Source organism: Barbatula barbatula (genome assembly GCF_947034865.1).
Source record: "Barbatula barbatula genome assembly, chromosome: 5".
NCBI classification, from domain to species: Eukaryota; Metazoa; Chordata; class Actinopteri; order Cypriniformes; family Nemacheilidae; genus Barbatula; species Barbatula barbatula.
This window is the reverse complement of record NC_136769.1, coordinates 19,839,235-19,902,983: the sequence shown is the minus strand read 5'-3', so window position 1 is coordinate 19,902,983 and position 63,749 is coordinate 19,839,235. Positions and strand designations below refer to the sequence as shown.

Below are 63,749 nucleotides of genomic sequence, written 5' to 3'. Positions count from 1 at the left end.
TGTGGGGTTTGCTGTCATTACAGAGGTGACAGCGAGTCTTTGTCAGTTGACAGCTTATTTTCAGTATGTTAATGTTTACATGACGTTGTCATAAACTGAAAACAACTGATTTTGGGAAAACAAACACAGACATATAGCTGATTTAAAAAAAATTATATTCCTCAGCATTTGCCTCAACACTTCATAAAAAACAAATCAATCGTTATGTCTTTTATTTTGAAATTCAGTGGCAATTCAACTTCCTGGTGTAGTTTTTTACAGTTCCCGTTTCCCTGCCCTAATTGTTTTTACCGCTGTCTTGTTATTTCTGGTTATTTGTCTATTGAAATGCGAGGCTACATCTGAAATCACCTACTTTCATTCTATATAGTCATGTATGTAATATATGAAAAATCTCTTTGAGGTATTTTATTTCAACACTAAACTAATGTTTCTTTGAAATCTCAGTTACAGGTGAATTAAGAATCTGTATTCTATATTCTATACTAAATAGTAATTGTTTATTGTTTTTATTAATTCAATTTTAAGATGCCACATTTTATGTGTTATGAAGAACATTTCATCCTTAAAGGTTGACTTTAGCAAGCATTATAATAACCATAACATCATGGACATAAAAATGTTAAACATCTAAGAACTTTTTTTTTTCTAATGGCCACTTTGCGTGGCAGTGGTTAATTTCCTAAGCTTCTTGGCTATATATTTTGTGTGAGAGGACAGATGATTGATCGCATAAGTGACATCTTTGCGTGCTCCCTTGACCAAGTCAGACTCAAGAGATGGAAGAAAAACAGCAAGAAATGTGTGAACGTGTTTAGGTTGGCATGCACATCAGTCATCTCATCAGTCAGAATGAGGCCACGGCACGCACTGCTAAACTCTACCAATTGTATTGTATTGTATTTTTTACGTTTACCGGTGTCTTTGTAAATTTCAAAGTTGGCATGGACTACTGCAGTACCCGATTTGGAAAAATCTGAGCTCTTCCACACAAGTTGCCGAGTTGGAAGTCTGTCTTTTAAGGGGCATTCGATTAAACTCGTCCAGATGGGAAGTTGGACATTTTCACTTGACAAGTTCAATGGAACACAGCACAGCAGCACCTGCAACTTTCACTACGTTTCCCAGAATTCACTGCATTAATAAATGACCATCTTTGAATCAAAACATGCTATGGCTCTAATCCAGTGCCTGCGACATAAAATTGCAGAAAATATGTCACCAGAAAACATCAGTTCTTGTTCTTGACAGCTGAAAGAGGGTGGTGGAGCAAGTAAAAACAGACTTTTACTTGTATGTAAAATCGGTTTTAAAACCTATTCCTAGTGATGCATTTTGTGTGCTGACTCTTGGCCTGAATTGACCTTCCAGATCGGCGCTGGTCCTGTCACATAATTATTCATGAGGGTGCGTGGCCTTTACCTATGAGAAAACAATCTCATAATTACTCATGACAAGTGTGACCTTTCCCTAAGACAAGCCCTTCAAACAATTTCAAACCATGCTAAAACATTGTAATCATACATTTTCATTTGGATGATGTTTCATCATATCTTCACCCAAAATGCTGTCAGAATGACAGGCTTTAAATCAATATGAAACAAGTTTGTGTGCTACACAACCTTCCCTGCTTTGCCAACCTGATGCGCAAGGGAGCTTATGGATCGATGGACTGATACACAAATGCCAACTATACTGTATGTTTGTGAAAAGCACACCCTGATTTCATCCTCATTGGGTGATTACTGAGCAAAGGTCTTACCTAGTGAAACAATAAGGGCTGTTTTCTTAATATGTATTTTTAAGCAATCTTGTGTCCTTGTGTTCTTACTCTGCATCACCTGCGTGTCGGGTTCCAATAAGAGAACACATGGAATGCATGTTCTTGATGGATGTATCTTGCGTGTACCAATCACGTCTGAAGTCCCAGAAGTCATCACGGCGCATCCATCTGAGCACGTTCTCACATTTACATTTACATTTAGTCATTTAGCAGACGCTTTTATCCAAATCGACTTACAGATGAGGAAACATTGGAAGCAATTATAACAACATAGGCTACAAAATACATAAGTGCATCAAAACTAGTCCATTAAAGCCTAGCACAGTATACAAAGCTAAGAATAGTGAGGTTATTATTTTATTTTATTTTTTTAATAAGAGGAGGAAAGAAAAGGAAAAAGAATTAGGTTAAATCAACCAGGGACATGTTGACGGAAGAGATGTGTTTTCAGGCGTTTTTTAAAGATGGCAACCGAGTCTGCTGATCTTGTAGCAGCAGGTAGATCATTCCACCAATGTGGAACAGATCCAGAGAAGGTCTGAATCAGCGAGTGGAGATACGATGGTGCAGACCCGGTGGTGGTCTTGTAGGCCAGGAGCATAGCTTTGAACTTTATGCGGGCGGCAACAGTGTAACCTGATGAAGAGCGGAGTTACATTCGCTCTCTTCGGTTCATTGAAGACCATTCTTGCCGCCGCATTCTGGATCATCTGGAGAGGTTTGACTTTGCAAGCAGGAAGTCCAGCCAGAAGCGAATTGCAATAATCCAGTTTGGACAAGACAAGAGCCTGAACTAGGACTTGCGTAGCGTGCTCTGATAGGAAAGGTCTAATTTTCCTAATGTTGTAGAGGATAAATCTACAGGACTGGGTGGTGCTGGCAACATGACTTGTGAGGTTAATCATCGATTACCACCCCCAGGTTTCTGGCTGTGCTGGACGGTGTAATAGCTGATGAGCCTAGTTGAATGGCAAGGTTGTGGTGAATCTTTGGGTTGGCTGGGATCACAAGCAGTTCCGTTTTTGAAGAGTAGCGGTCCAAGCACTGATCTTCCAAGGTCGCCTCACAAGACGGTCTCCACAAGAACACAAGTCCGTTCTTGCGTTCTTGGAAATGAGAAACGGACAAGTTCTCTTCAGTTGGGAGAGGAAGTGAGGATGTAACGGAAAGGAGACATATCTGTTTAGATATCACCATTTTTACCTCTTGGATGCAAAAAAAATTAAAATTCAGTTTAGACATGGTCTTATCATTAAACTGATTAAATGGTTATCTAAAAAATTATTCAGATGGGAATGTAACAATCCATTGATTCATTTTTTAATAGCAAAATTATTGTTATTGTAAAAATGCATCTATCCAGTTGTCTTGTTGTTTATATTGGTTTTCCTGGATGTTTTTTCAGGATTTTAAATTATATGACCTTTTTGCTGTCCAAAATCTGCAAAGGAAAATATGTCAAAAATAAAGTTGGGCCTTTCAGGCTTTCACACTCATCTATAGTGCTCTATAAGCCATCAGAGAAACTTCACAACCACAGCACTCTCTAACATCATATCTAATATTTTTCCACATAAACAAATTATTGCTTTTCAATTTTGGATAATGGATAAATTATGAGAAAATGCTGTATAATTAAAACACATTAACACAAAAAAATATTTAATAGCTGTCATGCTTCTGATTAACTTACATTTACTCATTATTACCTTAATAGCATCAAAATGTTTTAAAGAACAAAGTTCGCAAAGAAAATGCAAAAAATGCAAATGTGAGATTAATTAACCAATTCCATTAAGATTGAAAATAGCTGTTTTGATGAAAAAAGCACAGAATTTAAATAAATAAAAATATGTTATAGAAATATTGATAGGACTATTGGCTCACAAGATTGGGGTTGGACACCATACTGATGGAGAATGTTTGGAGTTTTAGCTTTGTCTTAAGTATTAGTTCACTCGTAAAAGAAGATAAAGATTGTCATATTGGTTTCTATCGGATGATAGACAAGGATGTTGTGTATGAACCCAACCTACTTAAAGGCTAAAACTAATCATATTATTGTTTGTTTTTGATGTAATGTGTATACACGATTTAAGTAAAAAAATGCTGTATTTCCACATACCGTGCACGTTTGTATGTACGTATGTACGGGGCAAAGAGTACATACTCTTTGCCCCGCTTCTTTCAAACACACACATTTTTTACAAAGCTCATCGCTCTGAAAAGCGAGGTGTGCTATGATTAGCCAGTTAACCAGTGGGTAATGATTGGTGGAATACTGCTAGCGTGTGACGGAAACGTAACTCCTCTTACCATATTTGGAACATCAGGCTCCAAAGCAATTGTACTGACAGGTACGTCCACCTTACTTGCGTTTACATTTGGGCGGTCTTAGTCAAATCATACCACAAGCTGATGTAGATTTGTGGGGGTGTGGTTACACGAGGCGTTTCAGGCAGGTCTGGGTGAGCATTTGCTTTTAGACTTAATGCATCTTTTGTTCCGATACTTTCATTTGTGCAATTTTACGTGTCTAATACATGCATGGGCAACTTATAACACACCAATGTCACAGAAAAACAAGCTTTTGCGCCATATGACCCCTTTAAAGCTAAATTTGACCTATTGACTCTAAATCCGTGTTTGTATGGGGGCTTGACTTTGTTTGTGTATGTGCATATTTATATCGAGTTTATTTTTTTGACGGGTCTATGATGAAAAAGGCGAATAAGATGGAGTCACAGAGTGTGAACATTAGACCTTTCCCTCAGGCTCAGCGCCTGAGCCCTCAACTCACTCGAAACTCTTGTTTCATTACCCCCTCACAAAGACAACGCTGTCAGACTCAAATTCTCATTTGAGATGTTACGAGCGCTCAGCGTGCACAATAAAGAATTCAGCGCTGTCCAGCTGTTCAGATATACGCTCCCTGCTCAGAGATGTAGCTGTCACTCACAGTTAAATTCATTAACATAAACAACACAGACAGATCTCACAACTGAAGTCTTAGGTAGGCAGATCTGTGATGATATTTCTGACAGTGGTTCTCAACTGGTGGCTTGAAAAATGTCTGTCTTAGGTCACAGACTGCAGAGAAACGCTGCTTCTGATTAAATAAACAGGCATAGATTAGCTAAATAAATAGCTTAGTTAGTAGAGAAAATACTTTGTTTGTTGTTCACGTTGGAAGCTGGCACAGGAATTGAAGTGTGTTGGTTCAAATAAATCGATATCTGATTAAAGGATCTGGATCTCATAAGTACAAATTGTACCAAAATATTCCTAGCTTTTCTCGTTCCTTTAATCTCTGTTTTTATAATACTTCTTTAATTTAGAGAAATCTAAATTCAATTAAGGTATTTAATAGCATTAAGATGTCAACCATGACCCTTACACATCCACAACGTCTTGTACAGAATGGTAATATTGTGGTGTACAGAAGCTTTATGTTTTTAGGTCCAAATTGCTTTAAAATCAGTCCAGGCATTAACTTTTTGATACTGGACACAACCATGAGCTTCTGGCGTCAACGTTCTTAAAGTGATAGTTCACCCAAAACATTAACTCAATGATACCTAAAATGAAAACATTTTTAAATATATTTTTTTATCTTCAGATGATAATAAAGTAAGAAAGAGATGATTCTCAAAAGAACCTTTGACTGAATGGTTCTTTGTGGAACCAAATGTGACCCTGGACAACATAATCAGTCTTATGGGTCAATTTTTCAAAACGGGTTGTTAGGATTTGACAATAAATGGCGGAGATTCAACCGTTTAAATCTCTGGAATCTGAGAGTGCAAAAAAATCGAAATATTGAGAAAATTGCCTTTGAAGTTGTTAATCAGAGCCACTGTGCATTATATTTTTAGGGTAGGAAATGTACAAAATATCTTCATGGAACATGACCTTTACTTAATATCCTAATGATATTTGGCATAAAAGAAAAATTATTAATTTTGCCCTATACAATTCATTTTTGGCATTTACCTAAAATGTCCTCGCGTTACATAAGACTGGTTTTGTGATCCAGGGTCACAAATATGGTTCTTCATTGTCATCACTGTGAAGAACCTTTGAAGCACCTTTATTTGTAAAAGTGTGCTGCACATAACGCAAAATGTCACTTTTGGGAATTTTGGCAACTGGAAATGTCCAAATACAACATTACTGTAAAAGTGTTACCATTTTTTATTAGAAAACAAAAAGATTGTTTTTGTAATTCTGCTGTTGATTTGTTTTGGTCATTACAATGAAAAAATGGCCTGCAGCATGTAGCTCAGAACGATGTAAACCAAAGACAATCTATTATAAAAGTCTAACCAAGGAGTAATGAATGAAACAAACATCAGATGGCTCAATCTCAGATTGTCACCCATCAGCGCCCCCTATCATTCTGTTTTTACACTCAGAGCCTGTCGTACGAGAAGCCATCCAGGGTCATTGAAAACTCTTTAGATGTTGTATTGCAAACACCACCAAGTAAAATTGTTGTGTAAGTCCACATGTAAGTTGTGTTTGACAGATGTTTCTGCTGTCTCTGATCATCCAGTGTGACAAGACGTCATAATACGGCAGTCACATTAACTGATTTGAATTGATTCGGTGGTCAAGCACATCGACAAGCAATTCAAAGAGATATGAGCATGCTGTGTGTCATGTTTTTAAAGATTATAAAGCAGTGCTGAGGTCACTACCGTTAAATAGAAAACTAAGCTTGGCGTACGTGACAAACAAGCAAGAGTGATAAGTGTGGCGGAAGTGATGGATTGCGTTTACACTGTTATATTTGTGTTATGACAGTTGTTGATATGGTGCGGAGTGTCTGAGAGAAGCCGTCGGAGGGCGGGATAGCCCTTGCACGTCCTCTCCACCCCGCGGGCTGTTACACGGAATACGGCAGGAAGGAAGCGCTTGAAGCACGAATGAATGCCTTGTAATTGTGCAAATCCGCTGTGGAATCATTTGTCATGCTTTTTGAATGTGAAGTGAGCAGACCATTGTGAGCCGCACACACGTATTTATTTCATTGCCCAGGTTATATACAGTGCATGTTATGTCATTTCCATATCATGTACAGAAATTTTAAATCTAAATTGTGGAACTACTCAACCATTGCTAAAGAACAGTTGGTTGATGCATGGAACAGTCATTCAGAATTTCTAAACAAATCCAAAATGGCTTCGGTGTAAATTGAATACCATTTAGATGTAAATAGCATTTTGTATCATGCTCTCATTTTCTGTTGTAGTCATGTGCATGTGCCGTTAACCCACCCTTAAAGACTTGATATACTTTAAGCCAATTTGGTTATCGTTCTTCCCAAGGAAAGAAAAAAAAACGTTAATAAAGATGTGCGATGATACACCCTTTTTGAACATTAAACACAGCTGGAGGCATGAAACGGAACAAGCGTATTCTTATCCAGGTGAAATGGCTTCTGAAGGAGAGAAAATGAAAGGCGGGACTTGATTTTCCACAAAATCGAAAACAGTTTGGATCATTGGACGATGGGCGTTGCTAACAAAATGGAGGTAATGCACTTCTAAAAAACACTACAATATTCCATAAAAAATATTAAACAATTTTGATTCATGCCATCTCTAAGTGTTGTTTAGTCTCTGCACGAAATAAATATACGAAAAGGTTATATTGTCAAAGTGGACAGAGCCTGAGAACACACCATCATTATGTAATGGCTATGGAGCAGTGGAACTTTATCGATTCCCTTTAGCTAGCCAAATTTGGCCAGATTTTGTTCAAAGTTACATCACATTAGGTTCGTTTCTTTCATTTAGTCTGTTATTATGTAGTTGAATTTGCTATTTCATGGCATGTTCTTGTGTTGCCGCTCATGGTCTTCTGTTATTGGTCGTTCATGCTTGGAACGTCCTTTACCAGCACATAGATCCAGGTAATTTAGTTTCCTTCCTCATATGCAATACACTTGTGACAATCATGCTTGTAAGAATGATCAATACTCAAATATGTCGTAATAAGGAAATCACAGTTGTTCTGCCAGAAAGACTAGACAAAATGACGATGCAATGACATATATTTAACAGCTAACCAGCTAATGAAAACAAAGGCATCAATATCTACAAGGCACATGTTGAGTAAGTACGGATCTTATATACTAGAAGTGGTAGATGGTGATAGGCTAGATCTATAGGTAATGAGTGACGTAGCATTAGAATCTTCTCGTTAGAGCGCCCGTCTCCCATTCGGACCGACGTTGGTTCGAAGCCCGCGGAGAGCGGGGTTAGTGGGACCGGCTACATTGGCAGAACTTGCACTAAAGCTTTCATTGACCACACACATCTAATATAAATTAAGTACGACGTTTTTGCCCAAAAGCCGTTATTAACAGTCTTTAATACCTGTGAACTCTGTTTGGAGAACCTGTCTTGTAACAGCAAAAGTTATCAAAACGTAATTCAGTCACTTTTGGATAAAAGTAATGTTGTGGAAGCTATTAACAACTTTTCACTGAATGACAAAGAAAGAGTGAAATGTCTAAACCTTTTTTTCACCTTCTGTTCTTCTGTTTCATTTATTTTTTTGGATTTGCACACAAAAAACAGTGAAGGCACTTGGACAACAATAACAAACATATTTGTATACAACTTTTTAAAATTTTATTTTTTCATAAAAATAAAATAAAGAAAGAAAAAAGGAAAAAAAGGGGGGAAACAAAAACAAATAGAGGGCTGGAGTTAAGCCAAGTTAGCCTGGAAAAATTGCATAAATGGTTGCCACTTATTGCAAAATTTGGCGAGATTACCTTTCTTAGAATATCTTATTTTTTCCAGTTTTAGAAAAGACATGGCATCAGTCATCCAGAGTGTATTGGACGGGGCATTTGTTGCTTTCCAATTAAGAAGGAGAAGGCGTCTCACTATCAAGGAAGTGAAGGCCAGGACCCAGGGCTGGACTGGGATAAAAAAAGGGCCCTGGCATTTTTGCTCAGACCGGCCCACCACAATCGGTCGGACACAACCAACCAGTACCCCATCCTTGCGGTCCCTGTAGATATGCATATCTACTTTTCCATTCCCCAAAACCCCTACAAAGCTGAGAACTAAGTGCCATGGACCAGTGTACTCACTCTCTCTTGACTGACTCCGTGGTGACCAAAGGTGGCAGTGGAGTAGGGCCTACACAAAGTGAGGGCAGAGAGAGAGAGAGAGAGCGAGAGAGAGAGAGAGAGAGAGAGAGAGAGAGAGAGAGAGAGAGAGAGAGAGAGAGAGAGAGAGAGAGACGAGAATGATAACTGAATGAGAAAAATGATCCCCATACAAGTATCTTTAATATATAACAATGTAGAGAGATGGTTGCACATATTTTATACTTACTTAGTGGAAATGGCTCCATGGTGAACATCATCTCTCTGAACATCAAAGACAACGAACTACAAACGTAAGGGCATCCTGAGATAGAGAGAGAGAGAGAGAGAGAGAGAGAGAGGGGAATAACGAGTCACATTTCAGTCTACAATATTATGAATATTTTTATAATAATATCAATAATCTCAACCCACCTTACAATAACTGCAGTTTCCTCAGTAGCTTGCTCTTCTCTGCAACTCTGTCAATTACAATGTGCTCCATGTTATAAAAGCTAGTTAACATTAGAATAATCAGCCGAAGTTGCAATTGAATAAGTTAACTCTGCTAACCTAGCTACAAAAACAATGCAAAATAGCTTATGCTGTGTTATTTGACTTAAGCTGACTGAGTGGCTAGTGCAGTAGGTTACAATCTGACAGACATTATAATAGCGACAGCGATTATGTTGTCTTACTATAATATTCATTAATTTAGGTAAATCGTCATCTTCGTAGTGGCCCAACCAGGCCCACACACTGTGATGTCACCGTCCGGAGCAGAAGGTGGCAGTAATGCACCAAAAAGCTGTTTACCGTAAAACACGAAGAAGTCACCGGCCGGTCCCTGTATGGTGGTGGCGTCACTTACTGGACCAGGATCGGTGATCCTTAGCTGTTGTGTTTCCGATATGAGCTTGTTCTTCAGAAATGTTTGGTAATATGTAACGTTAGCTTGTGTGGACGCTACCGCACTACTTGATCAACAAAAGAGCTTCGCTACGGAAAAGCTATTTGATTCAGAAAACAGCGACGTTACCACCATGCTACTGAAAAATGTAGTTAAGCTAGTAGCGTCACTGCTTGTAGCGATGCTACTGCCCAACACTGCTTACAGTTTCAAGTACACTCTCCTAATCACTCTGTCTCTCCTTGACTTCACTATCAGACACCTACTCCTCTGCCTGGGTGCCGCCATGGCTAGTCACCTCTCCTCCATGTGCTATGTTCACCTGTTTTTGCAAAATTTCGTCAGGTACTATAGGCTTGGAAACTGAAGCTACAGCACTTAACATGTCGGTTATTTTTGCACATGTTGAGGCATCAACCTCTAGAATTTGTATTTGTTTGGCCCGCAACTTCTCCGCACCCCCCTTGCCCTTGCGCTTTTGTTTCTCCATCCTAAGTCCACAGATTTCTGGCTCTGACCCACTGACTGCATTTGACACAGGAAACCGAGGGGGAGGGGTGGAGCCCTAACCATAAGAAATGATTGGGCCAGCCCAGTGTCAGTCTGGATAATGAACCAATGGGCCGCTGTCCCTGCTTTATGGGCTGGTCGTTGGCAAATAAAAAAAAATAATTTTATATTAACCGGCCCCCAAGTGCGTCGGCCCACCGGGCATTTGCCCGGTATGCCAGATTACCAGTCCAGCCCTGCCAGGACCTCTAACTGTGCTGATGAAAAACAGCGGTATTCTTGAGGAGTACCAAAAATGGCTACGTGCGGAGAAATATCTATGGTCTTGAGGAGCACTTTAGACATTGTGTCAAATAAGTTCGCCAGATATTTCCTAGGGTTGGGCAAAAGAAAAACATATGTGCAAGATTACAAGGCGAGCCAGAGCATCTGTCACAAACATCATATGTATTAGGGAAAATTTGTGATAGTCGGGTTTTGGAATAGTGACATCTGAACACTACCTTAAACTGTATTAGGTCAAGCGGGCACAGATTGAGGCTTTGTGAATACCGTTTAAAACAGAGTCCCACCAGTCATCATCAAAGGCCAAACCCAACTCTTTCTCCCAAGCCTCCTTTGTCCTAGTGATTAAATGATCATCATATGACTGGATAGTACCATAAACTTTTGAAATTAAAGATCTCTGTGTAAAATTCAACCGTAAAAGACTGTCCCATGTCTGCTCAGGAGGAATTTGTGGAAAATTAGGGAATAAAAGTTTTACACAGTTCCTAATTTGAAAATACCTAAAAAGATGGGAAGGTGGGAGGTCGAACTCGCTAGTTAGATCTGTGAAAGAACAAAAAAACCCGTCTTTATAAAAATCCTTAAAACATTTCAGACCCTTATCATGCCATAAAGTTAAAATGGAATCGTAAACGCGGGTTTGAACGCATGATTCCTTAACAGTGGACTTGATATGGTGGGAGTAAGAAATTTAAAATGCTTTCTAAATTGAAACCATATCTTTAATGTGGAAATGACCACTGGGTTGCTAGTAAAGCCAGTGGGGTTGACCGAAGAAACACCAGCCAGTATTGCCAGTAAAGAGGACGTGGGACATGATTGTATTTCCAACTGACACCAAGGTATGTTGATCAATTTCAGCCAAAATACAGTTCTAGCTATATTCGTAGCCCAATAATAAACTTTGAAATCTGGTAGAGAAAGGCCACTGTCATGAACTGTGGAGGGTGGACGTGGTGGAAGAACCCAAGCGCAGGCAGACACGGATGAAGGGGTTAACCGATATACTTTAATTATAAATAACAAGAACAAAAACAAACGCCCACGATGGGGGAAAACTCTAACTAGACAAAATACAAAAACAGAAAATAAATCCTTCCCACAAGGGGGGCAAAAATAAACAACCACGAATAAAAACAAGGAACTGGGAACCATACATACAGTACAAACAAGACCGGAGAACTTGGAAACATGGCAGGAAACAAGTACAACGAACGAGCACAAGACAATAGACATGAGGGCATCTTATAGGAAAACTAACAAAGGAGATAACAATGGGCAGGTGTGGGTACTGAAACACTCAGGGAAGGTTAATGAGACAGAAGGGCGGGAAACACTGACGAGACACGAGAAAGCACATGGCAAGTCAGAATCAAAACAAAGCCATGCCTTTCTCACACAAAACCTAAGGCTATGCCATGACTCCGCTGTAAGACCAAGAATAAACATGACATGATAGCGGAATCATGACAGGCCACCATCAAATTTGCAATTCTGAAGTACTTTTGGCCTAACTCTAGGTGTCTTACCATTCCACAGAAAATTAGATATAACTGAATCAAAGCATTTGAAAAATCCTTTAGATAAAAATATAGGTAGGCACTGGAACAGAAACAACAATTTTGGGAGGACATTCATTTTAACCACGTTAATTCTACCAATCAGGGAAAGGGGGAGGGAACCCCATCTTTGGAAATCAGCCTTAATTTTAGTTTATAGGGGAGAAAAGTTGACATCATAAAGAGTTTTGTAGGACCTGGCCACATGAACCCCCAGATACTTAAATCCCGAAGGACTCAGTTTGAAGGGAATCTCAGATTGAGAGAGTTGTTTTGCTAGGTCAATAACCGGGTAACATTCGCTCTTCGAGACATTGATCTTGTATCCCGAAAACGAACCGAATCTATGAAAAAAAGAAAGGATAACAGGACACGCCCCTGCAGGATTTGTGATATACAATAGCAGGTCATCAGCATATAAAGAAAGTTTGAATTCGACACAGGAACGCGTAATGCCGTTAAAAATGGGGAAAGACCTAAAATAAATGGACAGAGGTTCTATTGCGAGAGCAAAGGGGAGGGGAGACAGGGGACAACCTTGTCTACAGCCACGGTTTAAGGTAAAATAACTAGATTGAACATTATTAGTTGTGATACTGATGCAAGGCGATGTATAGAGAAGGTGTATCCATGATATAAAAACAATACCGAAACCAAATTTTGTCAAAACTGCAAACAAGTAATACCATTCAACTCTGTCGAACGCCTTCGCTGCGTCAACAGAGATTACAACTTCTGGAGTGGCCGAGAAGAACGCTAATAGAAGCCTGTCTCAAAGTGAAAGGAAGAGAGCCATTTGACAGGGACTCTACATAAACAGCATGTAATAACGGGATGAGTTGGTTATGGAATGCTTTGAAAAATTCAACCGGGAACCCGTCTGGCCCAGGTGCCTTATTATTTTGCATATTTTGTAGAGCCAATGTAAGTTCTTGCGTAGTCAGTGGAGAGTCCAACTGATTAATTGCATCTGTGCTCATATCCGGGAAATCTAGGTCTTGCAGAAATGCATCCATATCAGTCAAGTCCGATAGAAGTTCAGAACTATACAAAGATTTATAAAAGGATGAAAATACTGAATTTATATGGTCAGGTTCTTCCGCCAACATCCCGGACTCATCTCTATCACAGGGTATTAAACGCAAGGCTGCTTGTCGAAGCAAACGGTGAGCTAGCAATCTTCCAGATTTGTCTCCATATTCATAATATTTGGCCCGAGAATATTGGAGTAACCGCTCTGCTTCATTAGTTGTGATCAGGTCTAATTCTGTTTTTAATACCACACGCGGCCTTAATAAATCAGGAGACGTGGATGTGGCAAGTCGTTGATTAACATATTCCAGATCATCTGATAATTTTTGAATGGTTGACGTTCTTAATTTCTTCAAATGAGCAGACTATGAAATAATCTAACCCCTTAAGTAGGCCTTTAAAGATTCCCACAGGAGAGTCTTAGAAATGGGTTCCGATTCAGACTGGTTGAGAGATATAAAATACTCAATTGTACTTATGATAAATTTATGAAATTTGTCATCAGACAAAAGAGATATATTAAATCTCCAGTGAGTGGGGTAACGAGATTCGGATGAGAACTGAATGTCCAAGGTTAAAGGCGAATGGTCTGAAATAATAATTGGATGATAACAAGTATCTGTCACCTTGGGCATCAGTCTGGCATCAATAAAAAAATAGTCGATACGGGAAAATGTCTGGTGTACGTGTGAATAAAAGGAGTATTGTCTGCCCACCTTCTGTTCTTAATATCACTCCTCGCCCTTGCAGTCCTCCTCAGAATCCACACTTTGGTCAGGCACCGAAATGGCGTCCAACCCCCTACATCTCTTAATTTGGCAACAAGTGTATTTGTATGTAAGGTGTATGTAAGGTGTTAACAGATCATATTTATCATAGGTAAAACCAAAATCCATGATGGGGGAACAAACACGATAACAGAAGACTTTCCGAAAGGCAAACAAAAACTTCTCACTGGGGGGCTGTGGTCAGTAGGGCGGGACGAGAGCCGTGAGGGAACGGTCGAAGTCGGTGTCACTTGTGTGTGCACCAGACTCACAACTCTCATGGAGGAGCTACCGGAGCATAAAAGGAAGAGCGACAGGAGGGTATGATGAGAGAGGACCAGGCCTGGAGTTTAAGTTGTGTTTTATTATGTTTTTATGGCCAGCAGTCGACCGTGAGGGCCGAGTCAGGGCCGAGGCAGGGACTAGGCCAAAATTAACTAGATAGGGACTGAACATGAACATGGTACGACAAAACGAACCGACAAAGGACAAAGAGAAACTGGGGCTACAAATAGGGAACACTAACGAGGGAAGTTAACAAGGGGCAAGTGAGTGGAATGCAATACTAACTGGAAGATTACACGGGCGAGGTGAGGAAAATGAAACACTAATGTGAACAATGACGGGGTAACAATGGGCGGGGTCAAAGCAAGAGACAAGAAGACACGTGGGGCAATGTCAAAACAAACAGCCACGTGTCTCCACACAAGAAATATAATACACACACACAAGACGTGGCACTGTCATGATCGTGCCAACAAAACTAGGAAAATCTGGACAAGATGGGCGGGATCATGACAGTTCCTTTTATTCAGTAAGCTCCTCAGCAGGACCAATCACAGACTCGAGCTCTTTAACAGAGTGCACACCCATCTGGAACACAAGACAAATCTACAAACAGAAATAGAGAGATCATATGCACACTAGGATGAAGAATATTCACATATCTCAAAGACTGAACACAGGGGATATATTGTGCATTTCAGTAGTGTTTTTGTTAAATGCCAACTGTCATTGTACGCGTCAATAATCCTCAAAAAGGTTCAACCAAAATTTCAGGCATGTCAGGAATTCATCCAGCCATCCAATTACATCAGTTGCCGATTGAAGGAGGGGCTCTTTTACACTGCACGGCAAAAAAAATGAAAAGAGTCAGAAAAAAAAAATACCCCAAAAAATTACACAGTGTAAAGACCGGCCTTGTTCAGACCGGCTACAACAGCTATATACAAAAACAACCTAATACTTCTTTTAAAAGAAAAGGATGGACTCTTTATATAAAAAAAACATACACGTCAGTCCGTTCTTTTTCTGAAGCACATGTCATATGAAGAACTGAGACGATGCCGGAACTGTCATTTTTGGATGCACTGTGCCTTTAAGGGTGCTTAGGAGATGCTCTGCTCTTTAATTCTTTCCTGACTCTGTTTGTGTCTTACACTCCTTCTCTCTTTCTCCAGCTGAGTAACTCTTGAGTTTCTGAACATCTTCCCTCAGGCTCCACTCACCCACACTGTCCAGATGAGAGAAATGCATCACAAAAGCAGATGGGACACAGAAATGAGATAATGAGTGCCTTTTCCAGGCATTTTTTAAGTTATTTCCAAAGCTGATGCGTGGCCTCAAATGTGCTTTCCATCTCAACTTCTGTCGCAAGCTCACAGCTGCAGACTGTCAACAGCTGTGAGTAACAAAATCATAGAGGACATCAATGTTGATCTGTGAACCCTAGGAGGAAACTCACAAACAATTATAACTTTATAGGCAAAAACTGAAATGATCATGTCTCTGTATTAAGATAAGACATGGAATTATGGGATGAACATGATTTTTTTATATATTATTTCACAAGTTTGCATTAACATGTAATCAGACATGATGACAAAAGCATATTTGCATTTGTATCTGAGGGGAGAAGATCAAAATTCTAGCCTGAACCCAGAGTTCTCGCTACTGCTTGGTAGATATTAGCTGAGAATGAGGTGATGGGGTCGAAGAGGAAGGCTGCAAAACTGTCACACTTTACTTGGATACATGACCAATGGCCAATAGAGGGCGCTAGGGCGCCGCCCCCCTTAAGCCACAAAAAAAAAATTAAAACAATTAAAACAAAAATAGTAATAATAATGAGAAAAACATCAGTATGTCAATATTTGTGTGTTTTAAATATGGAATGCACCCAGTAATACATGTAAAATATGATACAAAATCATATTTGCAACCTTTCCTCTGCCTGTCTGACCGCTTCATCAGCTCTGGGGCGATAGAGAAAGCGCCCCAAGGAGGCGGGTCTATGTAGCAGTTAAGCCAATTGCTAATTTAAGATATGAATGTATGACATAAAATTTAGCCAATCAGCGTTCTTAAATAGAATCCAAGAAGGGCGATCATTTTATCGCCCCAAGCCCTGATAAAATAAGGACTGGGCTCTAGGGGCGCCATTTTTACTAAACGACAATGGCGAGCGCGGACGTTACTCCTCCAAGACCCAACCCTAACTCGGTGAAATCTCTCCTCCAAGATCCGTTTGAGAGGAGAACTTTGTCGGAGAAAGTTCGGGTGAAAGAGCTGGGCCCAGATCAACCTGACCTCTCAATCAAACAGCAGGCTAGCGAAAAAGGGAAGCAGTATATGCGCGGCTTCTCCCGTAGCTTCACACACACACACACACGTTTCTTTGTATATAGTTGACCTTAGCATAAAAATCATTCAGTTATATATGGTACTCTAAAAAATGTTAATAGTGTGTTTGCTAATATTACTGTATATATGTTTTGTATCAATTAATTGTTGCAGTTCTGGAGCACATTAACAATTAGTTACATTTAGTTTGATCATAAAATACTTTATGCTATTCTTCCAGTCAAAGGTTTGAGTTCAGCCACTTGATATCCATTTCTATATTATACATCCTTTATACAGTGTAAGAATTCCTATAAACTTTATAATAATTTAATGTTATTGTCCACTTTCCACTCTGTTCTGACAGCATGCATATTGTGTTGCCTATTTACTACCAATGGCACCAACAGCCTTTCCAAAAGATGTTACTTATATGTAGAAATAGTCAATTGTTTACAAGTTCAGTTTAAATGCAAATAAAAGGCTTGTGTTTGTGCATCATGATGTTTGTTTTTGTGTACGAATGCCTCAACTTTTTAATATTGGCATTAAATAATTACTGACTATTTCACTGAGCACTGCTGTCCTGCAGTTTGTGTTAAATTTTATTGCGATGGTTACGGAAACAAAAAAGTATGGCACAGCCCCACCGAGAATATTTTTCACCAGCCGCCACTGTACATGACCATGCTTCTCCTGAACTCCTTGAAAAACCTTCATTAAAAAAGAGAATAATAGATTACGTATAGCGTTATTAAGATGTGTGATTTTAAAGTCTCTTGTGAATGGCATCCCTTTATTTACGAGGGAAATGGAATATTGAAAAATGATTCAGGGTGGGGCTTTTTTCTTGTGAATTGAATGGCGAAAGGTTACATTCTTTAAAGGAATTTGCAGCAGGCTGATAGGCATAGGCGTCACAAAGAGAGAAAACTCACCTACTAATGTAAGCTAACAAAGTAAATAGCATAAATAATCAAGTTTTACACTGTAAAAAAAAACGAAATCTTCTAGCAGCGTGGGCACCAGAAATAAACCATAAAATAACAGTTTTCCTGTTTAGCTTGTACTTGAGTTTTTAACCGTATTTAAAAAAAACATAAAACAGTAACATTTTGTTAAATTTTTTTTTACAGTAAAGTTTGATGGCAAAGATGTTGTGTTAATTCCTGTTTGGATTTGAAGCAGTTGACTCGAATATTCCATCTGGTCATTTCTTGGCTGTCTGCTCTAGCAATGATCGTGGCCCATTTTGATCAGTTTTGGATCAGATTTGAATTTGATTGTATAATTTAATAATTGTTATTTGAAATTATGACCAATACACTAGAGTTTGTATTGTCAAACAAAGAGTGATTCAATGAAAACAAAATGTTAAGGAAAAAGTATGAGTAGAGAAAAGTGACTTTCTGAACTAATAGCAACTGGAATACTATTTCTGCCCACTGCACTCAATATACTGTATCAATATGAGGGAAATTTCCTTATTCATTTTTACAGTTGTTTAACCTGTATTTTACATTACGCACTGCATTTACGGAAATATCCTTAAAATAAAGAAAAATGTATAATAGTAGTTTTCTGCCAGTAGGCTACTTTAGTGTTTTTTACAGGGTTTTTTACGGTGTGAATGGGAAATTATTAACAGGACCTTGGTAATTGACCCCTTGATGAACTGCACCTAGATAATAAAATTTATTCCCAAGCATCTGTGTGGTTTTAGCACTAAATAAACTAAAGGAATTATACAAATCAGACAAAATGATTGGCGAATGTCATTTGCAAAATGTAATTTCCAATTTTTGTTAGCCAGTGTTAAGTGATGGCATCAATCTGGTATACTGTTCTGAGCTATTATCCAGGTGTCTAGTGCACCTGTGACCGGCCAGCGATCCCCACATTTTAAAATAATTATAGAATATACTTAATGATGCTTATTTGAAAATGTAAAAATGTGTGAGGGTTTGGTTAGAGGATAGAAATAGGTGCAGTCAATAAATCATTATGTATGCGTGTGTTGCGAAGCACAGATTCATTCACCCATTTCCTCCTCACAGTCGTCCAGTCACTTCCTTGCACGAGCAGCATGTGGTGCACAGTTTTGTCACAGATGGTCTTTGAAGTGGAAGAGATTTCAATGAACACACTTCTTACTGTCAATGTATTCTTGTAGAAACACACATTTAGACATCAGAGATGATGTCAGATGATATTTGGGCGCTGTGAATCTGGAATCATAAAAAATATGCTGTATGTCGCAAACTGGTTATAGCCAAAAATAATTGGGTAAGCGTCTCTGTGAAACCATGTAAAGACTGTTCAAATGATATCAGAGTCTCGTGCGCCTGTCTGACATACAGTGGATCTGAGTGGATCTCGTCCATGCCATCGAATCATAAATACCCCGGAGACAACAGACTGGAGCTTGTTAAAGTTTATTGCTGAACGTAGCAGATGGTCTGGAAGGGGACATTTTAATGAACATATTTGGTTTGTGTAAATGCGTTTTTTAACACTGACTCATTAGCGCATGCAAATTTGAGTTACTCAATGTGGGCATGTAAAAAGATCACATTAACATTCACATCACATTGACATTACACATGTTCATTTAACAGAGCTTTCTTAAAAAAATGACATGTTTGTTCATGTTAGACGTGTTTTTTCTTATTGACTGATCTGCACATGATTTGGTGGGTAGCGTACATATTATGTATTACTTTATTATGTGTTTTCTTTACAAATATTAGCAAAAATGACAATAATATAGTCATGTAGGTCGCTGCACATGTGTGTTAAAAATAGCTTCAATGTAATTGCTGTTTCTGTAACTGTTATTTCCCTCATAGAGATAAGAGATTTGGTTATTTGGAAAAGTTTCTATTTGCTCTACCATTTAATATCATTGAGGTCTTTGAACATTAATTGAAATAATACAGGTCAGACAGCATGACAATGTGAATGATCTCATCTGTTATTTTCTTTCTTCTGGGTCGTAATAAAGCTTTCTACCATTTCAAATGTAACCTGACAACATAATTGTTATTTTAAAGTGGCTTGTGAATACATTGGTATAAAAATATGACCAATATTTTTACAGAACTCATTTGAGAACTCATTCCTGTGTTTGTTTGCCTAATTGCAATATAGAATATATGATGGACAAAAGTGCAGTACTGGATTGAAAGTACATTCCCGGAGTGTAAAACTGCAGCCCAATGGACCTTTAGTTTTTTTTTGAGACACCAAAATCCAAAATCCATCATCACGGTCACATTTGGATGACAGTCGGGACTTCATTAGCTCACGTCTATCAGAAATAACACCCACTGGATGAGTCCAAGTGAAACATGATGTCATCCATAACTATAAACTGTAGTGATAATAAATAGTAATGCATTCAACCCAGCATGGCAAAGCATTACCTCACATTGTCAGCAGGCTTTGACATTTCTCTAGACAACCCAAGAGCCAGTTAAAATAAAGAATTATAAATTGAGCTGATTTTTTATGAGGAGAGAGAGAGAGAGAGAGAGAGAGAGAGAGAGAGAGAGAGAGAGAGCTGTATTTGTTAGGAGCGCCCCATAATCACATCATGAATGAGTCCATTGAGCTCTAATGGAACTGATAACAACCTGAGAGGAAGCAATGGTCCCATTATGAGCAGGTGTATAATTGCCCCGTTATCATTTGGCATTATGACTTTTGACAATTATGTCTGTACGTCATGAACATAAAGAAATTAGAGACCGAAATAGCACAGCACTCCTCCATTTTCAATATCGTTTGATGGAAGACACGGTCCGGTTGAATTTTTGCAATTTTCATCTGGAGGTACAGTCGTAAACAAGCGCTCTGAGTGTGCCAAAGGTTACCGAAGACAAAGCTTACTGAGATTAAACGGAAAATGACCAATGCCCTCAAAGGCCATTTTTTCCCTCATATATGTTCTCCCTAATGGATTAAAATGTTTATTTTTTATACTTTTAAAATGTAATACTGTTTAATAAATGATTTCAAAGTGAACTTAAAGGTCCAGTGTGTAATATTTACATATTTTTATGATCTATTGTAAGAAATGCTATATAATGTACAGTACAAAACTATGTGAGGTGTATAAAGACCTTACATAATGAAGCTATGTGTTGTTTTTTACCTTAGAAAGAGCTGTTTCTATCTACATACATGACGGGTCCCATCACAGGGAATTCACCATGTTGTTTCTACAGTGGCCCTAAAGGGACAAACTGCTCTACAGATGTTGGTTGCTATTTGCAAGCTCACCACTTGATGCCGCTAAATTTCATACAATGGAACTTTCAGACAAACTTTCAAAAAAAGATATTATAATTTTTTCATTCAAAATATGAATGTGTGTTTGATGAATGCTGTGGAAATGATGTGGAGTAATTAAGATGACAGCGATCTCACAGTTGCCAGGATAGAAGCAAACAAACCGTGTGGTCTGAAATGCAGGAAAGACCACAAGGTTATGCCACAAGATCTGCCCAGTTACACTGTTACGGACCGCTGTGGGCTTTTTATTGGGTTTGTTTAGCGCTAACATTGAGTCATGAATCTCGACACACAGTGTGAGGCAGACCGCTGCTGTGATATGATAAGTAATCATTCATGTTAACATTTAAAGAAGTATGTGATAACAATGGCCTTATCAGGTCATATTCCAGTGTCAGTCTCACACAGTGCACAACAGAAGAGCATCAACACATCTCCACATCCGTCTTTCATGGTAGAAGCCACCTACTGTAAAAGGTGAAGTGTATCATCTCTCTTGGTCGCCTTAGCAACCAATCAGACCTCTATAGCAACTGCCTGGCTGTGAAATACACCACATTGTATCCTTCCAGTCCAAATATTTAAACTAAAGGCCTTTAAAGTTCAGGGACCGCAATCACATAACAGCTTAAAGGATAAAAGTAGCTCCTAACTTACTGGTTTAAGAGGAACTCTTAAAAATAATGGGCGTGTCTGTCCTAATTTTAGGAATTTTTGTGCTTAGATTATTTCACGATGCGTTTTTAGCGCTAAAGCTGTGAGACGTTAGGAGTAGTGAAGAGGACTCATAAGTCACTAAGACCAACTCACAGGCAGTCTACCTTGAAACGCAAACATTTTAGAAAGACTTCATGACAAAACGCTTAAAACATAAAGACAACTAATATCTGCTAACTGTTTATGAGACAATCAGCTGAACATATACTTTAAATGCACATATAGTTTATTTGCAAAAGAGAACTCCTTTTTTAATATTTCAAAAATCATGTGCTTATTGTGTTTTATTGTATTTGTCACCTGTATTTTATTTTTATTTAATACTTAATAAAAACAGTTTGATTAATATGAAAAGGAATACACAATAAAAAATAGTTATCTGTTTTTTGTAAATTAACTCTTCACTTGTTGAATTAGTAACTTAGTGTATATTTTATCATCTTAATTTAAATACGGCAATAATGATATATTACAATATTTTAATTGAAAATGACTACATTTTCATCTAAATTTAAATATGTCAGATGCCCATCCTCTATCAGCCCATCACTGTGGTCGTAGTCAGTAAGTTTGCTGAACTCATCCATAACGGATTAAGATTTCTTCCTGTTCCTTAGTAAAACTTGTGAATGGGTTTTAAGTGGAAACTCTTAACTAAAAACTTTTACTGCTGTTAAGGAGAGCTCTTAGTGTTAAGATCAATTGTTTTGTGAATACGGGCCCAGATTCTTTTTCTAATTTCCAAAGTATTTTTAACTATACAAGGCTTATGTAACCTTACAAATGTCTAGAGAGCATTGTGCCATGCCAACATTCAACAGTTGTATTGGTTTACTTGTCTAGTTTTATTTGTACTGCGATTAATAATGGAAAAGTATACTGTAGGTTTTTAGTTGTCTTTAATGGTGCACTGGAAGGTTGTGTATGTCTGCGTTACATAAAACAGACTCATCTCTACTGGAGCTATATGTCTATTAATAGTGAAAGATAAACTACACACTGTTGTTTTTTTAAAACTTGAATTTATTTAATCACCATTTTTGGTATCATTATTAATCAAAAAACACAAGCTCATTAAAGTCTACAGGCCTCCAGTTTGTCAGGCTGGCCATCACCTCGCCTACTCAGTAAGCGTGTTACACAACGTGATTGCAGAAAAACTAGAAAGCACCCATTATGATAAACAATGCTGTCAACACAATGAGCGCATTGCTTACAGTGCAGTGTCATTGGTTATAACAGGAGCCTCGCATCACTCGCTTGCGATGACAATGAGGTGTATGCTGAAACACAGACACTGTCATAAATTAAGAAAAAAAACACTCCAGGTTTGTTAACCAAATTGCCTGTTCCTGACATTTGAATGTCGTTTCTTACCTTAAAACAGAAAGTAAACACTTTCTGCATTCACGATAAAATGAGCTTATAAAATATTTTTCCAAATGTTAGCTTTTATCAAAGTCAGTTTAGGGAAGTCATGCCACTCGGCAACCATGTTTGCAACGCCTCTGGGCAGCTATTTACGTCATAGCGAGTCCACAGGGGTCTCCTCACAAGAGTCCCGCTCCAGAGATTCATCAGTCTTTGCTGATTGACGATTGACACGTTTTAATATATAATAAATATATATATTCCTTCGCTAGAGCGGCCATATTGTGAGTTGCATTCCCCAGCATTCATTGTCGGAAATGACATCCCAAGTGTATGTGTTTTACTTAATTTAATGCATGATGAAGTAAATGCAGTTTTTCATTGCTTCTGTTTCAAAAGCATGACTCCTGTGGATGCTCTTGGCCAGTTCATTCCTCGATATTGAAAGGGGTTCTTAAGTATGAATGCAGAGAGATGGGCGAAACAGACTTTTTTCCTCCCGCCGTTCACAGCGTACTCTGGCATCACTTTTATTTGGATGCAGAAAACCGTGTCCTTGATTCACATACAGCAGAAATAAGAGACATACCATATTTGCATTATTTATTCACTTCTATTTGCTGTCATGCTAAATGATGCCGTTCTTCTCAGATTTGTGTTGGAAAAAGGGTTTGTTGTGTTTGCAGACAAACACAAAAGCTCTTGATTTTTGATCCCATGTGGTGATAGAAATTTCCCCATTTTTGAAAACAGTCCAAAAGGTTTTTGTCCCTAAAGCAGTCCACGCAGTATCATAAAGCGCACAAAAGTACAAAATACACACCGTGTGCACAAATAACAGACACCACAAAACAAAGTCATTACAAATCTCAACAGGCATAAAGCGATATCTACATATTCAACAATTATAAATTAACAATTGTGCAAATTGCCACACACAGTTATCTGCCATAATCATCAGCATGATCATCAAGCGTTCGACGATCCAAAGAAAATATTATAAATGTGCATTGTTATGCACACAAATGCCACAAAATATGGGGCATCAGCTGCTCATAGACATTAAAAGTGAAGTGTGTAATGTCTGCGCCATTAGTATAAAATAATCCTCCATCTTCCATTGCTCTGTAACATGCAGCTGGGGCTTATCTGTCTTTGTCTATGGCCATACGAAACTGTGGAGCTGTGGTAAATGATCTCCTGCCAAAGAGATGGTCACAAAATGGTGTAGGTACAACATCTACTTGCAAATATTGACGTCTGGTTCAGACAAACAGGCTCCAGAATTACATCAACGGTCGAGCCAATGCTTTTTATATCGAGTCAATTTGTGGCAATTTGGTTCCTCTGTTGATGCAGAAATGATACACTTCACCTTTAAACCGCCACAAACTCATTTCAGTGTTGCCGGCTTGTATTCACAAAGCAATTATATCCTGAACTCCCCATGAAGACATCCTCTGAGCGAGGAAGCATTTTGATCGATGTCCGTATGTAATTTGTTCTACATTTTCTCTTTGCTATCCCACCCTGTTTCTCACCGATTCTCCCACACTTCCCTGACATCTTTCAAAGTTGTATGCCAAAAATATTTACAGTAAATGTGCACTGGGACTAAGTAATAGAGAATGTGCCACTGACGTCACACGGTGTTGCATGCTGGGTGTCGCGGCCATATTTGTAGGTGGTAGCGGCTCTTTTCTGCTAGTGAGTTCAATTCAATATTAATCTGTTTGACTAAGAACACATAAACATGATGGGTCGGTTGTGTTATAAACTACAACAGCAAGTCACACAGTCATTTAGGACAGAAACTAGACAATGGAACATGATTTTGTTTTGTTTTCCGACTATTTAAACCTCTCGATGAAAATCACAACGACGATCATGTATCAATCGCTGGTAAACAACATCCGAAGATGGCGGCGCCGCCCCAGCATGCACCACGCCGTGATGTCGATTGACAAGCTCTATACTGACTGCTGAGCAGACTAAAATGAACATATAATTTGACCACCAGCTTGTGGGGTTCTGACATATTACTCTAATGCAGCGACTCATCGAAACCTTTTACATGTGTAAGTACTTTGCATTGAACATGATTTCTTTGAGGAGAGGAGACCCTAACCCTAACCCTAATCTTGATAAATAGTGGAACATTAATGTAACATAGGCCTACTTGATATTGAAATGGACATCTATCTGAAGTCTATATGTAACCTTTCTGTTTTGCCCTCGACTTACATTGTTTTGTAAAATCAACTACAGAAAAGGCACACGGTCAATACTGTTTGATCATTTCTTACCTTCTTGCCTAGGCAAAAAAGAAATTGTCAAACCTAACATCGAAACAGCTTTACTTGTTACCCAAAAACCCTCCATTGTTTATCCAAAAAGACAATAATATGAAGACCACGACCCTGTTAAAATAACCAGCATTGCTGGTCAACAGTATATGTTGTTTTTAAAGATAGTCCCCTGCATTGGATGCTGTTGTGCTGGTGTCATACAGTAACCAGCTTAACCAGCAAATTGTTTTTGACCATCTCTTGAAAAGTCAAAGAATGACCTTGACCAGTACATGGCAATGCTGGTCCATCATCTAGACCAGAACCACGTAAAAACATGCTGGTCCTCACTGCTCTTTTAAGCAGAGGATGACCTGTATAATCTTCATTTCACTCTGTAGATATCTTCATTAATATTCCATCCGTTGAGAGACGATGGCTGTAGGTGTTTGGTTGTGATGGTTCCTGCTTTTCTGTGTATTTATTAGACATATATCACAGACAGCTTTACAAGACTAGAGGTAAGACTCCGTTCATCTGTTCTTCAACATTTGTGCAAACCTTTCAGATCACAGGAACGACTGAGCACCATTTGATATGATGGACAGCTGTCCATCTTGAGTTGCCTAGTGAGCTTCGGAGAGGGCAATAATGGTGCTGGCACATTCTCACACAGATCACACACAAACGCACACCTCTCACTCCATCTAGGACGATACATAAGGGTCTTCCCTAAATCGTTTCTTCAGCTCACAGGTTGCTCTCAGCTTTGCCCTCCGCGACGCTCGAACACCGTAATCTGTCCGCTACTTCTGTGTCATCTGGTATTGAACTGCAGGTGGAGCCATCTTGTGGCGGGGAGGTGAACGGCAGGCATCCCTGTTTACCGCTTACGCCATTCTGACTGTTGGACACCAGTGCCTGCTTCTCTTCTGGACTGCAGAGGCGAGAGGTTGTGTGAGGTTGGACCATGATGCTGCCACTCTTCATCTGAAGGGTCTGGCTGTAGGTATGGCGGTACTCTTCCTCGATGTCCCTCCCAAGCTTCCAACGTCTCCACTTCTTCAGAATCTCAGACTGAACCTGGCCAAACAAAAGATGGACAGATCAGTTGGGAAACAGCTATTAGGAAGTTGTTTACACGTGTTAAAGGTAGTGACGCTAACCTCTTTGTTGACAAAGCAGTATAAGATGGCTACCAGCAGCCCCTGTGAACAAATCAGATCAGAACAAGCAAACTTGTTAACCACCACAGTCAGATGGACATTCAAGTTTAAAGCCATTCTGTAAAAGTATCATGATGAAACATGCACATGTCATCAAGTCAAAAGACACAAAATTTGTTATTGGTGAGGCACCGTATTTGAATTTAGTACTCTGATCTGTTTGTTTATATTGATAAATGAGACATTAGTAGGGGATAATGCACAGGCAGCAGGCTGTTATCACAGAATAAGAGGGGTCTTGTATAACACTAAAGGGGTCTATTCTGCGATAACAGCCGGATGTCTGGATTCTGGAATGTGGCAATTGGCCAATCAGAATCAAGTATTCCAGAGCGCAGTGTAATAATGATCGCTAAATAAAATCTTCTCCATCTTCTCAGTTGATGGATTCACAGCACCCTTATTTTCTTCCTTGTCGTAAAAATAGGAGAGTGTTGATTCTTCTTTTAAACACATACAAGCGAATTTTGAAGTAACTGTTTGTTGTCTCTGTGTTTTCACAAATCCGTAATGAATTTTTTTTCAAATAAAGATCTTTTAAAATGCCCAAGACTGTCTCTTTTGTTATTTGCCTTAACAATGTTAAAATGAAAATACAAATACTGTAACCCATTTTGTAACCCTGACCTGGAAGGAGTTAAAGAAGAGGTCAATGAAGAGTTTGGTGAGGCGCAGAGGTAGAGCACCATGTGAGGTAGACTCATCAGTAACAAAGGAAAACAGGACCGAATGGATCCCCAGTAACGGAATCAGGGTGAGGGTGGATTTAGCAAGCCTGAAAATTACAAATTGGAACATGAAACAATACAAACACACGATTGTGTATGAGTTTCTGTAAAATACAAAATATTTTTGGAAGAATGTTCACGCTATTTTTTGCTATACAACAAAGGGAAATTAAATTAAACAAATAAATAAAAGTAAAAAGGATAGATAATGTTTTCTAAAGACTTTAAGACGATTTGGGGAACGTCAATCCATAACCTTTTGCGTTTAAAAAAGAAAAACAGATTCACCAAAGCGAGCTTTCTAAAAATGTTGTATCATTTGAGGTGTGGATTTTATGGAGGACGAGAAATGACTTAAGTATAAATACATAAATGAATATATTAATACACGCATAAATAAACTAATAAATAAATGCATAAATAAATGACTAAATAAATAAATACATGCATAAATAAATAGATAAATTCATGCATAAATGTATAAATAAATAAATCAATAAATACATACAAGCGTAAATAAATAAGGTCAAAATATTAACTTTGCGCTGTTTTTTGTAATACTACTTGATTTTTGTATTTCTACATTTATTTCTGTAGTTCTACATTTATTTCTGTAGTTCTACATTTATTTCTACGAGATTAAAGCATTTCTACATTGATTTATTTCTGTATTTCTGTGTCCGTATGTTAATAAGGTAGGCGGTCCTATTCCTCTCTCAAAACATGATTGGTCAGCTATAGCACCGCTACAACTAACCCGGATAAAGCTGGCGGGTGTTTTAGAAAGGTTTTAGCAAATAACATCTTCAACCTTGTGACTACCAACTGTTTCGTTCAGAACGAATCGCAGATGCTTTAGTTCAGTTAAGTGATGATAAAAATTGTGACCTTGATCCAGCTGTGTCAGCCATAGGTCGCGTTAACCGACAATTCCTTGTCATTGACGGATTTTTAATACCAGTGACGGAAAAATCTGAAGGCATTCTGACGGATTACAATGAGGGCAGTTTGTAATTCCCCTTTTTGTCGAGTTGGTAGCTTCCATTCATTTCCTTTCATCAGAACGTAATTGTAAGGACGGTACGTTTCCTATTCATTACTCATAAACACCTAGGCCATTAAGGAAACCCACGCGGGATCAGCGGAGACTAGGCATATGAGCCAGGGGCGTGTATAATCAAGACGACTATGGCGGCCCACCAAAGTCTAATTTGTTTCGCCATAGTTTCAAAACGAAGAGAAAATCTTTTTGCACTTCTTATAACAACACAGCAATCTCTAACGTTGTTTGTGGTGTTGTTTCTGGATCTGATTCTGCACATCCTACATCTGTCATTCATCTGCCTCTCGTCGTTGGCTCTCAGACACACACAGGCACGCACAAACCAACGCTGCGGTTTTTACAGAATTTTTTCCTTCAGAGAGCGATGGAGACTAGCGTCATTTTGGATCATTTTGCCAACATGGAAGAACGAGAAAATTATGACAGAATTTTTATCGTCCAGTGAACAAATCCCAAACCATATATCTGAAAGACACCCACCGGAACTTGTAGTCAGAATATCTCATTTGGTGCGCCCTCAGTTTGGACACAAGGATCTTTATGATGTGTATGAAGATGAAGAAATTAATCTGGACACAGAGGAGAAGAAAATAAGGCCCTGGTTAAGACCATTATGTCATATTAGCAGGACAAAAGTGACACAGCCATTTTTTCACAGCACAACAAATAACTGGGGACTCAAATGAGAGGCTGTGGCGGTAATGGCCGCGGGGAAGAAAGAGAGCGGCGGCTGACACTGTTGAACCGTCTCCGGATTTCAAACATAGGAATTCCTGCTGAAGACAGCAACGCTTGGACAGAAACATCACTGAACATCAGTTACTGCTCATCTGCACCTCAGACAATGTGCGTATTATGAAGACGTGGCAATTTCGCGATGCAATCATGTGGAATTAGCAGAGGAAGAGAGATGCACTGTACACTAAAAATACACTGTATGCTGTATAGCTGGTTCCTGCGTAATGAAAATGACTTTGATGTTGAACGGTACATTTAACCTGAAGGCAAAAGCAAAGTAATTTGGTGTGACGATGAGAGCATGGAGGGAAATTGCAGGGCATAAAACTGAATAATATGTTAAACCCCCTTGTGCATTTCTTACAGGGTCAAGGCAACATCATCATTATCTTTACATTTTACATACGGTGCCAGAGTGTCGGAGTCTGGAAGCGTTCTAAATTTGGTTTCTATCTAGAGATTGAAATAAGATGATTTGGCCACACGCCAATGGATGTTAAATCGGACTTTATCTTGAATAACAGGAAGAATGTTCTTTTATTTACTTAATGTGGAAAGAAATTGACACATAAAAATGGTAGAAATTGACACATGCAATCAGCAATTACCGTGTGGCATTTTTATAACCAGAAAAATACGCACACCACCTTCTTTCTATGTTGAACACAATTGGCCATTCCCTGCATTTTTATGTGTACATGCACAGAGCATATGCATCTATTCAGGGTTAAACCTGAGCAGAGAGAGAGAAGTTTGCATCCTGAAACAACTTGAATTGCTCTGATATGTAGTTGCGCTCCTCATAGCATGTAGTTGCACTTTTTGCTTCATTTCATTGGTCCTATATGTGCAGTATATGCCCCGTCTAAAGTTAATTAATTTATCACTGTGGCACATGGGCATAATAAGGTGATCTCTCACATCTACCACACGAGTCTTCAGTGAACAGAAAATAAAAGTGCATGTTAATGGAATTGCATTGTTCCCTTTAAAGATTAATTTGAAAACATTGAGCTCAAGGAAGTCGAGCGCGGAGACATAACTGTATGAAAGCAAGAATGCATAAGAACTTCAAGTGTTTAAGGGTAGAGGTAACGTGATGTTACTGTACAGAAAAACAGCGTTTTCAGTGTGGAACAGATAGGTGAAACTGAGAAGTGGAAGATATTTGGGTCAGTCACTCACCAGGACGGCCAGCAGAATTGGAGAACGAATGATCCACCAGTATTCCATGTGTATGTTCTGCACCCAGCATCTGACACACAGCAAGAGCCAAAACACATTACAGGAGAAAGCTAATATTAACAAAACACACTTGGTACCTTAATACATGCAATAACGTGTTTGTTTGCATACACCCAACACCACAGAAGAAACCGCACACAATGCCAGGAGGACTTATATAAGTAATGAATACGGCACAGTCCACTGCATACTGCCTACAGATCTTTATACTGCATTGTCTTTCAGGTTGGTCCCAAGACCTTATCACGTTTAGGTTTCATTCGGGAAATTTGCAATATTCCCAATTTGCAATATCCATGAAAAAGTCACTTTAATTGTACATTTTGAAGGGTTGATTATGGGATGACAAGATTAAAAAAAATGAACACTCGTGCCGAACGCTTGGACTGCTGCGGTTTAAGCTGTCCCTGTTCAAGGGAAGACACGATTCAGCTGTGCGCCACCACTGATTTTGCGCTTCAGCCGAATAGGTGATGGCGCTCGCTAGGTTGGCAGATGTCCACTCTGGTGGTCCAAGAAGGACACCTATGGCGCAGGCGTGAGACGCCGAGAAAGTACGTCCCTCCGTTCCCGCTCCGGTCCTCTAGCCCCCTCTTTTGGTCGGCCCCCCGTGGTAGGAGCGTTGAGGAGGGCCGTCTCGGTGTGACTCGACAACGGTGTTTCCTGGCTTCCCTGGGTAGTCCCTGTCTGGTTCATTTTTCTTAGGAGGTGGCCAAGTTCCATGAAGATATTTTGTAAATTTCCTACTGTAACTATATTATATTTTATGCAGCAAAATTACGAACAATGTTCTCTCACAATAGAACATACATGTATATGCACTAATTTTAAGAAACTAAATCTTCGATCTCATTGGGGTGTATTAGGAGGCTACTGTAAACCATCTTGCAATACATAACGGTATAATTTATAGCAGTTATATATTGCAGCCAAATTCTAAAGTGTGGCTTTACAGACTAATGCGTAATCCAAGCAGGCCAAAGTTATAAGCAGAAATTTACGCCTTGAAAGCCCTTCCAACAATAACAGAGGTTGAATGAATGATTCATAAAGAAATTTTACAGTGTACGCTGCAGCACAATGCAATGCATATAGTGGAGTATAAACAAAACCAAAAGACTGAAGCATGTGTCATAGAATAACATACATCTGGATAGCATACGAGTCCTTGAGCATAATTTCTCATCTAAAGGTAACTCGAGTTCACATTATATGCATTTGCTTTGTTTAAAACAAACGGAACAGTGACAAAGTGCTTCACATTGGCGACTTTGCAACGGCAAAAACACACACACTTCATGACTACTGGCTTTCGTCAGTGCTACCGAACACATGCCGTGAACACACTCATCCCACGTGGCTTTTGACCCGTGGTGTTAATGTAGTTGGGTGGGTAGAACTTACTCTTCATTCTCGTACAAGTACTTGACGATAACCCACGGCAACACGAATATCAAGGGTGCACCTGTGAGAAAGAGAGAGAGAGAGCTTGTGATGCGGAGCGTAGGCCATCTGTCACGCTCTGTTTGGACAAAACTCTTAAACCTTGTTAATGTTTTCAAAGCATATAAGCTGTGAAACTTGAGGCCCTCACCCCAGCCAATACACAGGTAGATGCCGAAGTAATTCCTCTCTGTTAAGACCGTGACCACCAGAAGGCTGTGCAGATAGATTCCCTCTACCAGCAGCCAATAGCTGTTAGCCAGGATGCTGTATTGCATCATCACCATGGCAACCCTGCAGCCAACGGCCGTCTGAAAAGCAAGGGCAGGTGATGTTGAATCACTGAAAGCTCCAGAAAAATGTAACCTGCTATCTCTATTTAAAGTATGGATGGTTAGGTATTTAACCCACATCCATCCAGTATGGATTCCGAGAAATACTTTTAATTTAATCATCTGTGATTATTTTCTTAAGGGGTACACGTATATACATGAGGATGATGGTGTTATAATGAAAGCCCATTAACAATTTAGACAGCAGGTTATTGGACCTCGTTTTCAACCAGCCACTCCACCTCCAGCTCAGTGGTGATGTCCTGAGCAACATGGAAGGTGTCAGGTCTTTCCAACATGGCATCCTTGATGAGAATAGAAGAGGCTCGCAGGATGAAGGAGGCAAAGAGGTTCATGTGGATGTTGTTTCTCATGCAGTGCAGTTTCCTAAAAGGATCATAGTGCAATCAATGAGAAACCAACAAACATTATGTACAAAGTTCACACAAACAGACCCACAGTTCCAAAAACACGGCAAGCATCTAACAAAAGGAATACGGTTGCAAGTTAAATGTTACCTAAAGGCCACCAGAATACCCAACGCCAGCACCAAAGCCCCGAGAGACAGAGAATATCCAACGGTGTACATGGTTCGAAATTGACTGAGAATCCGTCCGTAGTGTTGCTACAAAAACACACAGACAAACAGCTGACATTGTGTTCTCGTGAGACTGATGACCTTTCAAAACAAAAACGTTCAATTTAGTGTTTTATATCTATTTGTATCACGTACCATGTTGATTTGGCTGGGGTCACGTGAAACACATTCACTTGCATTTCTCTGTTTACTCCACTGTGCTTCTGCATCACACTCCAGATACACCAGCCCATGTCGGACTGACTCACGCACAAGACAATAGTAAGAGACATGCATGTAAGAAACCACACGTTAGCTTTTTGATGCATACTGTATCTCTCACATACTGTGTCCCATGCTGGCCAAATGCAGTCATGAGTGCATTAAAGTGATAGTTCATCCACAAATGAAAATCCTGTCGTCATTTATTCACCCTCTTGTCATTTTAAACCTTTCTGACTTTCTTATCTCTGAAGAACACAAAATAAGATATTTTGAAGAATGTAGGTAACCGTATAGTGGTGGTATACATTCACTTCATTTGTACTGGAACAAGACCAATGCAAGTCAATGGGGACCACCACTGTTCGGTAACCAACATTCATCAAAACATCTTCTGCAGAAGAAAGAAAGAAACTCATACAGTTTTGAAATGACAAGAGGGTGAGTAAATGATGACAAAATTAACATTTTGGGGTGAGCCATCACTTTAATGTGCCAAATACAAAAATAGGCTGAAACTAACTTAATTTTCAACAAAATAAATGTTTTACTAATGTTGGTGTGTAATATGACGCGGAAACATTTTGGAAATCAATATTTAAGTAAATCTCACCCTCACTGTGCCAGGGCAGGTACCAGGGGCAGGCCACACCCACAGTGGTATTGGGCAGCCCATCGGGCCAGCAGGCGAACTTATCAAACGTGCTGTTGCACACAACACCTGGAAAGCAACCATGAATGTTTAGACAATAAGTCTCCTATTTCCTAGTCTGGACGGGATCTGTATGTGACATGACCCCCCTCACCTGTCAGTGGGGATTCTCGGCTCATATTTCGAAAACATTCTTCTCTGTACATCATCCATTTTGCCATCACGTTTTTGAAGGATTCAGCGGATGACACCTGTAAGATAAAATGAAAATGAAAAATTAAACAGCAGGTTCTGGGTGTTATCCAAAGGTTCTCAAAGGGTTGCCTCTGACATCTGGCAAGCTGGTTTAATGTACATTAAGGTAATACATATAGTGAGATTTTGTTTGGTATGTGATATGATGATGTGGCCGAGACCCTGAGTTGTTGGACTGTTATTCCTTTCTGTTCTGCAGGTGTGGGTTTGAATCCTGTCCTTGTTGTTCAGCAGCATTGGCTATTAAGTAGTCTTAGCCTCAGACGTCACGCCAAAGGACCATTGGCTGAACATCTGATGCAGAAGACACACTTTCTTGGAAACACATCAGCATGTTCGAAGTCGTCATCTGACTGGTTGAATTCTGCAGGATTTCCGGGAGACGTGTGTGTTGCATTCTTTCACGTTCCGCATGTAAACATGCACGAAGCCATCTGATCGAAGTAGTACACTGTTGTGTTTACATCGGTTGTAATAAGAATTCATCACAATCGACTAAATACTTAAAAGTCACAAACATTGTTGTTGCTGTTCGTGAATGTACAGTTTACTGCAGGGACATTTCCACGCCTCTAAACATGAAGTGGCACTAAACGAAACGTGATTGTTTGTGTTACCTGTCAATCACATGGCCACGGGGCAGTCCCTGACAAAAGGAAGCGGCCAAAGTTCCCAGACCTTTCAATATGATTGGCTAGCTATTAACCGGCAATGCTTGTTTTTTATTTACTTTGATGTCATTTAAAATGCATCATGGGATATGTTGTTCAATGCCCCATGAGCGCGATTACCACACAGTTGTGTACCTCTCTCTTTCACAATTTTGTATTGGACTCTAACTATCAAATAGTTGTTGTTGTGTCATTACTTCAAATGAATGGTAGAGCCTATGAAGAATATGGAAAACCTCTTGAAGAACATTGGCTACTGAACGCTAGACTCTGGACTTGTGTTTGGCTCCAGTAACCCAATCTAATGGCTTTATTTTTTATTTGCATGCTAAACACACATTAAACAAAACTCCAGGCATACAGAATAAGAGAAGTTCAGAATGAAGGAGACTCTGACCTGGATATGAGATGAGAAACTGAGCAGGCTCAGAAGAAGAAATACTTGTGACATCCCTTATTCCTGCTGCTGGTACCGCTGGGAGGAGCCGAGGGGCAAAAAAGATGTCAAAGGGACCTCATAGGAAGACTTCAGCTGTCCCCACACTGCCTAAAGCAAAGACACAGAGACAAATACATTGTCATTCCTTTTAAGCACACTTTGGGTTTGGGTTGTTAACCTCCCAAGACAAAACTGTGAGCCCGAATGTCCTGATGTGACATTGTCGACGGTGATGTTGCATCTTGTTGATTAGAGCTTGCAAACACCATATTGAACAATAATGAGTCATGTTTGGCTCATGGGCAGAATAAGCTTGTTATGTTATTTACTGAAATCAGGATAGCACACAAGGACATACGATCCAGTTACGACAAGAATTAGTTATCTGAATAAAACAACAAATTCCCCTTTGGAAAGATCTACAGCACAACGGCCTCCGGGAAAATGAAGGTCACACACTGTTGACCCTTTCGTCGCCATTGCCCAGTCTATTGCTGACATAACTCTCCTGCATGGCACGTCCAGTGCAATTACTCATGTTGTTTTGAGAGAAGTTATAATAAAACAGAGCACAAATGTGTGTGTGCGTATGTATGAGAGAGATGATTAAGATGGCAGATTCTGAGAAATAGAAAGAGAAAATCTTCTGTCCCAAAACCTATAAGTAGCCTACGTAGACAGCAATCCCACAATGCTCTGCAATAGGCTTTATGCCGAAACAGCTCTCATCACATCTGGAACAGGTCTTCTGTATGTGCTCTAAATGTCTATAAAGGAGCTATCAAGCCATCACATATCCAGACATCTAAAAATTCCATAGATGTCGCTGTTAGATATCGCTTTTAAAACTTTCTCAGACAAGCAGACGTAACAAGACCTGTTTTCCAGATTGGTCACGTGACATTCGGCAAATATTGTACCCTAGAGGCGGTTTCATCGGGTGCAGGCGCTTGGCCAGAAGTTCGCTTCTTCGGTTTGTTTATACTAAACCTGGTTAGAATAGCAGTTGTGTACCGTATGTAGGTATAGTAGACAGTTAAGCAGCAGTGATTTGTCTGTGTGTAACTCACCTGCACACTGACGCACTTCAGCCGTAGTCGGAGAACAGAACGAAATCTGAAACGTTTCTGCAAAAAACACCTTTACCATAGAAACATTTTTGGCTCAAACGTTTCAAATTCCATTCTGTTCCAGTCTGCAGGCAGGTCAGAGGAAGCATGATATTCACAGTACATGACTTTTGTAAATGTAATAACTCAATGATGTTACAGCAGCGAAGATAAACGCAAACGCAATCATTCTCAGAAAACATGAAATAAAATGTCGTTTACTGCATATGCAATTCATTCACATGTTCTTTTATCCTAAATCAATCTTGAAATGTAGTAATATCGTGAGTGTATTCTCAGTAACAGCGTGGTCTTTTTAATAATACTGTCGCAGCCCACAACAACTAGACAAGACAGTCAGTTAGAGAGAAAGAGAAGACACTCCAGATTAAACTCTCGACAGATCAAAGAAGATCAATCGGAAAGAAGTGTCAATACTACATCACAACACCGCGATGAACACATTAAGAGAACTGCAAAACAAGTTGGCTCCAAGATCCAGTTGGAGATGCATTAAAAGTTCAAAGTTAAAGGTGTAATTACGTTTTTGGCTTCCAGGAATTTTAGTCATTTAAAAACATTAAAATGTTTGTTTTATTGAATTGTGTTTAATAAAAAAAGATCTATTTAAACACGCACAAAATATACACTGACACATACAAAAAGACAAGTATGTGGTGAGCATTGCAAACAAATGTGGTCCTGTATTCTGTGGTGAAACAATACGTGCAATAAAAAAGCAACAGATATATTCTACATATCAATAACAGATTATTTTTTGAATTGCAGCAAAAGCTTTTTATACAGTATGCAACCATCAGCCACTCGACTCTACAACACAGTTAAAAAAAACCCCAGATGAACTGACCACCTCTCTAAACTGTTTTCAAATACATATGAGCCATAATTATTTGGCTGAGATCATGATATCCAGCTAATAAAACTCAAATAAACATAAACAACAGGGCACTCAAAAAACTTTTCCAGTGTGAGGAAGTGAACCGTTAAACCCAGACAGACAGAGACAGAACCTAGTGTCATTGTATTTATGGGCAGCTGGTCAGGCGTGGAAGAACTGTGAATTTATTAACTAAATGAATTGACCACGGACGTCAAGGTCATGCATTATGATGTAATATGTAGCCCGTATCTAAAAGCAGTCGGTCAACACAGCCCTCAGACTTTTGACTTCTGGTGTAATGTCTGGTCCCCTTTGCAGCTGATCATAGCACTGTCGCGGTACACTACAGAATGGAAAACTGAATGAATTTTAATGAATATCAATGCTCTTCAAATCTCTTGGGGGCAGAAATACAAATTGAAACGAAAGCCAGTCAACCAATTCAGCGAATTTGTAATATCTGTGGTATTTTTTCTTCCGTCAGGTGACACTTTTGTCACCTAAGACCTCGCCTCACCGTGCAAGCTGGAACGCAGTTATTAAAACAGTAGGAGGTTGGCTGGGGAGTTTCAGTGAAAATCTATGAAGACCTCTAACCCAGACAATTGGATATTTCTCAAGCTTACCTATAGAACGTTTCAGTTAACTTCTTCTTGGTTTCTTTTGATTGTAGTCAGAAATAATATACAGGCTCTCTATTGTTTGTGAATGCGTACTGGAAGTTCAGTTGGGGTCACAAAAGTGCGCATCCGCAGTATCGTTTGTTTATGTCGGTAAGATGAAACAGTCTATAGATACAACTTTCGATTTGGCAACATTTGACCATTAAAAGTAACACAGTGTACAGCAGCTATTTGACCTAATGAGACGAAACCCGTTGGTTACACACAATTTATAGGGTTAAATAATGACGGGTGGGCTCAATGTCCCCAGTTCATGAGATATTATCCAGAGACAACACACACAATAAGTAACATGTTAAGCCCACAGTCCACAGGACATTCATTTCACCCCAGTTGTTCATTCTCACAGTGACTGTCAGCACGTACATCTCAGGGTAAAAGGGATAGTCCGTCCAAAAATGTATATTCTGACATAATTTACTCACCCTCTTGTTATAATAAACCTGTATGACTTTCTTCTTGAAATCACAAAAGAAGATATTTTGAAGAATGCTGGTAGCCTAAAGGGCACGCATGGTCTTAACGGGTTGTCCCGATTCTCTTAATAAGTAATGGGTGTTTTTTTTTTGGGCATTCCCTTAAAGAGCCAGTCGCGCTCGCGTCATGGTGGATTCGCAATTTACACATTGGAATTCAGAAGAGCAGACACTTCTCCAGAAAGGAAACGTATCCGCTCGTTTGACAGGTTAAAGTGCAAGCCAGATTTGTATCTTTATGTCTACAATAATAGTATTTTACATTGTAATTCATTTTTATAAATATTTGGCATTGTTGTGTGCGTCTGTGCAAATGTACAGGTGCAGTGCACCCGCCTATAGGCGTATATTCGTAACCAGCTCTTTAAATAACAAAAACAATATTGCGATTGCCATTGACTTTAGACTTAAGACCAGGTTTGAGTTGGTCTATGGCGCAGTCTATTTTCGGTTCCTCAAAATAGCAACGCACCAACAATGCGCATGAGCACACCTCTTTTTTAGACCAACACGCCCATGGGCGCGCAAATGCATTTGCTATTTTAACAGTGTGCTGCAGGACGGGTAATTTTGATCTGCATCGCGCTTAGAGATGCAAAAACACTTGCGCCGCGTTGTGCCGGGTGTACGATAGGGCCCATTATGTCATATGAGTTTTATGTAAGCATGAATAGACCAGTGAGTTCAGAAACAAACTTCCAATAATATTTATGGTTAAAAAACAATAATAATGATGAAATAATGTTATAAATAATATAAAAACCATTTGTGGAAATAAATGTTATTAGGGATGCACGATAAATATTATCGGACATATCAGTATCAGCTGATAAATGGTCATTTATTAATTTATCAGATTGTACATGATTAAAATAACTTAATGTTTTCTATATATATATTCCTCATAAAAGCAATCATTTAAGTGCATGAGAGTAACTGAGTGGTAAATATGTTCTCATTCAATGAACCTCAAAAATCTTTCTTTATTTCCTTTTCAGCACAATTTTCAAAGCATTTTCAATACTGGAAAATAATTACAGAGGAGACCGTGAACACCTCTTAAACAAACAAAACAGCATCACATTGAGCATTCACTCATAAATCACAAGTGCCACATGACAACCATCAACAGTTCGTATTTAAGGACCTGCTTTTATTCTGCCATGGTGTGAAACAGCAGCAATGACTGACATGAGAGAAAACAAACCTCTCAGAATAAATTGCACAATGCACGGCTACTATATTCCTCTCTGAAGAGTGCAGAGAGAGGGAAGAGTCATACGCACATCCTGATATATACTGTACATGTGGAGTATATAATCACACCAGTGGCATTCTTATTTGACCTGACCACAGGTGCTCTGAAATGAACTAACATTTAATTTGTGAAGGAAATACAGTATGCAAAGTTTTAAAATTGCACGAATAGACCATATTTATAGAAATTATTTATTTGAGAGTCAACCCTGCGGTAAAACAAACAAACAGTCTGGTCTTGATGGACATAGCTGGTTCAAAGGGATAGTTTACCCGACAATGAAAACTCTTTCATCATTTACCCCACATCGACACGAAGACAGAGTTTTCCCTATCCAATCTTTTTTTTCATTTTCACGGCATAGTTTCTTGAAACATCTGCGTACACATGAAACTGCAAAACCGATTCAAAACGATTTAGTATAAACACCAAATCAGTAGGTGGGGCTGTAATTCTGCACAGATATACAATGAAAACGGAGAAGAAGACTTGGAGCACGCGCATAAACTTTACACGCTGGAGTGATGACATCATCGTTTAAAAAAATATACAGAGTGGCTATACACACGAAAACGCTGGAATTGTCAGGTTCATCCAACCCCGGAACGCCGTTTCGCCCGGAACGCGATACGATACAAAATGTTTACGTATACAGCTAAACACGTCTCTATGTGGATGGGCTCTTTCTGTCATTACAAACATGTATGTTTTTTTTTTCGTGCATAAAGATATTGGGGAAACAATATTGACCCCCATTGACTTCCACAGTATTCTCAAAATGTGTGGGAATTCATGGAAGTTATTGCCGGTTAACATGTAATATTAATGATTCATGTGAAATTAATTTGTAATATTAAATTTTATCTCAGAAACAAAAAATATGTCCATTAGAACGGCTTTATTGCCCACTTGGATGCGGTAAAATACAGTATGTGACAGTTCAGAGACTAGAAGCAACACTAGCCTGATGCTGACAAGATGGTGTCACAAATATGCTAATCAGTATGTCATAAATCGACTTTGTATTCAATCGTGACCCTAACTGTACTGAAACATTGTGTTTCCCGCTCAACATTACTTGTTTGGCTCATGAGACGGGGAATGTCATTGCGCATACAGACGTGTCAAACTGTAGTAGTCTAGTAGTCTCTAGGCTCTTCCCATATCCGGTTTTATTGTTTTGATTTTACTTTTATTAATATTTTAAATCCGCTTTATTTTTATATTTATGTTAATTTTTAAAATATTTAGCATCTTCGTCATATGATTTTTGTCATATTATTATTGTAATTGTTTTTTATGCTATATAAGATTAATTCATTTTAGTTTTAATTTTAGTTTCGTTTATTATTCTTTTTCGTTTATTATAATTTTAGTGCTTTAAACGTCATTTTAATTTAAATAAATAAAAATTCCCCAATATTTTTCAGGCCAATATTTGATTTGATTTCAACAAACAAAAATGCTTTCACAGTCTTAATTTAAGTAAACTAAAACAACCGTGTCCCGCTCGGGCAAATATTGCACGTACAATCGACCGGCCCAATTCACATCGCCCAGCACAATAACGTTTGCATTGACTTTGAATGTGATTTACTCATGCAAATCACGTACTTCATGTTTGGTGTGAACCCAGCATTAGACAACATGGGGTGTTTCAGTGTTCAGAATGTTGGCTGTTTCGGGTGTGCAGGGTGTAAAGGACGTCAGGCTGTGTGTGTAGTATGTTCAGGTTGTGTAAGGAGTTTAGAGTGTTCAGGATGTAAGCTCTTGAGGATGTGTTGGGTGTGTAGGATGTTTCAGGGAGGACGGAGATCCATGTACATACATAAACAGCAATGTGTTGATGGCAACACACAACCATACGGTATAGTATAGTTTTTCCTGCATAACAAACTGCTATGGGAGGAACCACTTTAACATCTTAGAAACTACACACTTCAGTACAACTACCTTTGTGAACTAAATCTTAAGATCATAAAGACATCAAACACATCGGTACCTCAAATATTTTTATAGACTCAAATAAACCTTTGTTCATTTACATTAGCAGATGCTTTCATGTGAAGGGTGTTTAAGCGAGAAATGATTCATCTTGAATAGACAGGCTGCAATAGAAAGAACTTAAGTTGGCCAGAGAAGAACAAAAGGGTCCAAATCAGACAAATGGTTTCATCTGTGTGTATTGTGCAGTAGGTTTTTCAGATGTGAAGCACTCTATCATTTTTGTCTGCTGAAATCCATTAACAGCCCACTTGCAGAAATGTTCCGGGCTTTCTGCAGACAGTTTGCAATATATAAAGTCCTCGCAGTCCTGTATGCCAAACATCTGGGGAGAGTGTTACACAATGTGTTGAGATTTGGCTTCTGTTGCTCTTGAAATGATTCTCAATGATGCACTTGATCCAATCGCACACAGCCATAAATAATGCCTAGTGTTCTAACCAAATGTACAGCAACAGCGGCACCTTTATCTTGCTAGAGTCGTGTAGTGTTTAGCAAAGAAACAACTGAGTTGATAAAGAAAAGAAAACGATTAGATAATATAACGTAATGAGTCTAACACACATTGTTTTGCAAAAGGACCCAAGGATTTATAACAGAAATCTTTCAATTAATGTTTGTATATTTATCATGTTGGGTAAAAGGTCACCTGGACATGTTCCTGTCATTTACCTAGTTACAGTTCTGTGTGTTAAACGTTTATTTAAGTGCTAGAACTGCTGTAAAAATCTAGGTTATAGTATCTATACAACTCACTTGTTCAATTGCTACATAAAAGACGCACTGATTATACATCAAATTCCAACAGTGTAATTGGATTACCTGCAGGCAAACACACATAACGGTTTGTTTATGGCTCCTTTTAGAGCGGGCTATAAAAATGTAACAGCGGCCATTAGCATCATTAAACAGCATTTACATCTCCTCGAATTGATGTGTGTTATCAAATAGCATAATGTAGCACCATAGTAAAGATGACTAAAACATGCAGAACAGTTTGACCAATAAATAGACCAACAATGTAGATTAACAAACACAAATCGAAGAATATTAACTTTTATGTATGTCACGAACTGGCAGGCAAGGGAAACAAGGAGCGGATCCAAATACAATAAAATGTCTTTATTGAAGTCCACAGAGTGACCATAAAGCCCAAGAGTAACATAAAAGTCCCAGAACACACAAGAAGGTGTAACATAAACAACAATCGACAACTGAACACAAGAGCTATACACAGATGAAGGGACAAACAGGAAATGGGACACAGGTGAAACCGGTTGACAATTACAAGGCATTATGGGAAATGGAGTCCTTAACAAAAACAGGCCGAAACATAGAGCAATATGACGCCCTCAGGTGGAGACAAGAGGCGCCAACTACACGCTGTGACAATGCACATGTATTTTCTCTTTAGAGAAAATTTGTTTTTCAGTGGTTATTAGTTATTAGTTCTAAGGGACACTTTATTGAGTCAAAATAAAGTATGGAAGGTCCAAGCCTTGACAGTAAACTCTTTCAACAATATTCCTCATATATAGTCAGGCAGTGCGGGGCTCAGACAGACTCAACGTTCAGAGCGACCAGAGCTGGTTTCACTCAAAGGTTACTCACCCCGTCAAATGCCAGAAAAGATATTTCCACAATGGAAAGGTCAGTAAATTATTGAACTTCAAGACAACGGGGAACTTCAGAGGAACTGTATGGCTCCATTCACAGTGCATTGGTCAATGTTGGTTTTTAAATACTGTAAATACTTTCTGCGCTTTTACACCATCATGCCGAACCATTCTCATTGTTTAATTGTTCGACTCGGTGCCGATCCTGGTCAGCCGGTACAGATATGGTTTCATTTTCCACTGCAGGCTGATAACGGAACTCCTTGGGATGTAAACACAAACGCTTCACTTGGTAGACTGAGCTATGACTTGAAATACGTCTTTGTTTCTCTTGTTACCAGCGGCGGACTGGCCATCTGGAGTTTTCTTGGTGGGTCGCTGGCAAATGTGGGCCGGCCCTCTCAGTATAAAAAGTCAGAAGCCATAATACTACATCTCTTTTCTATGCAGATGGATAAGTGTGGTCCCAGCAGACAAAAGAGCGTGTGTTTGTGCTTGCCTACTGCCCTTCCTCTCCCTGGCTGTTGTGATTTCTGTGTCCCGGTGGTTTAAAGCAAAAGTAAAAACATTGACCAATCAAATTAAATAAAAACCAGGTTCACAGAATTCTAGCCAATCAGATTACAGAGACCATGCAGAATACAGCCAGAACTTTTAGCCAATCATATTGAAGGAGGCAGAACTAACTGTGCGTTGGCGGGCTCGAACTCCAATGCAGGGATTCAATTTTAATGATGACCGTATAGTGAGATGTAAGAAGGCAAACCTAACAAAGCGGTTTTACAATTAAAATGTTTAATGGTAAGATACAAACTACTTAACTTTTGCTGTTGAATAATAATAAAAGTAATATGTTACATTTACTGTATATAGCGCTTTTCTGGACACTCAAAGCACTTTACTTGGTAGGGGGGGATATCCTCAAGCACCAATGTGCAGCTTTTTGAAAACTTTAAAATGGTTTGTCACATAATTTAAGACATGTGTTCGTGTTAACATGTCTAATGACACACTGGAACAGATACGATTAAAGCATATGAGGCATAAGATATGACTGTGTGTTTTTAGTTCATTTTATTAGCATGGAAGAATTCAATAGACTGCAGAACTATCATCACAGGTAATGAAATACCTTAGAATTTTTCTGTCAAATTTGTATTCAATATAGGCCTACAGTAGTGCCTTGTTGTGTGATGTAAAGTTGCGTGCTGGGTTTTGTGGGCCGCTCCTTCTAAAGAAGTCCAGGGCCATTTTTTACTTTTAGTCCGCCCCTGCTTATTACCCATCAGCTCCAACTGTTAACCAGCTAAATTAACTTTATTTCCTTCTTGGATAACACGTAATTGTCGATACAGAGAGAAATTGGTTTAGGCAGCCAACAAGTGACCAAACCTGAGTGGCGACGTCAACTAATAACTACTTCACTGCATCTGCAGTAAAGCTGACCAACACAGCATATTATTTATTTAGATTATTATTATTTACATTCAAAAATGTATCCTGTGGTCTCTTTGGCTACTTAGCGACTCAATGCTTTGAATTCAGTAAAAACAAATGAAACAAGACCAACATCCCAGACAACTCTCCTGACCTTTTAAACTCAGCTTAGACTTCCACGGGGCCGGGGCCATTCCCCACCTTCTATCATCATGTAACAGAAGGTGGACTTTCACAAGACAGGTGACTGCGAGATGAACACATACTGGTTCTGAGGGTGTTGCATAAATAAAAGGACCCTTATCCACCTATCAGGTTTATTGTTTATTTGAGTATTTGCTTGCAAAACCCATCCCTGCCCCCCCCCCCCCACCCCGAGTTTAAGTACAATTTAATAATAAAATAATAAAAAACTATTGAATAATAACATAATAAAATTAAAACAATGACCACATCGTTCAATTATTAGATCATATTTTTTAAAAGGAGTTTTAACAGTAAAATTAATCGATACCTTTAAAATGAATAGATGAAGATATACACCGATTGTAATAATTTGAGGAATGTGGCGCATAATGTTAATGAAATCACTGAAGAGATGTTTGCAGCATGTATTTGGAAATTACCAGGAACATTGTTGAAATAGAAACTAGCAGAATACATCATTTCACCTCCCGGGAAGTTTAAATGTACTGTGCGTCATGCATCTGGTCTGAAGAATAAGTTGGCAGAAGACAATACTTTAAGGCAATAACAATCTGTGCTTTGCAGTAGGGTAAAAGTAACTGGGAGCATCATCCTGTGCATGGCTTGACACATTTAAGCAGACTTAACATCATGTGGGCTTCCATTTCTGATTCATTTAAAAAGCCTAGTTATAACGTTAACTGACAATTTGCTTTGCACTTGGTTTGATTAGGTTTTCATGTCACTAACAGCATTTGGTCACGTCTTTGCATATTCGAGTAAGATCACACAAACACCACCGATTCAAGCTGAAAGAACCCATGTGAAGGTTGTTGATCGTGACATAATAGAAATAAAAAAATACATGACACTCAGCCACAACAGAATCAACTTGGACAAACAAAGCTAGTTAAAAGATAATGGAAACATGAAGGCTATACTGTATATACACGTATTACACAGCGCTCAGGAATACTTTATTCTGAATGGTATGATATTCCCAGATAACAACTGCTCCAAACTTAACACAGATGAGACATGACAACCTGCTTGTTCTTAATGGCTTTGTCCCATCTTGCCGCGCCGCATTAAATTATAATGGGTTCTAATGCGTTTCTAATGTCTTTTGTCGTGTCGCATCGCGGCGGTTACGTCCGGTGTAGAAACCGTGTAACTTTAAAATAAGAGGCATGATAGGAATAAGATACAGAATTCTGACAAACATGCAGATTCCAACTTATTTTTAATGTTACTGACCAGTAAAAAATGCTGTGATATCAGTGTGAAATGCATCCTCAGCCTTGTTGTGACCAGAACTTCAGTGAAGAGCTTCCAGCAGCCTGTGTTTGTGTCAGATGACACATCATTTATTAACCATTGCTTGCTTTAAACAGAATACCATAGTAATCCCATATTCCACAGTCTGAAGATACTGGTCTTCATCAAACACAGAGACACCGAGTCACTTGCCCAGACTTTGAGTGTGTTTAGGAGGAACAAAGTATCTTTATAGCAACTGCACTTGCTCACAGTATATGTGACTATTTATATTATTTGTTCAAGACATGTGTTGTGTATTTATAAAACTTTTCTCAATTTAATTTACACAATTTTAAATACAAAATGTTTAACAGTTTTACCGGTGCATGGATGAGGGCTATGCAACAAAGGACAAACAACTAGAGGGTATGCATTGACGTCACTTTCCGACGTGAACATGTCGGGACACACCCTGGGACACGCTCCCCTGGGTGGCAAAACACCCAGCAAAATGGCTGAGGAGAATAGGAGAAACAAAGAAACCGGGACTAAAACACGCAATTATTTGTTGAAATTACAAGCAGCTGGATTTGACAGTGATCCTTACCGCTTCTCACGACTAATAAAGGAATCAGGTGTTCCTGGACACTGAAATGTTGCGCAGAATGCGTTTCCTGATATTGTAAGCAGTCATTTTGCTGAGTGTTTTGTCAGCCATGGAAGCAAACTCCGGACCTCTCACATGGTGTTCAATGTATTTATTACAGTATTTATTCTAACTGTATATCCTGCACTTGCTAATTGCACTTCTGGTTAGACCTAAACTACATTTCGTTACACTGTACTTGTATATGTGTAATGACAATAAAGTGGAATCTAATCTAATCTAATCTAATTGTGTTCACGTGGTAAAGTGACGACACGTCTATATCCTCTATACCATTAACTGCACATTGCTACAGTGTATGGTTTTCAATAAGTGCCAATAAACAAAGAGTTGGTTTGGTTTGCTCTTGGTGTAATTTGGTGTGTATATTACTAAAAGCATTTGGTAGCATCTTTTTCCATATTTGAGCAAGTTCACACAAAGTCCACTGACTCAATTAGAAAACATAAAACTCACAAACAGCAAAATAAATTTGGACAAACAAAACAAATGTTGACATCATTTTGGGTGAGCTATAGCTTTAAAGGAGGCCTAACATGCTATTAAATCCCTGGTGCCTTCTTTATACTGTTAAAAGTGCTGGGTCCTCAATCTTAACATGGTCAACTTGGTAACAAATGAGTTTGACGCGTGACGTGTATTTCTGTGCTCGATACTGTGCGCCAGCACTACAACCTGTTTCGTAAAGTCTTTTATAAGTCTGGATCCCTGTTTCAAACAAGGATCCTATGGTTTTATTGGTACAGTATTTACATCCATGCAACAGCTGGCGGACGTCACGCAGAGGCTGCACATACTCGTCTCTAGCGCCGCCCATTGGAACGCCCCCGGGAGGTCGGCTTTCTTCTGAAATAATCTTGCAGCTGTATCTGTCATTTTCAGAGATATGAAGAACGCAATACTACTCTGCAGGTACTCAAGATTTACATAAGATTGGCAGAACCGGCTTATTTAACACCTCCTTTAATGCATCTAACCATATTATTATGCATATTTAATATGTTTATTCATTTTAAAACAGATGACAACGCAATTTATATATCGCTAAGCTTGAAGTTCGCTCATGCTTGATACCTGTGAATCGAGGTATGCAAGGTCAAATACCTGTACGCCTTAAATGACTTCACTTGCGGTGAGGATAAACTTGGTTTATGCGAGTGATCCTCAAAACCTTTTAAATTCAAGAGAAATTTAGAAACCAATTCCTAATAAATCCACTTCACAATGGAACAGCGTTGGGCTTTATTGGTTCTTGTAACATAAATAATGAGATTCAATGAATTTTTACTATGTTATTCATATAATTGTTTAAGATTTAATCTGAAAAATGATTTTGGTACTGCGTGTGTTGGGCTGTCTTTGAACTACTGAAGCAAATAATTCCTTCTGTATGTGTTCAACTACTCCGGCTTCTTTTCGTTCTCATTATCTGACTTTATCATAATTTTATCATAGATCTCTGACTTTCATTTCTACAGAACAATACAATTGATTTATTTGCTTTGTTTCATTATCAGTGTTTTATTTTTAATTCAATGACTACACACACTCTGACACTCTTACAGAGACATGCTGCCGAAATCCCATCCAGATGGTCTCTCTCTCTCTCTCTCACACAAACGCAGGCACGCACAAACACACACACACACATTAAGTTGCCTGCAGACTTGTTTTGGGCAGTGTGAAAGGTCTCATTTGTATCCACAATGTTTTGGATAGAAGATAGTTTAGGGTGACAACGCAGTGTCTCTCCGATGAAGTTTTCAGTAGCTGGCACGCAAACCCCTGAGAACATAAATAATGTTTTTTTTCAAGTGTGGCTGTACATGCCATGCACTGTTATCCTGCCATCTATAATTTATCTTTTCTGTGCATAAACTCCTTAAGAAGTATAGGGCTGAGTAACATTTAACCTCACAAATGGGTCACGACACAAATCGAGGCTCATGTCTGTTCTGATTAGGTCATGGACAGCAGGGAAAAGCTAATTTATACAAAAATAAAAAGCAAGGGAACTTATATATGTAAATTTTGGATTGCACAATATCAGTTGTAAAATGAGGAGACGGTATGTCTCATATATTTAGTTGTAAATGGTAAAGGGAACCTTGGTTAAGGCTTTTTATATTAACAATTGGATTGTGACTTTCTAAATGTCAAATTAACAAACAGTGTAACTGTCACAATATTCATAAACTATGAAAAAACATTTTTACTCAGAGGCCGCCACTTTTACAAATAAGATATATATCTGGAACTGTGTTGTATCATCATTTCATGTCCAATGAATAACATAAGCTTGTTTTTTTTCGAGTAACAGGTTGTTTAACCGAGACCGAATAACATTAAAAGTCAACTGAAGCTTATGCAGGGCTTGCTGACTAGAAGAGCGTCTATCTCTCTAAAGAGCGTCTATCCTGAACATCATAATCAAGACTGTTTATATAAATGGTAAAAAAAGAGGGGTCCCAGAACAGAACCTTGGGGAACACCTTTAACGACCGCTAATAATTCAGATGTTCTGCCATCAGCCTGTACACATTGAGTTCTTTTACTTCAATCATTTTTAAACCAGGATATAACGAAATTAGATAAACCAACACCCCTTAATCTATTTAGCAATATTTCATGATCCACTGTAGGGCTGGGTATCAATTCTGCTGTTTTGATTCGATTCCGATTCACAAGCTCTCGATTCGATTTGATTCAAATCAAAGATTACAGATTTAAAACAAATCCTCTAGGTATTTATCAAAAAGATCAGTAAACATCAGATTACAATGGGGAATAAAAAAATGAAATGAAGCCACAAACATATTATAACCGTATTTTAAACTTCAAACACACTTGGGTATATTGAAACAGTCGCGTACCTTGATCACACAGGATCAGGTTATTTTACAATTAAGATACAGTATAACAACAGAAGATGAAGAATAAAGAAATGCTTCCTGTGGAAACATCCACCCGTCGTCAAAAGAAAAGTGACATCTAGTGGAAAGTAGTAGCAATAATAAATGTATGAAAATAATAAATATGAAAGAAAAAATTGGCATTCTATGGCATCACTGTGAAGCCTTTTTTTATAAGTGGAACTATATGGATGTAAATGTGCCATACTGTGAGGGTTATGCCAGTGTACTCTCTGTTCACATATTTTTTTATTCACTGCATAAATCTTGATGAACCTTAAAAGCTCAACTTCATCTTGAAGGACCGGAAAGGGTAAGTGTTAAATTTACAAAACATTAAACATGATAAGATCTAATATTATGGGTGAGATGCTGCTTTGCTACCTACCCACTTAACTTGCATTAGTTTATTTAATGTAAACATGTGTCTCATTCATTTATACAGACAACAGCTCTGAAAATATATTTATTGTACAGTAGCTAAACTAGCAGAGCATTCTCCTAACATCTGCAACATCATTTAGTAAGTTTAGTCCCCGGACAAGGGGCGGTGCGCTCCAAGTTTGGAGGAACTACGAAGCTCAGAACTCATCAGTCACGCATAATTCGATTAAGTTGAAGATCATGTGATCTGACTAAATCGGTCCACTAAGGAAAAGAGGGCGGTGATTGGTACTCTTTTTCTTCTTATGTGTTTAACAGCAGTTAACATCCAGCATATTGGTGCATTACCGCCACCTTCTGCAAAACATGTGACGAATTTAAATCTCAAATGTACGAAACAGTGGTACTACCGCTGCAAAATACGAAACCAGAGGTAGAGATTAGCAAGAATTTCCTAAATGACTCAATGCATGCACAAAGTATAAAGTGTTCAAATATATTTATATAGCCTATTTTAATACAAATAAATTAAATAATACTATATAATAATCTTTGCCACAATTTATTCAAACAGTAAGCAAGGAAAAGAGTTATTAAAATATCTTGTACAAAAATGTTAAACCTACATTACTTGCTTTTATTTTGTATAAAATGTATTACAATACAGTGCTGTGTAAATGTCTTAAAGAGTTTAAAGCAGTGAGTAACACAGTTTAAATCTTGGTTTCAGATAACCATCTACAATTCAGAATAATGTCTAGGTACCGAAATCACTGTTTGCACACTTGTGTGTTGAGGTGCTCACATTGTGTATTTTGCTAATATGATTGTCTGCAGGACACTGAAGACTGGGACCACATTTGAATATTGAGTCATTACAACAAAATGCCAATAGTAACCCATCAAATATATGTTTCTGTTCCTACAGAATAATGCAAAGAAGATAAAGACTGTGTGCAACTCTACCTCCGCACAACAAGGAATATAGCTGAAAAGTTAATAAAGTAAAAAATGTAAGGCTACAAAAAATTATAACTCTGTCTGTGTAATTGTCATCAAAAATCAGCTTATTGCCCCATCAGTCTTTCTCTACAACAAAATTCAACAAATCATTATTCTACAATGAAATTATAATATTAAATAATATGAATATAAATAAAATATAAATAGTTACTGTATATTGTTAGCTTCAAGCCAGACCACAACAATACACAACAGAGGCAAGAAGTGAACTTCGGGCCAGGAGCATGCGTCTGATGAAACTGTCTATATATTCATAGATTCCACAATCGACAGTTCCAAACACATCTGCTTAGGCCGGATCCACTCGATCAATCACATGTTGCCGTGATTCGCTACAGGTTTGTGGCATAAACCACTTTTTTGAGACTGTCTTTGGGGACATGCAGTATTATTAAGACGAAATCTCTAAAAACAGGGTTAGTGTAAAAAGTAAACACAGTCCTGCTGCTGGCGATAACCTTATGTACTGCTCAGGCACCGCAGGAATAGAATGTGTTAAACAGGCCTCAGTCGTAAGGTCGGACTCTTAAATAACACACTAAAGAGAAGAAATGAAGAACAGACGTCCTTTCCGTAATTTGTTATAAATCAAATTAAGAATTAGATTCTGGCTGGCTATGATTTAATTTGTTCAATTAGGAGCTGTACTGTATTCTGAGGAAACCATTCTCATTGATATTTTGAAATATCATTGTACATCAAACTTATACTGTAAACCATCTTCCCTGTCATCATCAAAATGATTTCGAACACAGTAAAACATCCTCACACGTCCACATTTTCATGTCAACAATGAAACTTCCTGCCCTGTCACAACAGGGTTGAACCAGGATAAATGTCATTCTGCATTATTCTATTCACTAAATAATACCTGATTTAAACCAAAAGATCTGCATCATACATCACTTTCGCACCTTGTTGGTTTATCTAACAAACATTGACGCATCATTACCACACTTCAGTCTATGTGCACGTTTACGCTCAAACAGGTGAAGTGAGCACAGTCAGGAAGGTTAAACACATATGGTCCAATTGCTCTCAGCTCAGTGAACACATTGAACTCTGGGTAATTAATCATCCTTTTCACTGGAGCGCAACATCAATGACAAGCCAACAGTAGTTGAGTATCTACTGTAGAAGACATTCAATTTGATATTTTTCTAGTATAAGCACACAGACAACTTGTGCATGTGTCTGTTGGGTTGGCACAGGGTTAGGGAAATACGTCAACAGGTTATGTTAAGGTCACCTAGAGTGACCTAAGGTCACCTGGTTGTGTAGATTGAACCCCCCAAAATAAAGAGTTATAATCTTAAACGTAGAATTTGAACGCACTGAATTGCCTTGGAACGCGCAGCGATATTAGATGTGTTGACGCAATATCAACTGGAAATGCAGAGAGACATATCATATCAAGGGCCCCCTCTCCCTTTTAAAATAACCAATAGAGTTTCGTTTACAGCACTGTCAGCCTCAGCCTGGCCAATCTACATTTAACAGCGTGATCCCACAGTGACAGTGGTGTAAGTCTATTGAATAGAATAGCTAGATCAGTAATACCAGTGATGTGTCATTTGAAGCTTGTTATTTACGTTGGTGAGTGAAACTGGCCTTTGTCTTCTCCTTTACTTTCCAAGGCTGTGATGTCTGATCGCTTTCATAGAGCCTAACATTCAATATACTGTATAGAATTGAAACGGGTCAGATACCTTCAGTTTTCTCTGCAGATTTGCGCGAATGATTGCTGCATATGATCAGCTCTTAAGACTTTAATGTTAATGTTTACACTGTCTGGATCATCCCCTATCTCCCATCTAGTGTATTTCGCGTCATTCACCGTGTAGGACATAATAAATGTGCGAACAAGCGGCTTGATTTCAGCAGCTCTGCTAGTGACGGGGGTGGACTCTTCGGATTCTAAAGTGGATTTGATTGGACAAGAACTTTGACGAGAGGCTGAAGTGTAGCGTGATGTCACAGAATCTTTTGTTTTGTTTGAGCGCACGTCCCAGACCGTCCGTTTTGAACGGTTATATCTCCAAAATGCGAATTTTGTCAGCTCTTAATAACATATCGGTTTATTGACGTCCTTGGGGCTCACTCATTTTTATTAAAAGAAAAAACCTTAATTTTGATTTCACTGGGTCTTTAATGAAACAAAAAAACATAGTTGGTTATACAATTCTGGAACACCAATTCTTTTGGTTCCTGTTATTTTTCTGATATTTGATTGCATAACACCTATGATAAATTTCCATATTTCATAAAATACCACAAAATCCGAGGTCCTCCCTAAATTGTGGCCATCAGCAGCACTGGTTAACCCAGCACCTGTTTCGTTCTCACCACGCCGCAAAAAACAGCTGTTCGGCACATTTGATGTCTATAAAGGTAACCTGCAGGGCATATTCACCTAAAGAGTTTGTGTTTGTGCCCAGTAAGGTTCCAGGGTTCAGCAAGCAGAGCACAAACGGAGGTCAGCTCCTACTGTCTGTTTACACAATACCACAAACCCGAGCTCGGACCGCAATGGCCACGCTAAAAACACTGACATCAGGAGCCCACTCCTGTGACACCAAATCACTGTGATGTTTTTCAGCCTTTTTCAGAGTGCCACTCAGAGTGCCAATCCAATTTAAGTGAATAAATACTGCACTGGGTGGCAGAAACACTCCAGTGTGTGCGAGAGGTAACATGCACCGAGAGGCTGTTACACATTGAAATGCAAGTTATTCATTTGGGCCAAATATATGCTGACTATTATTCAACAAGCTGTTCATGAATAATGGGTTGAGTTATTTGAAAAGAAAATGAACAGTGACACACAATTTATCGAGTATTTTGACATTTTGGAATAATGTGTCAGATCATGGACAGTTTTAAATGTTAAATAGTGAATCACATAACAATATTTTCTTTAGTTTAAATAAAGAAATAAATGTGGTTCATTTGAATTTGAAAGTTTTTTTATTCGTTTGTCTGTTTTGATTATTTTGAGAATGAGTTGTAAAAGATAGAATATGAGGGGTTTCTAGCATACGTTCAAAAAGGCAAAACAACAACTTACATATAGGTTTGGAATGAGGATGGACTTTCCACAGCTGAGCTTTTGTTCGAAAACATGTCAACTCTACGTTTCACAGCATGTCTCTCTCAATGAAAGGTCAAATCGCAGTAGCTGTATCAACAGGTCAGTCACTTCTTCAAGGCATGATGTGATCCTAATAAAACACCACTTCACAAAGCAGATACTGGATTTTCATAGACGCACCACAGCCGAGACGCCAGTCAAACTTGCATCCAAGCTTTTCTATTGGCTCTGCATTATACACCTCTATGAACTGTGTTGACTAAACTCTGGTAGAAGGTAAATGTCACAAATCCACTAGCAGCGAGATTGACCTCTACCTGTACATATGCCTGATGGTAAGATTTATGCTGCGTTATATCAATAATAGAGTCAAACAGTGTTTATTGATAAATATTATGTTAAACTACACAACCTGATTGATACTGCTTGGGTTCCATTGAATCATTCATCTTTCACTGTTTACACACACTGCTGGCCATCTGTATTCATGTTGCAGACAGAATTAAGGTCCAGCGTGTAATTTTTTGAAAGATTTATTGACAGAAATGCAATACAATATACTGTAAATAACTATGGTATGTGTTCAGAGGTGTTCATATATTCGGTTCAAAAAATGAGTCAGATTTTTCTGTGATTAATCGTACATAACATTAATGTTTTTAAATATGCTTTTACATTCTAATCATTTCACATTTAATCTCCATATTGAAGTAGAAACAACAGATTTCTTTAACAGCGTCATTTTATGAATGAAAGCCAACATTCTGATATTATTACTTCAACTGATGTCTCTATGAAATGTATCATTTATTTGTATTCATTTTACAATATATTATAGCCATTCAACAGTATAATCAAGCGCTATCACGTCTAACAGGTAGGAAATAAACAGAAATTGTATGAAGTTCTCAAACATTTTTTAATGCTAAATTCTAAATTAAAAACAGAAGAATTCTCAAGAAGGCTAAAAAACACATTCAATAATTTTTGACTTTTGATTTACATTACACCGTGTCTACACAGGCGCTACACGACACAAGACATTAGAAACGGCACTACGAAAAAGGCTCTCTCTCTACGCAGATCTGACACCTCTCCAATTTCCACTGCTCTTCGCATTCATTTAAGATTTTATTTAACAGGTTGAAGTCTGTGCTTAGGGAAATGTTAGACAAAACAGTCTTTCTGACTTTATCTTGTGTGCTTTTGTTCATTCAAGCATGAAAAAGACTGATCCCCTTTAGCCCGTTACTGTATAGGCTACACCAGACAAATCGTGGTAAAGTGGTTTAAAAGCCTTTACATGAATAAGACCGTGATTATATAATGTAACGTTACACAAAGGATGACAAAATAAACGGATGCTGCATTAATTGCGTTTAATATTTTTACGCGTTACCGCATGAGTTAACGCGTTAACATTGACAGCCCTAATAAAGACCTTACATAATGAAGCGTTATGTTTTTATTATCTTGGAGTTTAGAGATCTCCATACACCGCAGGTCCCCTTACACGGAATTCGTCATGTTATTTCTGCTCTACAGCGCATTTCGTAAATATCTATTTTGGCGAAGAAGTGAAAATGTGAAGACATCTTAGATCTGTGTCAGCCACCATAGTGCTCCGAAAGGGAGGGATGGAGTGAGCTGTTGGTTGCAATTCACAACCACACCACTAGATGCTGATCAATTTCATACACTGGACCTTTAAACAAAAAACAAAGAAGTTTGGCCAAACCATGCTTGGGGTAAAATGACTAAAAAAAGACTAATTTGACTTTATATTCACATATAAATCACAAATTTATTTTATTAAAATAAACTGGTTTCGCCAGTGACTGGCTCTTAAAAGTGTGAAAGTTGTGATGACATCAGATGTGTTATGACATCATTTCCTGCAGCTCGAGAGTGATTCTCAGAAATGATGTTTAATAAACAAAGTTCGGGAGTAGCCCTGGCAAATTACCGCACACCGAGCACATAATCGCTAATCAGACTAATTATCCAACCAGCGTCAGCTGAACACATATAAATATAGAGAAGCTCCTCACCTCAATCATCTCGTCCGATTTCGCATCCCACCACCACCCCGACTCCTCTCCCCTTTTTTCGCCCCTGCCTCTGGCAGCCGGGGGGGGATAGGCGCTCAGGGCTCGGGCTCGGTCCGGGCTCTGGGCTCCCTTTCCGGTAAAAGGGGGAGCGCTCCGGGTTCGGACGGGAGCTCAGAGCCCGGAGCCCTCTCCCCGGACAGTACGCCAAATATGCATAAATCCTAATTACCTGCAGCCAGAATTTGCGGGGGCCAACTCGTGAATTGAGCGTTAAATTCAAGTTCAAAGTTTATTCGTCACATACACAACCATACATAGTACGACATGCAGTGAAATGCTTTTTTGATATAGGTAAGGAAGGACGGTTATACTATTTATAAACCATATATAAATAGTGTAAGGGAGTGGGGAAGTGTCCATGTAAAGTGCAGGTGCTGTGCAATATATGTATATATATATACTGTATATGCAATTACGTACAATGTGCAATGTATTCATATGTGCTTGCAAAACAGTCAACAGCTCATTAATGAGAGAAAATTGCAGCAAGCAGGTCACTAACTGCCCACTATACGAGAATGAATAGGAATCCTAACAGTTTGCTTTTTCCAGCGAAGCTCCTTACACCAGATCTGACGGTTCTCTATTTGGCAACATTTTGTAGTTTATGGCAACACTTTGTAGTTGCTTCCAAAACATAGCCAACTGCATTGCGGTAGCATTTTTTCACGTGTGCTACTGGCAGTGACGTCATAAAGCAATTACTGTAGGAGCACCAAAAGCTCTTCCATGTTAATCTTCCATGAATTTATATTTCTTTATACCTTATGCTGAGTTGCACCGCCCACAGCGAAATGGGATTGGTCCAAAATCTGACTTCACACCTTGCCGTTATTGTTGAGCGTCACTGTATTTTGTTATTTTCAACGCTCGCCACTGGTAACATGTCACGACTCGCACCTGGTTAAGATATGTGTCGCGACGGACCCACAAAACAAATTGGGTTAATGGCATGAGTGTCTGTTCTTCCACAGGACAAATGACACAGCGCTAATGTGATTTCACAGAGAGATAAAGAGCATGTGTGTTTGAGAACGTTTTATTAAATGATCCCTGACCAGCATCCAGCTTTATGTGCAGTGTTTCATGTACTTGGACAGATTTAATAAACTCAGAGTTGATCCGTTTAACACACCACGGAAAGGAAAGCGGAACATGATTGGCAATAAAATTTGAGCTGGTTAAAAATGGAGAAGTCGATGCTAATTCAGTAAGTGAAGGGTTATGGTTTCCTAAAGCTCTCAGGCACTGTTTGTACCTGTTGAACGCATGTAAGTGCACATACAGCGCATGTGAACGATAAGAGGCTGTCTTTTTCCTCAGGCTACGTGTGCTGCTGCACGCATATTTTTAAACATGTCATGAAACTCTCTGTGATCTGTCTGAGCTTAGTGTAACCTCATGTCATGGACCCCTTAGGACAGAAAGGGCCTACAATTTTCCCCAGTTCCTTTTTGGGTGTTGAAATGGATGGAGCAGTGATGGGCTCGAACCAAAGACTTGCCACATTATGTTTACCAACTCTCTGATCTGTATTGCCCAACATACACATTTTCCAGCTTTGCATGTTTCCACTTCAGTGGTGCCTTTCTTACTTCTAAAAGACAGCATAGAGATCCAAAAACAACAAATAACTATTGTTATTAATTGTATCTGGACGAAAATCCTTGACAAAAAAGCTAAATATAGACCATTTCAAAGCATATAATATAAAATAATTTCGCAAAACGTTGCGATATGCATATTGCAATATTCGCATTTGCAATATTTCAGTTGTTTTGATATATTGTCCAACTGGAGTGCATAGTGAACAAAGCTTCAGAATGAAACAAAGATTTTCTTTTTATCCACTGCTATATTGCCCCAAATATCTCATGATAAGTGCCGGTTCTGAAGTGCGGTTCTGATATCCTTGCCTTAGATATGTCTCTCTGTCCAGTTGATCTCTTTGAAATTACAGGAAATATGCATCTCCTCACCTCTGTCCCCTAAACTGATGGCAAGTAAATTCTCTTTAAAACATCCACATTGCTTCCTTGTTTCCATTTCTGATAGCACGTGTAGCTGAATCAACTGATTAGCTAAAAATATCCGAGACATTAAGCTCAGAGAGGTGGGAATGAGGAAGCTGCTTTTCTAAGGTAAAACAACAATAGAGATAAATCACCTATGTTAAAGACCTCACACAGTGTGTGTATCTGTATCAGCCCCACAGCATCTCCAGTCTCCAGAAAAAGCGGCAGCTGTTCATTAAACACAAAAGCTTCTCAAAGCACCCTTGAGTCTGGTGTGTAGTGTGGTTTCCACACTTTGCTTCGACTGTATGCCTGCAGTTTAAGTGGTGCTTATGATGTTAATAAATCTTTTAAATGATAAATCATTCATGTTCACTTACTTTCACTGACCCCTGAGTCCCGACTGTTGCAAATGCAAATAGCTTTGCAGTGCAGGCGGTTTTAGCAATCATAGTGTGTTATTTGTTTGCATCAGCATATTATTTTTAATTATTACGGGGCTGGTTGGGATGCTTGATTCTGATTGGCCGGTAACCAAGATGCAGCAAATATATAATAATAAAATATTTTTTTAAGAACATAAATTACATTTTGTTTACAAATGATCAAATTGCCTGTTTGTGACATTTGAACGTTGTTTCGTAAGTAGCAAAGTAGCCCAAGCGCGATAATGTACAAGCAGCCGGCCATTATCGCGAAATAAGCCCCTTTAGTGTGACACAAGACACTGATCACACTGGGGCTTATTTCTGCGATAACAACCGGCTGCCTGTACATGATCCCTAACTTGATTCTAACTCATAATTCAGTTATTTAGGCCAGGGTCATCACTACAGGTCATAAATGAAGTTTAATAAGTGACATCATAATGCAAAGCCGCGTAATAAATCACTTGCACTACTTGTAGTCACATGGCTTGTTGAAAAAGGCCTATGGCATCCACTATGAGTGCTGCCGTTTCGAATCATTCATGTTCCAACCAAAAAGAATTGGTGTATTTGTTACATTTTGATGAAATTGATCTGTACTGTCCAGTGATAACTTATATCCAAAAGACAGACAGATAGCAGTGTTTACAGACTGTTCCGAAATAAAATCCTATCAGACAATACTGAACACTACAGCTGATAAATGTATTGCTGCAAGTGTATGACTGCAAGCCTATATTGCCTTTGCAATAACACCCCGAGCCAGTGGTGGATCATGGCAAAGTTTCTTACGAAACTTATGAAGAACTGTTGTTCTGTAGTTTGTCTATTGTTATTTAAGATTGTAGTAATTTGTGGAGAAAATATATAGAAAATTTACCTTTTAATAACGTTTGATAAAACTAGTTTTTGTTTATGTGAAGGATACAAAGGTTCACAATCACAAATAATAATTCAAAAGACGCTCAGCAGTCAGCAGCTATTTGAAGTAACCGTACTGTGATGGTAGAGCTTTGAGGGCCTTCTTGCTGAGCAAGATCATAAAAACTGTCAGCGTGTGTAATAACATTTCTCAAGCGACATGATCACTTTTATGATGAAGAGGCTGAAATGTTTGTAAGTTTATTAAGTGTATTCACTCTCAAACTATGGAGCAAATTATGGAGTCTAAATGAAATATGGAGAGGTTCTTGCATAATGTTCATGTTTCTGTACTTCTGGTTCATAATTCTGCTTTAATATCTTCTCATTACCTAACAATCTCGACTTTAATCGCATTGTTCTAAGCTCCAACCTCTCTACACCCACTTCATTTCACTCCACCCATGTATGCACATGCCCATGATAAAGCTAAAATCTGATAACAAATAGCTTTGGGAATTTACGTTTAGACAGAAGAATGTAAATATGATAAAGTTATTACTTAATCTCTTCAGTTAAATTAAACTCACTTTTACACACCGTCAGGTCAGGAGATACACCATGATTGACTTAAAGGGATCGTTCTCCCAAAAATGAAAATTTTGTCATAAGTTACCCAGCTGTACACCTCCTTGACAACTCCATCCATGGTAACTGACATTATTCCCAATATTTTCCTTTCTGTTTAGCAAATTTATTAAGGTTTGGAACAGTTTCTTGGATGAACTATCCCTTTAAACTCGGTAACTGGAGATCCTGTATTTTAGAATGAAAAATTACTTTTTTACAAGTTGGCTAATTCGTATCAATTTGTACGATGTAACTCGTACAACAATGCACGATAATAGAGAACAGCAATATTAAAGCCCCTCCCTTAACTCCTCCCCTAAACCTAACTGCATTGGTGCCAAACCAGGGACATTACCTCATATAGTGGAAAAAACGTTGCTGAAGTTGCACGTTTGTTTAAAGACACACTGTTTAACTCCTGTGCAAAATATATTCTGTTTTAATTATCTGTGATTGTAGAAAACTTCACAGTCTTTATTCACCGGCAGGGTTGACTGTACTTCAATTATTAAGAAAGCTGGTGAAAGGTAAACAATATCTGTTAAGAGTGCCACTGAATATGTCTATATTTTCCCTATTATTAATGTAATCATTAACAGATGTTATCATTGTTATTATCTGTGAATATATAAATCTACACCCTAATTCAAATGTAATGCTTTGCTGTGATAAGATATGCTGTATTTATCTTATTATGCCTAGGAGCAAACCGGAGTGCATAAAAAAAATGCGAAGAAGTTCATGAATGTTTCGACTCCTCAAACAGAACAACTGACATCCCTCTAGTTACGTCTTCATTATCACTCTGTGTTGAGGACACACACTTTATAAAATTTACATTTAATCATTTAGCAGACGCTTTTATCCAAAACGACTTACAAAGAGTTGGGGGAGCAATAAGCGATATGTCATAAAAGAGCAACAGTACATTAGGTGCTAATACAAAGTTAATAGTTTCAACAAAAGCTAGACCACTACCTGTTGAGAGAAGAGGGTTAGTGTAAATTTTTTATAATGCATATGCAAGATATAACTGGTCCTAAATGTCTATTATAAGCCAAATCCACAGCAGAGGAGCCTTGTATGGCACAAGGGATGTGATGAGGTTCGATTTGAATAGATGAGAAAAACAGCAAAAGGGAAGTCACTTGTGTCACATAGTGTGGCCAGGCCACCCCAGCACATGGATTTAAATAACATTTAAATGAATGAAATCGTATGTATGTGGGTCAGGGCCTGAGGTCTATGCCCCATGTGTACACATGCCTTTCCTCTAGCACTTATTTGCCTGTTATGAGTTTGTAACAGGTTTGTCTCGACATCATGTGATGCTGCGTCCTGCAGAAGAACGTGTAAATGTTTGAATGCATCTGCATCAGATGGTTCACGGTCTTCAAGCATTCAAGAGTTGTAGACATTGCATTGCAAACATACTGTAAGTGAACATGTGCACTTCTCATCATGCTAATGTACTTTTTATCTCTGATGTATCACAGAAACAGTTTTGGCAGATTGGGCAGTGTTTATATAACTGTGTTGTATTTACTACACAACCTAATTTGTTTGCTACCATACTGCATGTACAAATATTGCTTAAAAGTGAATATGAATTTTTCTTTTCAGTATTTGAGGTCTGGAGAAATGCAGAGCATCTTATTTTGTCCTGTTTCTCCGGTTTTCATTTTATAAATGCAAATAAAAACCTAATTTGTCATTACAATGTAGAAGAAACGTTGTCAGTAATTCACAGAATGAAACAAAAATGATCATTTTACCTAAACACGTACATAGTAGGCCTAAATTCAGAAAAAGTAATAATGGTCTTTGAAATGGTCTCTTATTTTGATGTTGTTTTTTTAAAGTTTAATGATGTGTCCCCTCACCGAGATTGGTTCATTCAAAAACATTCGGTTTATGTGCCAGAAGAATACCCCTCTAACTAAATGATATATCATCTCGTAGGCCCGTGTAGTTCGTGGTGGTGTATTTTAATTTATTTTTAGCTTGGCTGTAGTTGAACTCTTTTTCAAGTCAGCAAAGACATACAGCAATGAATATATTAGGAAAAACAGCGGAAGCAAATGCATATGGAGAGAAGAGGGACGTGATGTTTTAAACAGTGCACGTCGACTGCCATAATCAGTATATTGAACAGAAATCGACACGATGAGAAATAATGAAACGTGTATTTGAGTAACTTAGTTAAAATATTTCAGATGAATCATCTGCCAGTTGCAGTTACCGTGTGACAGCGAAACTGTTATTAATACTAGATATTATAAAGACTGTGCTTTATAATAAGCAGGCAGATGTGTAATAAATAAGCAGTTATATATCGCAATAAAGAAACGTCGGATCTGGCGTGACGCTCTCTCTCTCTCTCTCTCTCTCTCTCTCTCTCTCTCTCTCCTGACGCGCTGGCGCTCAAGGGCCAAACTGTGGATATCTGTATTTATTCAATGATTTGTGAGGAAATGTGCTTTAGTGGATATATTATAAGCTTACTGTCATAGCTTTTATTCGACATGTTGAACAAACGTAAAATAGGGCAGCTCACGTGACGGGTGTGAAAGTGATAGCTGGCACAAATTAGACTTATTCATTCATGACAAAAATATAAAATGTTATATTATAGATTTATCTGGTTGTTTATTTGCATAATTTTGCTATCACCAACAAGTATTGATAAGCATGTTAGGCAACCAGAACCGCTTGTTTTTAAGAGTTGCATTTCGTAAGAGCAACCTTCATGAACTGATTTTACTTCATGCATTGCTTTTCATATTTCTTAGAAATAAAGCCCGTTATATCCGCGTGGCTTTATATATCTGCAAACATATTCTCACAACAAACGTCGCTTTAAGTGAATGAGCACGAAAAACACAAAACGAACGACAAATGTGGCGAACAAAACTTCTGCTGCGATCGCACGAAGAGAAATAAAAGTGAAATACTACTGTACCTCGAAGACCGTTTATTTCCGCGAAAGTCCCGGGCATGAGATCCACAGTCGTGCATCTTCAGACGAACACAATTACACGGAAGACCGGGGAAGGATTTGACTCATAATCCACTCTTGAATGAGCTGAATGTTCATAAATCTACCCCTTTATATTTCGCTTCAGTCGTTGACACGTTTGTTTCACTGAAGGTGCTGTAGACTGAATGAAGTCCACTCAAAAGTGAAGATGGGAAGAGTCTATCTACATCATCCTGACGTCAACACCCAGCACAGTTTGAACTATACATTTTAAATCAAATTCAATTATACATTTCAGACAATACAACAACGTAAGAATTAAAAGAAGCACAACTTTTTCAGATATGATATTAAATATAAAAAAAACGAAAACATATTTTTCAGTTTAACTAGGTTCATTATTATACGTAGCTTGTTTGTTAATAAATGGCAATAAAATGTAATTTAACAAACATTGAGCTTTTGTGACAAGTTGCCCCAATACCAGGGCATGTTGCTATACAGAAGGTTATATATGGTGTAAGTTGGCTCCTCGGCTAATTTTAAGCAGTAGATAACATAAAAATTCAAAGTAGGCTATTAGTAATATGAAAATATAAAAATAACAAACTGGAATTACAGTCTGGAACATAGTTAACAAAATTAAGTAAAACCTGAATGTTTGACATGCATTTGTTTGTGTAACGTGTAAACTCCCCCACGTGGCAACTATGGCCAGCCTGCACACTTCTTAAACATCAAATACTTTATTAAGTCTCTATTCAAAGCCAGGATCAAATGAACACAGTGTTTTTGAACTAATCTCGGGACATTTTCAGATAATTCTAAGGACGTTTCTGTCATCCAATCAAAATTCTAAATGTAGATGAAACAAT

General features: G+C 38.5%; 1 protein-coding gene across 2 annotated transcripts; it reads right to left on the bottom strand.

Annotated features, from left to right (window-relative positions):
• Positions 1 to 23,458: 23,458 nt before the first annotated feature.
• On the bottom strand, positions 23,459 to 63,078 carry gcgra (glucagon receptor a). 2 transcript variants are annotated; one of them, XM_079456383.1, is made up of 14 exons: positions 62,857 to 63,078; positions 34,801 to 34,950; positions 33,632 to 33,728; positions 33,439 to 33,546; positions 32,760 to 32,863; positions 32,545 to 32,651; positions 32,245 to 32,413; positions 31,846 to 32,005; positions 31,656 to 31,716; positions 30,192 to 30,261; positions 28,749 to 28,837; positions 27,105 to 27,252; positions 26,418 to 26,459; positions 23,459 to 26,334 (listed from the first exon to the last, which is right to left on the bottom strand). In XM_079456383.1, the coding sequence occupies exons 2-14, from the start codon at positions 34,852 to 34,854 to the stop codon at positions 26,002 to 26,004; spliced, it is 1,542 nt and encodes a 513-aa protein (XP_079312509.1). In that variant the 5' UTR covers positions 34,855 to 34,950; positions 62,857 to 63,078; the 3' UTR covers positions 23,459 to 26,001. The 2 variants fall into 2 exon arrangements, with proteins under 2 accessions (XP_079312509.1, XP_079312510.1); XM_079456384.1 differs by having other exon boundaries at positions 23,552 to 26,334; positions 32,269 to 32,413.
• Positions 63,079 to 63,749: the final 671 nt, after the last annotated feature.

Excerpts from the sequence above, each read along its gene's own strand:
- gcgra (XM_079456383.1), bottom strand. The coding sequence starts at position 34,854 with ATGTCACAAGTATTTCTTCTTCTGAGCCTGCTCAGTTTCTCATCTCAT. Across the intron at positions 33,729-34,800 it reads GTTTCTCATCTCATATCCAG|GTGTCATCCGCTGAATCCTT; the intron begins GTCAGAGTCTCC and ends TTTATCTTACAG. Across the intron at positions 26,460-27,104 it reads TCTTCTTTAACTCCTTCCAG|GGGCTGCTGGTAGCCATCTT; the intron begins GTCAGGGTTACA and ends ATTTGTTCACAG.